The sequence below is a fragment of the Acomys minous genome (assembly GCF_964271855.1).
Source record: "Acomys minous genome assembly, chromosome: 19".
Lineage (NCBI taxonomy): Eukaryota > Metazoa > Chordata > Mammalia > Rodentia > Muridae > Acomys > Acomys minous.
Genome location: NC_140499.1, coordinates 36,583,683 through 36,639,251, shown reverse-complemented (window position 1 = coordinate 36,639,251; position 55,569 = coordinate 36,583,683). Strand labels below are relative to the sequence as shown.

At 36.5% G+C, this 55,569-nt stretch overlaps 2 protein-coding genes across 2 annotated transcripts; both read right to left on the bottom strand.

The window, feature by feature from the left end:
• Positions 1-16,322: 16,322 nt before the first annotated feature.
• Positions 16,323-28,954, bottom strand: AADAC (arylacetamide deacetylase). The gene is made up of 5 exons (XM_084769361.1): positions 28,588-28,954; positions 21,187-21,409; positions 19,737-19,806; positions 18,494-18,665; positions 16,323-16,987 (listed from the first exon to the last, which is right to left on the bottom strand). Exons 1-5 carry the CDS (start codon positions 28,720-28,722, stop codon positions 16,391-16,393), a joined length of 1,197 nt encoding a protein of 398 aa, XP_084625487.1. The 5' UTR covers positions 28,723-28,954; the 3' UTR covers positions 16,323-16,390.
• Positions 28,955-33,267: 4,313 nt separating this feature from the next.
• On the bottom strand, positions 33,268-46,589 carry LOC311589842 (arylacetamide deacetylase-like 2). The gene is made up of 5 exons (XM_084768518.1): positions 46,324-46,589; positions 42,986-43,208; positions 39,728-39,797; positions 37,821-37,992; positions 33,268-34,263 (listed from the first exon to the last, which is right to left on the bottom strand). The coding sequence occupies exons 1-5, from the start codon at positions 46,459-46,461 to the stop codon at positions 33,661-33,663; spliced, it is 1,206 nt and encodes a 401-aa protein (XP_084624644.1). The 5' UTR covers positions 46,462-46,589; the 3' UTR covers positions 33,268-33,660.
• Between the last annotated feature and the right edge of the window lie 8,980 nt (positions 46,590-55,569).

The following is a 55,569-nucleotide window of genomic DNA, read 5'->3' as shown; positions in this document are numbered from 1 at the left end:
GTTGATGAGAGCTCAAAATGTGGAGAAATAAAATTTTGTTTCTCTTTTACCATATGTTGCTATCTGGTGGTAACTGAACTTACCAAGTGAAAACAATGTTGTGAAATAAACACCAAAAGATGAAAACTAATTTTGTGAAAGATTTCTTAACTTTGAAGAAGTAGGCTATCAAAATATCTTTGAGGACCACAAAGTCCCAGAAATGTGTATTGAGAAACACTTTCTTAGAGCTCAAAGTATCTGCAACATCGCATGAAACACTTAAAAGGTACTCACCCAAACCATTCCTTACCCAATCATGATTCCTTAGAACATCATAATTATAGAAAGCAAATTATGCGGACACTTCGGAGTGGGAGTTATAGTCACAAAAGAGATCATCATATATTACCAAAGTAACTGAATAGATCTTTTACTATTATTTTATAGATGAGATAACTGTGTTTGTACAATTGATGGAAACTTGTTGGGGATAATGAAAGTTTTATAGGCAGAAACTTTTCATAAAATAAAATGGTGTTTGAGTGTTTGCATGGCTACTGGGTGTACCCACATGTGCACATAGTATAGTTTGCATCCTTTGGTTTCCCTTGCTTTTGGATTTTGAAACAACATACTACTGATGTTATGACTGTTAGCTTTATGTTTTTGTGGGACTCCAGCTGTGGGAATGGGTATGTTTCTCCCTCTGGCCTACCTTTTGGACTCTTTTCTTTTTTTGGGGGGTTGCCTTGTTCAGGCTTTATATGGGGACTTTTTGCCTCATGTTATTTTATCTTGTTTTGTCTCTTGGAGGCCTGCTTTTTTCTGAAGAGAAAGCAGTGGAGGAGTGGATCTGGGGGAAAGAGAAGGGGGCAGAGCTTAGAAAAGTGGAGAGAGGGAAAACTCTGGTTGAGACATACTGTATGACAGAAGATTCTATGTCTATAAAAAATTTTAAAAGGGAATTGCCTTACTGACTCTTCTGAAACTACTTGGAGCTGATGCAAAACTCTACTCTCATCTTAAAGGGAATAAGAGACACTTTATTATGGAGCCATTATGGGTAGCTATGGTTTGAAAACATGGATCCAGGCTATCTGGAATTTCATGTTCCAACATAGAAACCGTTTCATAGCAACACAACAAAGGAAACCATAAACCAATACACTTTCAGAGCATGTTCCGATAGCAGGAGGAAACGTCTAGTACGGGTCTCAAATGCCAGCTGATGACCCTCTTTGCTTTTAGGTTTGTAGAAGCTACTGATCCATTAGCACATTTCACCTGTTTCATATTGAAAGCACAGGTTCTTAGATGAGTGACTATAAGTAGCCTAAAGACAGTTTAAGATAATCTGGCTCTGTATCTGCAACAATCCAACTTCCTATGATCACAGTGGTCATAATCATTTAATTTTATTATATAATTTTATCGTATATTGTATAATATAAAATTGTATAATTTTAACATAGCTGTTAATATTTTTCTAAAATTTTCTGTTCGCGTTGGGAGAAAGATGTCCTAATTATTTATAATGTTTGTGCTCATTTTATTTATCTTATTTAAGAATTCACTTACCAAAAAAAAAAAAAAAAAAAAAAAGAATTCACTTACCTACCTGAGCTCAGAAAGTTAAAAATCTGTGGTGCCCCTTAAAAGGAAAAATTAACAGCATATGCTTAAAAAAATGAATATTAAGTTTACTGTAGTCATATTATTTAGCAGTATATCTGTGATAGTACAGATGATACAATACAGAATTCAGTAAAATCCACATCACCTGGTAAATGCTTGCCCAACTAAAATAAATTGTCATCATCTTTTGAAACTGTTCATGGACGTATTTATTCCAAGATCCTTCACATACCAAAACTGGTGAATAACAGCATATGCTTTAACTCGTGAGAGAAGAATATGTGCTAGAGAAGACATAATGAAATAAATAAGAAAAACAAAGTCGAAGTAATATTGACTAATGATATTGTAGCCTAGAGACTGCCTGTTTAAACAGTCAAAATTTAGAAATCAAAAGACACTAGCTATACTTAGCTATTAGTTACCAAAACATGTCATGAGACATTTATCACTGTGCATTTTCTATAGCCCACAAGCGTGAACATTTACAAATGAAGCTAGCCAGGAACTGACACCATCTGCTGGAGTCCAAATCTACTTTGCAGTATCAATTACAACAGGCCACAGTGGCTGTATAATTTGCCTCTTACTCCCTGGGATAAAAATAACTCAGTTGGCTTTTTCTGTCCAGAAAATCATAAATGCTTTCTAAAGTCATCCATGGTACATTAAACAAATGCAAAATGTCACCTGCAAAAGGCCACCTGCCAGGTTGCATCACGTGGCATCTCTTGCAATTGTTTCAGAATTGTGATGGTTATAAACTTACTAAAGGGAAAGTCTCAACTCTATAAAATATAAGTGGAGTTGAGGCCCTGTCGTCTTTCTCTCCTCTATGTTAGTATATATATTGTTGTCCCTTGTTCAGCTCATGTCTAGGCAGCCATATTAGTGAGACTTTATAGGTGTAGCTTCTGACATTACTAGAGCTACAAGCAACTAAGGACTGCTGATGGTAGGAGGATTAGTCTCCTCAAGGGAACAGTATACCAAATTGCTCTCCACTTCCTAATGATCAGCATTGGTCACATTATACATATTGAGCAGGGTAAATTTTGGAACACACACACACACACACACACACTTTATTAATTTTGGTAACATTATATAGATTGAGCAGGATATATTTTGGAATACACACACACACACACACACACACACACACACACACACAAAATTTATGGGGAAATAAGTGACCCTGAATTTGAAAGACAAAAAGGAGGGTATATGAAAAGGTTTGGAAAGAGGAAAATGTAATTGTATTTTTCAAAAAGTAAAATACATAATATAGAGAAAAGAGGAAGAAAAAAGCTGCAGTCTATTTGATATTCTTTTCTTATAAGTATGTAAAAAGCATTTAAAAATAGAGAAAGTTATATTGGTTTTCAAAGAAAATCGAAAGAGTCCTGAATGCTTAAAAAGTAAAATTTAGATCTTCAATCAGAAATCATTTTGAGATATTTATAATTTGAATTATTTTTATTAACTGATGAAGTGTAAATATTTTTCTTTAAACTCATATTGAAACACACAAAATGTGGAATTATTGAGTATGTCTTCTATGACTATACTATGACTTTTTTTTTTTTTTTTTTTTTTTTTAAGCTTAAACTGGGCCACAGCCTTTGGGGACCACAAGGGGGCAGAAGAGATGAAATAATTCTCTAAATCATGCTATTATCATAAAATGTCTTTAAAACAATTTTATTTACTTTCTAGAAATACTAAACTTGCTCAACACATTAGTAAAAGTTTTGACTATGATTAGTTAACAATGCACAATGTAAAAAGAACATCCAGATGTGCTGCTTTCTAATATATTAATGCAGAGTACCTGACTGTGTATAGCCTATTCCACAAAAAGGAGATGACTCTGTCTTTAGAAATAAACAACTACAATAGCGATTATATCACCAATACTGCAGCCAAAATATAAAAATAAAATAAATGAAATCCTCTACCAAAGTAACTCAGAAGGCTGACTAAAGGTAGACTCTGTACCAGACTTTATGGGCTATAGAAACCTCACTGGATATCTGTGCTTATAGTAACTTGGATTAGGCAGGTTTCAGTTTTTTTCCACCCTCTCTCCCAAAGAAAGAAACGTTTACTTGAGACTAAGAACTGTAAGACTATTGAATTCTCACAAGTGGCTTACTACTCCTTGTAATAACTTTTTAAAAAATAAAATAAACATGAGTCACAGTTTTCTAAGGCAGGAAGGCAGGCAGGCAGACAGGCACATGCCTGCCTCTCAGTGAGTCTGTAGCAAATTTCTGAACAGAGGCAGTCCGAAAACTTGGCCTGGGTTGAGTGAACAAGCTCTCGCGGATCAACCGGACGCGAAGAACTCTACATTCTGCAGAATTCAAACTCCAACAAATTTAGATCTAACAACTCCTCTTTTTCTTTTTGTCAACTTTAAATAGTCTGTGGTAAGGGTGGGGCTGGGTAAGACACAGTAAATGTATACAATAATCCTCCCAAAAAAAGGCCACGGAATTGTGGGTATTATAGTGAGTCCAGGTGGTATTCTAACGCCAATGCCAATTGCTTAGAAACCTCAAGCTCTCTAAGAAACATGCACCAAGGAGCATCAATTGTGTTACTTGCTGACCCAAGGGCTTGGCATTCACAGGGTAAACATTTCTGACTGCTGTTTCTCCACCCTGTGGGGGATGCTTTGAATTGCCCCCTCAGGTCCTCACCTGTCCCACAGGCTTGCCTTCTCTGGAAGGAGGTCTGAATCTGCTTTAGGAAATACCCATGGATTCTTTATTAAGTATTACCTCAGAGGGAGGGGGAACCAGAGCACGCAGGTGAGCTACTTGTGTGTTTTGTGTTGAGCCCAATCTGTCCTGCTTAAGACTCCCTAGGGCTTCCAGAAGGACTAAGGATAGCAAGTTACCAAGAAGAGACTCGATAATCTTAGAGCATACATAGGGGGAAGAAGTCTCCCTCAATCACAGACATAGAGGAGGGGAGAAGGGGGGAAGTGGGAGGGAGGGAGGAATGGGAGGAAACAGGGGAAGGGCTAACAATCAAGATGTAATATGAATAAATTAATTTAAAAAAAAAAGACTCCCTAGGGCAGCGATGTATCATCAGAGTCCTGGCAAAACTCAGCATCTCAAAACCAGTAACTCCCTCCAGCAGCAGCAGGTCAGGTTTTGAATTCTGACAAACTGATATGAGGGAAAAGAAGTGAAATCAATCTACTAGTGACTCTTCACATAGAAGGACTAAGAAGACACATGTTTTATATCATAAAACAAACCCCATCTCTGTCCCCTAAAATTACACTAAGTTTTTCACTGGAAGTTTTCTTCTCTTTTTTCATTAAGGGTAACTTCACAGTAGCATTCAGCCCTCCTATGACACATTCAAAATCTTATAAAGCGTGTGCACTTCCTTTTACTTTCCTGGAAGCTAAAAACCTCAGAGTTCAAGAGGTCAGGAAAAAAAAATAGCACATTAAAAACATTCTAGAAAATCTACTGCAGAAAATGGTTTTTGGCAAAATAGCAGATGTCCAAGTTAAAAACAGATGGATCAGTTTGTTGTTTTGTGCCCTATAATTTTTTTTAATTATAAATGTATATAAATTCATCTGGTTGCTTTTGCTGTGTTTTTTCTTGTTTGTCAGTGTTTAAGTTCTTTATAGTAAAGGCTTTATAATCCCTATTATAAAGATCTAGGATATAAATTAGGACATTAAAATTAACCAGATCCAGTGTGTCTGATAAAGTTTTAAAACATTTAAAAGTTAAAAAAATGTTTTTCATATCCTTGTTATGAACCGTAATCACACTTCTGAGTGGAGGCAGCAGAAGTGCAAGTCTCTAGTACTCCGGCAAGTTGGTGGCTAATTTCTTAGTGCTGTAGCAAGACTTACAGAGATGTGCCCATGAGGATCTCCTCAAAATACCTGTACAATGTATTTTTCGACTTTTCTCATATGTAAGATCTGAAATTGAAAACAAACAACAGTAAAACTTCTGTTAGATCTAAAAGACACTTCTCCACCAAAGTCTGGTTGTGATAACACAGAGACAAGGCTAGAGAGGCAACAGAGGGCCCCACACAAATGTGCAGCTCAGGTTTGGCTTGGGGGTTGGCTGTGGTGCAGGTGGGCTAGACTCATCGAAATTCACCAGACTTAACCAGTATACAGGATGCGCAATCAGGCTAAACCTGGAATTTGGATAGGACACGAATGGGCTAGGATCTAACAGTCTCAGTAGGCTGGGCTGATGGATAGGATGTGTGACTAGGGACAAGAAGAGTAAACATTCTGGACTGATATGAAAGATATACAGCCAAGGCCAACCCTGTGGATTGCTAATAACACATAGGGATCTTACCAGTCTAAGGCTGATGTGTAGAATGTGCAGCCATTGCTAAGCCCGGATGTCGAATATGGCACAGACACACTAGGGTGAAGCCGACTTCTGTGTTTGTTTGCTTGCATTTCCCTTGGGATTTGACTCCCACTCTCTTTACATTTGTTGAGGTTTTCTTCATGTTCTTTTTAAACTGCCCAGATCCTTTGATTAGGTTCACGATTGTTCTTTTAAAACTCTGTGTCCTGGGGTCCATCCAGGTAATTATCCATATAGAACGTATCTACAGGACCCAGTTGAGGGGGGTGTCATATTGTTTTACCCTTTCATACTGATTTTGTGGACTTTTTTTTTTTTTTTTTTTTTTTGGTTTTTCGAGACAGGGTTTCTCTGTGTAGCCTTGACTGTCCTGGACTCACTTTGTAGACCAGGCTGGCCTCAAACTCACAGCGATCCGCCTGCCTCTGCCTCCCGAGTGCTGGGATTAAAGGCGTGCGCCACCACGCCCGGCCCGACTTTTTTTTTTTTTTTTTTTTTTTTTTTTTATCATGTGTCTGATACGAGATACTAGCCAGCCTTTGCGAAGTGAAGGTTTGGTTCTGTTTTGGCCGTTGCCCGAGCTTGGTCGATTTCCGATAACGTATGAAGCATGAGTAGGCCAGTCCTTCAGATGTTGAGTTCTGATTGGAGAGATGGGTGTGATTCCAGGTCAATGGTAACCAAGAAAGGGCCTGGATGTGAGACTCCTGCCTGGGTCTGCCTGGGTACGGTGTCACAGTTTCCCTAAAGAAAAGCTTTCACCTTGGTGGGAAGTTCACTACGACACCAGGTGTTAAAGGGAAAGTCAACTTTGTATTTTAAGAGAGGGTATTTACAGGGAGGTTAAACAACAGAATCTCCTAAGGGTAAATAAAACATTCCATCCTGTAGAGACATTCTCTATGCTCAGGGACTCGATGGCTTCAGTAAGTCCCTGAAACTGACCAGATTCATTAGATTTCTTCCTCCCAAACATGTTTACGCAATAAGGAGTGTTGAGAGTCACCCACACACAAGCTGAGTTGTCTGGATGTAGTTGGGACCAGTAGATCAGGTTGGAAGAGACAAAGATAAGGTGAGCTTCCTGGAACACGGAGAGAATGTTTTTGCATGATGGGGTGCCTGCAGATCGCAGACTGATCTTTAGGTTTTCAGCTTTCATCAGCTGGTGTCTATGCTGGGGTAGACTTTAGTGATGCCTTCAAGTCATTTCTCCTCCTGTAAGTCACCTCTCACCCATGTAAGTAGATCTGAAAACTCGTTGGCTCCCCAAGTTGTTTTTCAGTGTCTCTATATGTTGGTCTGTCTTCGGTTCCCTATCTGGAATGATAGGGACATTTGTTTACATATTCCCAGGAATAGTGTCCAATAACACATAGCTAGAACTGGAACTAAAAAGTTTGTTTTCTTTCTTTCTTTCTTTCTTTCTTCCTTCCTTCCTTCCTTCCTTTTTCTTTTCTTTTCTTTTTTTTTTTTCAGTTTTTTGAGACAGGGTTTCTCTGTGTAGCCTTGTGTTGGATGTCCTGGCCTTGCTTTGTCGACCAGGCTGACCTCACACTCGCAGAGATTTGCCTGCCTCTGCCTCCCCGAGTGCTGGGATTGTAGACGTGTGCCACTATGCCTAGCTGCGAGGGAGTTTTCATCAGTAACCAGGGATACTCATTTGTCTAGATCACAAGCTGCATGACTTGAACTAGGTTTTTTGGGAGTGTGAGGTCATCAGGAGTAGATGGGAGTCTGGGTCACGCACCGGGCTTGGCTGGTTGGCATAGCCTAAGCTAAGTCTGGGCCAATATATACATTCAAGAAATGAAGTAATTTTTTTCACTAGGAAAAAAAACCCATAAGATCACCTCAGAGTAGTGGGTAGACAGCCAGAGCCTGCCGCAGCTCACCTGAATAACCACAATCGTCCAGTTCCTGTGGTCTTTTACAAGTTACTCATGACACCACGTGCTACCATTAGTGCATTTTAATGTCTGAATACAACTAAATACAACTAACACTATTTAAGAAAAACACATGTCTTAGCTCTACTTTTCCTGAAATTTTCAAGATTTTTTTCCCAGTATTAATTTTCTATAGGGTACAATATGATTGTTTTTATGTTGTTTGTTTATTTTATCTAATATATTAGTTACTAATGTAAATTGAGAATTGACATGACTAGAACTTTTCCGTATCCACTCTTTTAGACGTCTGTATTGAAGAATAGTCAAAACTAGGAGGAACTTTGCTCAGGGTAGAGCAGTTGCTTAGTGCATGCAAGTTGCTTAGATTCATCTATAGAACACACACACACACACACACACACACACACACACACACACGCACACACGCACACGCACACACACACACATGCACACGCACACGCACACACACACATGCACACACACGCACACGCACACACACAACACACGCGCACACACACACACACACACACACACACACACACACACACACAGAACCAGCAAACAAACTTCAACATAAAATTTCCAACTCAGTAGAATATTTTAAATTAAATTACTAAATACTCAGAGCTGACAAATTTTTAAACTTACAACATGTTTTACTGATTTTGATGCTGTGTAAATCTACATGAAGTTCCAAGGTTCTCCAACAGAGGAGGTACATATAATATGCCTCCATGTCCACAATAAGAAGCAAGGGCCTCTTTCTGCTCTGCAGTATGTTGGTAATACAACAGATACATTTTGAAACATCGGTGTCCAACTTTCAGTTTGTTTAAGCCTCTATCATAAAGGATTCTACAATTTTCTCAGTACACAATTCATTGCTCACTTTGCATTTCCATAGGAAGAACAGGAAAATTATGCTTTATAGATCTACAAGGAAGAACTTTGCAAAGGAAATGGTGCTTATCTGGAATCTCTAAAAGATACAACAGCTTTATTACGTTGCTAGGCAGTTAGTAAACAGAATACACACACACATTTAAAAGATAATTTATATTTGCATATAGAACTGCCATTCAAGAACTCTTACTATAGCTTGAGATTTTTTTTTTTTTTTTTTTTTTTTTTTTTAGCAAATGATCATATCGATTGGGAAAAGTTTAGCTTTCTCTTTCATAATTCAGAAACATTTTTATTTTTGTCATCATGTATATAGAGTATGAATATTAGTATAATATTGAAAGAAAATAATGACACATTTTAATTTTTATTCAATCTTAAAAAAAAGCTTCAAGTTTTAATACCTCTCGTAGTTTCATTTGATTTTCTTCATAGACATTCTTTATCAAGTCTGGAAAATATTGGAAATACTTAATATAATTTCATTTTGAATTTGATCACTATTTACAGTAACCAAGAAAGTTAGTTTTGTGTTTTAGAATTTTAATATCATTTTAGAATTTATTTACTTTCTTGTTCAAATCAAATTTGAATTTCTAAGGTATGTACTAGTTGGCCAACATATATGTCCAGTTTTTTGAAAATTACAATTTGCTTAAGTTAATTTTTGTTACATCTATTGTGGTACTTATATTTACATTGTTAATTTCTAGTTTTCCTCACCTATTATTTTTGTTTTGGCCATATTGATGTGACATATTGGATCAAAATGATACGTATGGTTCAGGGTGTGCTTTGGTTTTGTGTTTTACAGTTGTATTTCTTAATGTGAATCCCCATTGTGTGATATTACTATAACTGATCATACTTTCTTTTTGTTCATAACATCTTTTTGTTACTTGGGTCTATATTTACTTTATTGTCCTCATACATTTTTATTTAAAGTGTTTCTCTGGAGGTGGAGAGATGGCTCAGCAATTAAGAGCACTTACTGGTTTTTCAGAGGACCTGAGTTCAGTTCCTAATATCCATATTGGGTAGCTCACAGCCCCAGGTAATTCTAGACTGAGAAGTTTAAAGGACCTAAGTAGGCACCTACCTTTGTGTATACATCCATACACAGAAATACTATATATAATAATTTAAAATGAAAATTTTAAAAACTAAAGATAAATAAAATTGTTTCTTTTATATGCAACCTATAATTTTGTCTTGGTTTCCTCTATAAGCACAATTTCAAAGACACTTCTCTTTTTTATTTATTTATAGTTTTTAATTATTATTTTTACATATACATTTATATTATTACACATATATACAGTAAACTACATAGATCAAGAAGAACCACAAAACAATCAGGAATTATATTCATGTTATATTCGTAATGTTTTGGCTGCTTGTATTTGGAAACCTTGAAGAAAACATTTTCCTACCTCAGTGAATCTAAAATTCTGAATATAATTCAATATCTATCATATCCTATCTCTATCAACTTAAAACATCCATCTAGATCTAAAAAAATTAAGTCCTAAATAACTTAGCTTAATTGTGAAACTAAACTATTTGGTTTTCTACCCTATCATAGACATGAGAAGGAGTAAAATTAATTACCCTAGTAAACAGGAAGTGCAGCTTAGCAGCTTCCAAACTAAAAACAAAATGGCAGAGACAGTTTTCTGCCTCAACAATCACCCATAACTCTCTAAACTGTCAGACCATCATCTTCACCTTTCTGCCCCAGTATATTTGACAGACATATTTGTGAAGCAAGAACTATTTAGGGCATGCTTTCCATGTCTTGACAGAGTTTGGCCATTGATTCTGCCTGCATCCAATCTTGCCAAGTTTTAGGCAGAATTCTGTCAGTGGTTGAAATAAGGACATTTTGCCCAGTGGCTTGTTTTCCACATTTGAAGCCATCTCCATAAGGAAGTTCAATGATGCTCATCATCATCTTTGAGATAGGCTGGGTGCTGCCAGGAGTTACCTTGTCTTATTGCAAATGTATCTTTGTAATAATAAAAACATCTTTAAAAGTCATATTCTCTATGTCTCTGAGGTTTTTGAAGACATTAACTATTTTTCCTTTTCTGTCTATAGAATCATACCTATTCGTTACCTCTAGCATGTATATTCTTGTGATATAAATAAACTAGTAATTGAAATGACCATGATTTGATTGGTTGACAATTAACTTGTCTAACTTCCTTATCCTAGACAGCCTGCACTAGCTTTTTCAAAGTAGTGGAGGTAAAGGTTATATTATAATTGAATTTTATGGGTACTGTACCTCATATTAGAGTAGAAATATATATAATGTGTGTGGAGAATAACCTTAAATTTGAGTGCTATACTAATGTATCAAAATTAAACTTATTTTGCACCAACATGCAAATTTCTTGTAATGAATTTGTGAATTAAATGAATTAAAAATAACCTTGAGCACAGTTAAGGCCTTAAGTTGAGGAGTCGACTCAGTTATCTACTGTTTGTCCTATCATCCCTATATATTTCTATATTTCCCCTTCTTTCTTTCAGCCCTATCTCTGAACCTAAGAAAGAAAGCAACCAAATATCTCCCCAACCCTGCTTAAAGGAAATGGGGTGTCATTCTCTTAGGGTTTCTTCTGGCTGATTCGGTACAAATAATACCTTTGTAGTAGCCAAAATAAAATTGAGGAAAATGGTTAAACAAGATAGGAATATCATTTGTGGTCCACTTGAGAACTCCAAGGCTTAATAAAAGTCCTGTGTGTGACAGTCTGAAATGCTGGACCAATTGGGAACAAAAGCTTTCTTCAAAGCTGTCTTGGGATCTGTCCTGTTCTGATGGAGAACAGCACTTGGTGCTGGAATATGAAGGATGTAGTGTGTCAGCATCCAGCATGCTGAGAAGAATAAATCCTGTCAGATCTGATTCAGCTTCAACGTTCAGTTCTTTTGTTCTGAAAACATGTCATTTCTTACAAGCATTATACTGTCCTAAAATGGTAAGTGTATGGTGTGTGCAAGGTGCACATAGTAATTAAGGCTAGTTCTCTGCTCTTTTCATGAGCAGAAGAAAGACATCTGTAAATCTTCATTCATGTCATATGAAGAATGCCATCTAGTCCTAAGTCACATGTATTTTGTAACCAATAAGAAACATTGAGCCGGGCGGGGTGGCACACACCTTCAATCCCAGCACTCGGAAGGCAGAGGCAGGCGCATCGCTGTGAGTTCGAGGCCAGCCTGGTCTACAAAGTGAGTCCAGGACAGTCAAAAGGCTACACAGAGAAATCTTGTCTCAAAAAACAAAATCAAAACAAAAAAAAAAAAACAACAACAAGAAAGAAAGAAAGAAAGAAAGAAAGAAAGAAAGAAAGAAAGAAAGAAACATTGACTATGCATAGACATTCATGTCTCAGCCTGTCTCAGTACTATTCCCATGTAAGGGGCTTAGGAATATAAGTCACCTGCTTGTTCTGCAGTTTTAATTTTTTTTACATGTTGATTGTAGTCCCCTCCTTCATCACCCCCCTATCCCACCCTCCCTCCCTCATCCCCTCTCCCCCCTCCCCTAGGCCACAGAAAGAAGGGCCCTCCTCCCCTAATATCTGATTTCAGCTCATCAAGTCTCGTCTGTACTACCTGTATCTCTTCCTCTGTGGTCTGGAAAAGACCACCCAGCCAGGAGGAAGTGATCCACATTGAGAGACCAGAGTCCACGTCAGAAGTAGTCACTGCTCTTCATACTGTGGGACCCACAAGGAGACTGTGCTGCCAATGTACTACAACTGTTTGGTTTTTGCTATTTTTCTTGAGACAGGGTCTTACTGTGCTCATCTATGATTATCTGAGTCTGCCTCTCAAGTGTTTGCAGCACAGGTTTGTGTCATCATGCCTGACAAAAAAATTGTCTTTGAATAAAAACTTTTGGACCATTTATATTTAATCTAATTCTTTTTAGAGGTTAAAAACTATCATCTTGTTATAAATTTCAATTTTTTTTAATGTTTTCCCTTATCTTATTTGAAAAAAATCCCTAAGGATTTATATCTATATTTTATATTAACATGCACTCTTTTATTTAGAATAATTGTTTAATTTTTAAAATCACATTCTATCTTCAAGTAGCCTTAAAATTCTTCACATATTATGCAACATCTATGTGAGAGACTGTTTCCATCTCCCACCTTCAAATTTTATTTTAAAATTGCTGTATATATTTATTCTATTTATTCCATATGTAATATATTATAACTTAATAGAATATAAACGTGAAGAATTTTTATGTTGTCTATTTCTACTTATTCACTTATCTGTATAGATATAAACTACTATTTATTGTGATATCTCTTCCATCTAATAACACTTTTCTGTGAGTGTTTAGGTGTAGACAGGCTATCCGTATCATTCTCACAAGGCTTAGGAAATGAATGAAAGGACGAATATAAGAGCTGGAAAATGGGAGGAGTTCTGTGACATGCTGTCTTCTGAAAATGCTATCCATGGCTGTTGCACACATAAAAGCATATCATCTTTGGTTACTCCCACAAGACTTGCACAAGATCAATCCCATCATAATTTTAGCATAGATTCAAGAGCCTATCCTCGAGAAGCTAAAGAAAATTAATGGCTGCTTGTGGTAGAAGAGACACTTCACTTTGCGTGATAGATATAGCATTTATAGGCTCTCCATTTCCAGTAGATAATTTTCTACCCACTCTCTACTAGTATGCACACAGGCAGGACTAATCAATTTTAATCACTATTTACAAAAAATATATTTGGGAGGCAAATGTGTTTGAGGGTGCCCAGAGAGTGAAAGGGAAGGAGTAATGGGGTAGATAGTGTATACAGGTATGAAAATTTCAAAGAACAACAACAAAAGATTAAGAAAGAGGAGGAGAAGGAGGAAGTAAGGAAAGAAGGAAGAGAAAAAAGAAAGAAAGAAAGAAAAGAGGAGAGAGAGAGAGAGACGGGGGAAGAAAGGTTAACAAGCCTCAGTTGAATGAATGTTCAGGAACATGCTCAATTTCCATGTAATTGTACAGTTTCCAAAGGTTTAATTATTACAAAAATTTAATCCTGTGGCACTACAAGCAAAAGAGGAAGTTATATGACTTCAGTTTGTTTGTTTTTAAACTAATAATCACTGAGTATTGCTTTGTGGGCTATGACACAGCTGCTTTTACTGTTGAGGGCGGGTGTTTGGCAACCATAGATCACAATGGTCTGAGTTTATTTTTAATTTGTATTTTTGTTTAAATGTGAATACAAATTAACAGGTTTCATCGTAGTATTTAAGCAAATACTTTACTTTGGTTGACCTTCCTCCTAGATTCCTATTCCCATCCCCCGCCCCGTCTTTGCTGCTGCTTCCCTTTCCTCACTAGTAGTACTTTTCTGCTGTCAGGTGTCTTCATGGTATCCTATTACCAAGTCTACTCCTCTTTCTAGAAGCCTTTTTCCATTTCTCATTATCCCCTTCTGTTTTCAAGTCCTATATACACATTCAATATATAAAAAAACCATATATTCTGTAAAACATTTACTGTTTATTTTTCTGGATTTGTGAGTCACCTCATTTAGCTTTTTCTTTTATTATTTTTGGTATCTTTTCACTATTTTATTTTTGACATCTTGGTTGTGATAGATGATGGAGACATTCTCTATTTGGTGGTATAAATGCCTTTTGTACTGGGGTATCTATCTCTTTGCATTTGCGAACTTTTAGGCTATAATTTCACTGAAAAAAAAATGACACAGCCATTAGATAACATCATGGCTATGGGTTCTATTGATGTGATAATACACAATGATGAGAGTAACTTGGCGAAATTATTTATTTTTGCTTATAAGAACAAACGCTGTAGTGGATGTGGAGAAAGGAAAACACTTTTTTTTTTTACTTTATTAATTTATTCTTGTTACATCTCAATGGTTATCCCATCCCTTGTATCCTCCCATTCTTCCCTCCCTCCCATTTTCCCCTTATTCCACTCCCCTATGACTGTTCCTGAGGGGGATTACCTCCCCCTGTATATGTTCATAGGGTATCAAGTCTCCTTGGTAACCTGCTGTCCTTCCTCTGAGTGCCACCAGGTCTCCCCCTCCAGGGGACATGGTCAAAGGTGAGGCACCAGAGTATGTGAATAAGTAATATCCCACTCTCCACTCTACTGTGGAGAGTGTTCTGTCCATTGTTTAGATCTGGGTAGGGGTTTAAGGTTTACCGCCTGTATTGTCCTTGGCTGGTGCCTTAGTTTGAGCGGGACCCCTGAGCTCAAATCTGCCAAATCATAATGTTCTACTTGTAGGCTTCTAGGACCCTCTGGATCCTTCTACTTTGCCATTCTCCCATGCTTCTCTCATCTAGAGTCCCACTAGAATGTCCTCCCCTCTGTCTCAGTTTCCTGGTAAGTGAAGGCTTTCGTGGGACATGCCCATTGGGCTAATATGCAGATATAAGTGAGTATATACCATTTGAGTCTTTTTGCTTCTGGGTTAACTCACTCATTATGATCATTTCTAGCTCAATCCATTTATCCACAAATTTCAGGAAATCCTTGTTTTTAATAGCTGAATAGTATTCCATAACACTTAATCACTGCTACCGAGGATGAAAATTTTTGAAGCCAAAAGCTAAATATTGATCTACCACATGATCTAACTATATCACTCTTGGGTATTTGCCCAAATAAATTTATACTCTACTAAAGAGATGCCTTCTCACTCCTGCTCATTGCTTCTCTGTTCACACTAGCTAGGAAATAGAAACAACCTAGATTCCCAGTACTGTAATATTGGATAATGCAAAATGTGGTACATTATCACAACAGAATATTCAGCTCTTTAAAAATAAAATGATAAACTCACAGGTGACTGGATGAAGGTGAAAGAACATCATTCGGTGTGAAGAAGCACAGCCCCCAAAAGATATTTATTGCATGCTTTATTTCCTCTCTGGATATTAGTTTTTAATTTTCAGATATGTTGTTTTGCTTTGTAATATCCATAGATGTCAAGACATAGGGAGAAGCTTTCATGGAAGTAAATAGAAGACAGTAGTGTAAAGGGTTAAAAGAGAATCATTAAAAAAAAAAAAAAAGAGTTAAGTTCCAGTAAGGCAATAGAGGTAGAATCCATCATCTCCCTCCCTTTTTCCTCAGGGAAGGGTACCAACCTACCCTGGCATATCAAGTCATAGCAAGAATAAGCACTTTCTCTCCCACTAACGCCAAACAAGACAGCCAAGCTATGGATCCAAAGGCCAGCAAAATAGTCAGAGACAGCACCTAGTCCAATTATTAGGGGACCCACAGGAAGACCAAGATGCACATCTGCTACATATATGTCACACCCACATAAAACCCTGGTTTGGAGCCATGTGACTGTTGGTAAATACAGGATAAGGAATAAAATAGAAAATTGTTTGCTAATAATAAATAACAATAACAAAGCAGGAAGTTATCCGTTTCTCAGAAACAACAAAGGTTTTAAACAGTATATGAGCCTCAAAACCACAATTTTTATTAGTTTATTTCTTATTTTGTTTTTATATATCTTTAATAAATCACTGTGTGGGTATTGCTATAGATTTTCCATAAGCCAATTCAAGTACTGGTTTTGCATCCTGTATGCAATTTTAAAGTCATGAAGGGTAAAAGCCCCATGGAATCCATTCTTAATGTGGTGATGAGTCACAGGAACTCCAACATTCTGAAGCCGTGTCACATACATGAGTCCATCATCTCTTAGGACATCATACTGGCAAGTGATGATATAGGTCAGAGGTAAATGACGCAGTGTATTGTCATTGGCCAAAAGAGGACATGCTTTCACATCTACGAACCCTGGGTATTTTTGAGCCAGCTCAGAATTACCAGGAGTGGGATTCTTATAGAAGTAACCTTGCTTATATCTCTCAGGGAGTAAGGAACTCCAATTCACAAATTGGAACAAATGGCTGAATTCCATAGGTACATGCTGATTGAGAAGCATGGCTTTCTCCAGGGCTCGGTCTGTAGTAAAGTATTCACTCCAAAACCTAGCCATGAGTGAGCTGGATAACAATGGAAAATGTGAATTTTCTTGAAGTGATGGTAGATTCATATCAAGGGCCTGAAGGGCAGGATATACTAAGACTTGGACCTTGAGTTTGGTCTTGACATCTGGATCCTGTATGAGCTGAAAAGGAATAAAAATTACATTTGAATGAATATTTTAATTAGTAGGTATATTTTCATCTAAAATATGTAGAAATGAGATAAGTTAAGATAATCATATACAACAAAATATCTCATAGAAATTTTCAAATCTCTGTATTGGTATTGTCTAATCTTTAATACAATTATTGCCATTATATAGGAACATTTTATAGAATGTTTAATATTCAGTTTTAAAATACTAGTGGAAATAATATACCATAATTCTTCAGAAAAGACTTTATGGCTTTTGGTTACTCTTGTATTAATAAACATGTTATATTCAATCAAATAAGAAGCAGAGCTTAAACTGTTAATGATCATTGTATTTCTTTGACACTGAGAGCTTATATTTTTAATATCTAGAGTATGGAGTGGTATATGAATTTCTTAACCAGGAGAATGAATGAGGCGAGGTTCTTCAGTTTAACCTCACAGCTATAGCCCTGAGAAGGTAATTTTTTATCTCAGACAAAAGTGTTCCTTTAAGTAGTTCATGTGCTATGGAAGATAAGACACTGAATCCTAGGGTTAAATATGTAGGCCCTTTTCATCTTGAAAACATTTTAGGTCTAGAAATTTTCTCCATAATTTTAGTATATGATGTTCCATAGCATATTATGTGACATTTTATACCAATATTCAGCAATTATAAATCAAAATTATTTTAAAAAATTACTGAGACTGGAGCATGTACAAGAAGAGCTTTCAGTCTAACAGGAAAATAAATATGTGCTTATATGTATTATGAAAAATGGGAAAGTTCACAGTTGAATACTGCTTTAGTTTCAAAAATTCTTGCCTCTTGATGTATACCTCATGATGCACCAGGGTGCCCTTCAGAGAAATAAGGCATATGGAGCATAGAATTTAATTTCTGGAATATGCTGTACATTTGTTTTATAGGGTATTAGATCAAATCACAGTATTTGTAACTTCTTTTCTCTGGAAATGAAGAAGTTGCCTTAAATGTAGCAGTGTCAGGCAAATGAAATTTACTTGTAGTAGCTAAATATCCTGAAATTTTATGAACAAATTAAGATCTTTAAATAATCAATCCTTTGCCAGTCAAATGACAGCTATAAACCTATTAATTACTTTCAATTTGGACAATTTCAATATTCTGATACCAAGAGATATTATATCTGTTTGGGAATCCTCTGACTGCCAATACTACAGTTATAGTGGATGGTGTCATTGCTCAACTTTACTTGTACAACCCGTAATCTAGCAGTCTAGGATAATACCTAGCTGAATGCAACAATCATGCTTAAGCAACAGTCTAGAAAACTTACCCTGCCACAGTGTATAAAAAGAAAATGCTGTCCTAGAGCAAGCATAGAAGCTCTGTGTAGACAAACGTCTCCTAACATCAGTCCAGGTGTTTCTCTAATATTTTAGCATACTCATAAAATTTCATGACTGTATGAGGAAAATATATCTACATGTAGGGTGTTTTTAAAATATTAAACAAACCTTAGCAGCCTACCTGTTGGGTAACAGCTGCAGCTAAGTTCCCACCAGCACTGTCCCCAGATACACCGACTCTTCTAGGATCAACACCATATTTTTCAAGAATGTTTTCTTGTAAAAACCATTGTAAGGCACGGTACACATCTTCAAATTGCCTTGGAAAATGATATTTTGGAGCTAATCCATAGCTGTTTGAAGAATAAGTTTCAATGAATGAATTTAAATATATATGTATGTCTATATCATCTATCTATCTATCATCTATCTGTTTGGTATATCTGCAAATAAAGCCAAATTTTCCTTAGTAAATGAAATATCATTGTTAAGTATATACCCACAGATAAACTCCATCATAAAAATCTTGGCTTATTTAGTTGTTATACTAGTAAATCCTTAAGTAAAAACAATTGAATTAGCCTTGAGTAAAAAAAATAAAAGAATTAAAAGCATAATGAGTAATACATTTCCTTAGTAACTTCTTCCAGTATGTTCTTTTTAAAATCATTATTCTTTATTAGAAATTAATCAATGACAAATAGATATTATCAGTTTTATGCTTGAACTTCATGAATAAGAAAAAAATATTTGTGTACCACTGTATTTTATTAATTACTTTATTGTTCTATTCATTTATATTAAGCTGATTTCTTATCAATTACCACTCTAATATGCCATTTGAGTCATGTCTTTGCCTATTTCCATGTGCAGCAAGAGAACTAATTGTTTTCAGTGATGATTATGCCGTGACATATGGTGAAATAATCTTCTAAATACAATGTATCATGAAATTCCACGAAAGACCATACTGTGCATAAAAAATATGATTATCTGTGCACTTATGGATAAACTACACTTAATTAATAATATGTGACATATACAAAGTCCCAAGGCAAAACTTTAAGCCTCATGTACCTGTGACATTCTACACACTTTACTCTCTCTACTACTTACTCCAATGAAGGAAGCTAGGCTAGAGTTCCCGGGCAGGTCATTGGTACATTATGATGAGCCAATGTTGGGTTCTGATGATCTCTGAACTTTCTATTTTTATTCTTGGTTGATTTAAGTGGTTTGTTTTGCTTTTTGTTTTGTTATCTCTGATTTTATTCTGAATTTAAGTTCATTTTCTCTTTGCTAACTCTTCATTTCATTTGAAATAGTCCAACAACAACAACAACAACAACAAAATGACCAAGAGTGATGTTTCTTGCTACAGAAAGCACATGACTAGGCACCAAATAAGAAAACCATGGTCTTACTTTGTTGAAACGACAACAGCATCGAGTCTATCAGCTGTCCGCCTTGACAGATTGTCATATCCCCTAAGAGCTGAAATCAAGGAAACTGAGTGAGAGACTGTTGAGCAAACTGATGACAAAGCACACCAGCAAAACCACATCACTGCATGCTGCTCCTCAGCAACAGTCTATAAGTTGCGTCTGCTGTGTTCAGCACTTCATCAACAGTGCTCTGAGCTGTTTCCACTGTTAGGTGCTTGCTCTCTCCACTTCCCTCTGCCTAGCCTAAACCACTGTCATTCTACTCAAGATTCATGCCCGTTCTTCTCACTTAGCAGATTTTAGGTGTTGAAGGTACAAATGACTATACTCAATCTAAGGAAGCACAGATACATAATAATAGTTTCTCCAGTGGAGTGTTGTATAGAAAGCACTACATGGAAATAGTGTTAGACTTCAATACAACTGCCAGAGAGATAGAGAAAGCCTAAGTCCTTATTCACACATCCATCCAGAACCAGGGAGAGAAAAAAAAACTGTGATTTGGGTATTTTTCCCTCTTAGCAATGCAATGGTTTAGGAATAGGCTATATACATGCACCTGGGTTTGGGCAAGTGTTCCAAATACAGGTAAGGTAGTGTAAAAATATACCAGAGCCTGCCAGTAACAAGTGTTTAGAGAAATTTTAGCATAATAACAGAGACATGTCAGGATGGAAGGACATGGCAAGGCAATACAGACCCTCAAAAGACATCAATGTGAGATATTTTCAACTATGGGCACTAAATATTCTTAATAATTCAAATCCATACTAAATCATTATCTCCAAGTTCTCAAGGTCAAATGAGCTTAACCTTTTCCTAAAGACATGCACATCACACTCCATACCACCATCTTAAAATCAACTTATGAAGCTGTCGTAGTCTCATTATGTTATTCTGAAATTCATACATTATAAATATGAGAAACATTGACTATATATTATTTATATGTATATATTTATGTTCAATGAAGGAAAATTATAATAATACACAATTATATGTAGTAAAATGTTATGTTGTATAATCTATATGTAATTAGTGAAATATGTAATATCAAATAAAAATAGCATGCTCAGCTCTGTGCTATTTACATCTAACATCTTTGTCTCATTTACTTCATAATAATGCTTTAAAGAAAAGGCCACAGTGACCATCTGTATTTGTTACTATGTCGCCCTGTATAACTCATCCCCTTTTGTTCTCACTACACCATCCAAACAATAATAAAGCCCTATGTTCAAGAAGCCATTTCTCTTCTGAAGCTAGATTTTCTACAGCTTTTAGTTTTAATTAAATCACCTCTCAGAAAAGAACATATTTCAAACAATTGAAGTATCATTATATAACTTATGACTTTATGTGCCTTTTTGTGCTGAGTCAACATCATATTTTATTGGGCAAACAGAAATGCTAAACCACAGGGACATACCAGCACTCCCCAAACACCAGCCACCACCATGAATATAAAACAAGGCCCTCCTGAGTGTGGTGGCCTTCCTTTTGGGTAGGTATATGCGAACAGGAACACTGTTGAAAGTCATCTCCATCACAGTGACATTCTCATCAGAGGTGGGTGGAACTTCTTCAAGTTTCATAAGTAACTGAATTGTGTCCATGAAATGATTGATGCCCAAAAGTTCAGCAAAAGAAGCCTAAGGAAAGAGGAAAAAAATACAAATGAGTGTGTTTGTGTATGTGTGTGTGCATGTGCGTGTGCATGTCTGTGTGTGTGTGTGTGTGTGTGTGTGTGTGTGTGTGTGTGTGTGTGTGTTGTAAATAAAACCTCATGGGTCCCATTATTGCTCATAATTAGGGCTGACTGATTGGGGTTGGATAACCTCTCAGGGTCTTTTTCCTGGAGAAGACTGATTCTCCTTTTCTCATCAGCCACCAGGTCCTAGTGACTCTTCAGCTAGGGAGAGGATCTTGTGGAATTTCTGCCATCCTCATTGGAACGTCAGTTGGAGTTGCCAGTGTGCTTGTCTTGCTTAGGTCACCAATTTTCAAGATTTCTTGAGTGCTGTTTCCCTTTCACATACATTAAAAGCAACCAGTGGTAATGGCAGTAACTTGTCACTGGAGGTTTGCTAGATACGCTGTGCCTCTTGGAGGAGCACATTTATTCCCACATAAAACTTCTTATATATCATAGGCTTTCCTGTAAACATAAAACAGCGTTTTTGTATGATTTGATAGAGTTCCTTATCCCTCTTCTCTCCTTTCCCCTGGATTGTCCTCCTATCTCAGTTGCCAGTTAATCCCTAGGTGCTGCTCTCAATCTGATTCCTCCTGTGTCCTCCTTCCCCTTTTTCCTTTTCTTACTCTATGTTCTCTTTTAACTTCCCTAGTTCCTGCAGTGACTCTGGCTTATAAACTTACACCTAAAGACTGGGACACCCTACGCATAATAGAGAACATGTAGCATTTGCATTCCTGGACAAGGGCTACCTCCCTCAGTATATTATCTTTTTAAAAAAATTTATTCATCTCTCATACATTACATCTCAACTACAGCCTCTAGGTCCATGATTTCAGTTTTCTTCATAGATGAATAGTATCCCATAGTATGCGTACCACATTTTCATTATCCATTCATGAGCTGAGAGACATTTGGGTTATTTTCAATCCCTAGCTATTGTGCATTAAAGTAATAATGAACATACCTGAGCGATTATTTATAGATGTTGAGTTCTAAGGGAACATACAAATGAGTGGAACACCTTAGTCCTATGGCAGATCTACTGCTAGCTTTTGAGAATTCGTCAAATGGATTCTCATAATGGTTAAGCAGTTTGCAATCCCAGCAACTGTGATCGAGAGTTTCCCTTCTTCTTCCATACACTTTGCAGCATTTGTTGTCATTTGTTTTGTTGATCTTTGTCATTCTGACTGAAGTGAGAGACAATCTCAGGGGATTTTTTTGAGGACTTTGTTTGGTTGGTTTTGTTTTTTTAAATTTGTGTTTCCCTATCTGCTAAGAATGATGAACATTTTAAAAAATATTTTTTACCCAGTTTTATTTCTTCCTTTGAGAGATCTTTTTTTATACATTTTTAACTTTTAATTCATCTTAATTTTATCATTTCCTTTTCTTGAATCCTTGATTTTGAGGTTTTTTTTTTTCCATAGTCTAGATATTAACCTTCTACCAAATATATACCTGGCAAGGATATTCTTCTTCAAAGGGCTTCTTCTTCACTCAGCTGAGTTTTTTTTTCTGTTCAGAAGCTTTTTAGTTTTCTGAGGTCGCAGTTTTTTCACTTTTTGATCTTAATTCCTCACTACAAGGCATCCTGTTCAGAATCCCTTCCCACATCTCTGTTGTGGGGGGTCCTGACTACATTTTTTCCTTCCCACATCTCAGTTGTGGGGGGTCCTGACTACATTTTTCCCTTCCCACATCTCTGTTGTGGGGGGTCCTGACTACATTTTTTCCTTCCCACATCTCAGTTGTGGGGGGTCCTGACTACATTTTTCCCTTCCCACATCTCTGTTGTGGGGGGTCCTGACTACATTTTTTCCTTCCCACATCTCAGTTGTGGGGGTCCTGACTACATTTTTCCCTCCCCACATCTCTGTTGTGGGGGGTCCTGACTACATTTTTCCCTCCCCACATCTCTGTTGTGGGGGATCCTGACTACATTTTTCCCTCCCCACATCTCTGTTGTGGGGGGTCCTGACTACATTTTTCCCTCCCCACATCTCTGTTGTGGGGGGTCCTGACTACATTTTTCCCTCCCCACATCTCTGTTGTGGGGGGGTCCTGACTACATTTTTCCCTCCCCACATCCCAGTTGTGGGGGTCCTGACTACATTTTTCCCTCCCCACATCTCTGTTGTGGGGGGTCCTGACTACATTTTTCCCTCCCCACATCTCTGTTGTGGGGGGTCCTGACTACATTTTTCCCTCCCCACATCTCTGTTGTGGGGGTCCTGACTACATTTTCCCTCCCCACATCTCTGTTGTGGGGGGTCCTGACTACATTTTCTTCTAGCACTTCAGATTTCACATCGACTTCAGTTTTTCATCCACTTAAAGTTGATTTTTATGCAGTGTGATAGATAAAGATATGATTTTATCTATCCACATGTACGCATGTAGTTGGCACAGTAGAATTTGTTGAAGATGCTGTCTTTTCTCCAGTGTGCATTTTGGCATTTTTGTCAATTATAAGATAACTTTTCTAATATGAATTTACATTTAGGTCTTCTCTTCCACTAATCTATGTGTCTGTCTGTGTTATTACCATGTAAAACACCTTATGCTTTTTATAATTTTGTCATATAAAACATGGCATAATTTCTTTTTACATTTTTCACATATAGAATTTCATGTTATTTGAAACATGAAATATGTGCCAAACAAGAGATATGATATGGAGAAGTTTATTATATGACCCATGGTGGGGAAGATGCCTAAGAGAGAGAGACAGATGGACAGACAGACAAAGAGACAGAGAGAGAGAGACAGAGGAAGAGAGAAGAAAGAGGTAAGAGAGCAAGAGAGGAGAGAGGTAAGAGAGAGAGGTAAGAGAACAAGGGAGAGAGACAGGTTTTTCCTTTCATGTGCATCTGGACGAGGCACATCTAGTGGAAGGTAGGTAATGACATCATAGGTTGCTAGGCAGACTGGGGCAGTATGCTAACATTAGGTAGAATGCTTTACTTTTAATAATCATATTCCACTTTTCATTAATAAATTTACTATAATATGTTTGGGTTATGTTTCCCCTCCTCCAACTCAAAATCCTCCCCATCTCCCTGACCTCCCAACTTTTATGTTCTCTCTCTCTCTCTCTCTCTCTCTCTCTCTCTCTCACACACACACACACACACACACACTTACTAAAATGAAAATTAAAACAAACAAGCAAAAAAGTAACAAAACAGAAAAATTCTAAAATGAAATAAAATAAAACATAATCATGCTCTTAAGCTCAGGAATAAGGTAATATTAAATTGTCCTCTCTACACTACAGTCTGTCAAAACGTGAATATTAATGGTCCCAGATAAGTGTATGGAATATTTAAAAATTATTTATGGCATATTGAAACATATTCATAACTGACTAATATTCTACAGTGATGCCAAAGCCATATACTGGAGGAAAGACAGTAAGTGGTGCTGACAAAACTGGATGTCCATTTTGTACCTCTCACCTTGTACAAAATTAAACTGTAAATTGATGAAAAGCTTCAACAGTAAACCCAAAACGTTGAAACTTTTAGTAAAAAATTACAAGATACACTCTAAAGTTCCTTGGCATAGGAAAGGACTCTATAAGTAGAAATACATTTGTTCATGATATAAGATGAACAACTGACAAATGGCACCTCCCTAAACTAGAAATCCTTTGTACAGCAATGAAAACAATCAATGGAGAGAAGATGAACCTTCATAGTGGTTCCTCTATATCTGACAGAATACACAAAGGAAAAAAAAAGCATCAAGAAAGAATGCAACCTAAAAATGGGCCTCTCACTGTCAGCTGTGTGATACTACTTTTCCATTTGTTGAACATTGTGTTCTTTAGATCCACAAAACAATAAAGACTGCTCCCATTGCTCTTTATTACACATTAGAACTTGACGGCAAGACCATATTGCTGAGGATGCCACATATTTAGCCACAGGAAGAGATGAAATCAAATTGGTGGTGATTATGAAGCTTCCTCCCTAGGGGTAGCTTTCTACTATGTAGGACATAAAAGTTTAAGGGAAATTTTGATGCCAAATGCAGTAAAGGGCATGGTGAACTTGGGGTGAGACTTATCCAGCTAAGCTTCCAATGTATGAGAATAAATTAAAGAAAGATTAAGCAGTGAAAGAAGCCATTGAAAGCAGAAAGCTGATGAAAATGTTTATAAATGTGGGGGGTTCTATGTTCCCTGTTCAGAAAGCAAAAGAACTTGGCATCTTCTAGATTTCGAGCCATGGACTCATGAAAAGAGGTGATAAAACCTCCCTCTGTGGCTACAGAAAGCCACTGAGGCCAAGTGTGTGCCAGGGGTGTTCCTGCATGGAGGCCCAGAGAGACACTGGCTAAAGCTGTAGACTTGAAGTACGGCTTTTGTTGGAGATGCCAGAGTCGTGGGATATCTGCCAAGGACAGCTTCTAATAGGAAGTAGAGAAGGAAATGTGTTATAGTCAACAAAGCTGAAAGGAGTTGGAGATCTGGAAAACACTCTGATATCAGACATGGTGATACAGAATTTGTTGTTTGCCCAGCTGGTTTTCAGTCTTGCTGTGGTCCGATATTTCCTCACTATGCTCCTTTCCCTCCCTTTTGGAATGGTGATGTATATTCTTTGATATTCGAAGTATGTGATCTGCTTTTCATTTTGATTTTACCGGGGATTACAGTGAAGAGATTGGATGACTCTCAGAAGAGACTTGGTCTTTGGACTTGCACAGGGTTGAGGCTGTTATAGACTACGGGAACTTTTGAAGTTGGATTGAATGCATTTTCTCATTACAGTGTAACTACAATCCTATGTGAGCCAGAGTTGGGAATATGATGATTTGAATAAGAATGGTTCTCATAGGCTTATTTATTTGAGTGTTTAGGGAATGGCACTAGTTGTTGGAGTTAAGTGTAGCCTTGTTGTGTCACTGAGGATGGCCTTTGAGTTTTCAGAAGCCCAAGCCAGTCACGGTTTTTTCCTCTTCCTGCTGCCTGCGGATCTGAATGGAGAACTCTCAACTCCTTCTCCAGCACCTTGTCTATCTGCATGCCGCCATGCTTCCTGCCATGATAATGGACTAAACTTCTGAACCTGTAAGCCAGCCCCAGTTAAATTCTTTTTAATAAGAGTTACTGTAGTCAAGATCATATATATTATATGTAATCTATATGGAACAACACCACAAAAGTAATACCACATAAAAACTATAGACTATCAAAATGCCCAAACCTGGGATACCTTTCCATACATTATTGGCCAGGGAATTAAAAAAAGGGCTTAATATATTTTTGTATTTAAAATATTGCATAAAACCACGTATGTAGACATTGCAGCACTAAGATTTCTTAACTACCAAAACTGAATAAACATTTAATTGTATTCCTCAAGATGTAGTTGAAAAATTCCCCTGAATACATTAGAATGATATCAATATAAGAAATATATACATAGCACTAAAGGAAAATGACGTGCACTATAAATAAACAGTGCAAGTATTCATGAAGACAGTAAACAAGATGTCATTATAAATACGATGAGATTGTACACTACTTCAAAATAAACTCTGTTTTTAGATTTATTTATGTATATGGGAACTTTGCATATATATCTGTGTCAGAAGACAGCATCAGACACTAGAGAGGTGACATGTAGTTTCTTAAAATTGAACTCAGGACCTTTGGAACAGCAGCTAGTGCTCTCAACCACTTAGCCCCCAAACAAGCTCTTAAAATATCACAGAGTACCAAAAACACATTGTTACCCATCCTTATGCTGGTAGGATTAAAACAATCAAGTTAAAACTCAAAATATCATAGAAAATAGGATAGAAAAAGAAACAAAATTATTTTAAAAAAGAAAACAAAGCAAGAGAAAATTATGAAAATAATTTAGAAATATTAAATGACAAATGATATCTGTTTTTATATATCATATAGTGAATTCACTTGTGTGTCTATAACAAAGCCAAATGATAAACAATTTTAGCCATTTTAAATACAATTCAATAATAATACAATAAAAATGAGTTTTGAAACTATAATTAATGAAACTAATCCACATCTAATACCAAATATATATGCCAAAAATGTAACTAAAGTCAGAAAATAAAATAAAGCATATACCACATTTTCTCAGAGTTACATAAGAACAAGAAAATATATCTGAATCTTCTAAAGAAGCATGCATAGGTATAGTGTATGTGATGGGTTCAGTGAAAATAGCCCCAGAGGCTCATAGAGGGTATACTATTAGGAGGTGTGACCTCGCTGGGGTAGGTATGGCCTTGTTGGAGTAAGTGTGTCACTGTGGCCTTTGAGGTTTCAAATGCTCAAGCCAGTTCCAGTGACACTTTCTGTTCCAGCTGTCTGCAGATCCAGAGGTAAAAATCTCAGCTCTTTTTTAGGCACTATGTCTGCCTGTGTGCAGCTGTGCCTCCTGCTGTGTGATAATGGATTAAACCTCTGAACTGGAAGCCAACCCTAATTAAATGATTTCCTTTATAAGAGTGGCAGTGGCCATGGCATCTCTGCACAGCAATAGAAATTCTAAGTTGGTATGTCAAGTGGTTGGTACTCAGGCTAAGTGTCCTTGACTTATGTATCTTTTGCTACTCCAAGAGAGAGCTAAAGGACATGTGAGAGACTTCATATCTATGCACTAATACTGACTAGAAAAGAGTCACAGAACCAGCAGTGCACGGCTGCAAGCCAGGTGACCCCATTCTCCTACAGCAACACATCTTGCTCCAGCTGGGAACGTATGTCTTGTCTCCTGTATTGCTTTTCATTTTAAATCAGTCAGTTTTACAAATTCCCCCAGAAAGCTTATATTTCCATGTATGAATCTAAGAGTTCTGCATAGACCTCTATAATTAAACAATGCTATCCCATTCTTCTTCTCCTGAAGTTGATAACTTCTAAAAAGTTTCACCTTGCACTGTACTCTAAAACGCGCACTTTCTTTTTATCCTTGATGCCTCTTCCTTCGCCTTCCCCCCCCCCCCCCCCCCCCCCCCCGCCTCTTGCTCTCTGTACCGGGGTCAGATCTAGGAATGGAGACTGCTATGAGACTTCCTTCTCAATGCCTACTTTCTCTTTTCTAAATTACTCAGTATTCAAAAGGTTGATAAAAATTCAGAACTTACCAAATCTGAAACTACTTTAATTTTTGTCGTCTCCCAGGCCAGTTTCCAAGGCTCTTCGACGTCATCGGGAACAGGTACAGAAACGTAATAAGCTAGAAATGCCACAGAAATCAGAAGCAAGATGGCTCTCCCCATGCTTCTTCTTTCTGGCCTTTCAACTTTGACAGGACGGCAGATAAAACTGCTTTCAAACCTCTGGATGTTGAAGTTTAACCTGCCATAAAGTGTTGCCTAACTTAGTACAAATTCCACCGGCACAAGCTACTAGTGCAGAGATACTCCCAATGCCATTGCCCTTATCACAATCCACACAAAAGGAATTTCAAAACAGAACTGCTCGCTCCAAGTTTCTTCCTACCAAGGAGCCACGTCCTGCTTCCAGACAGTTTGTAAGGAAAATGTATGGTACAAAGGTACTATTATTCAGACTCTCCCATCTGCATGCAAAGGGTATTGCAACACAGAGGAAACCCAAGGACTGCATCAAGTATAAACTGAGAAGATTATCAGGACCTTTAAAGCAACTGGAACTTTTAAAAGGAAGGCCATTTCTCTTTTTTCCCCCTGTGCTTTACTGCCCTCCCTGCTGAGCAGCCAGCAGTCTTTAATGACTGTTAAAGAGCACTGCTTGGGGGGAAAAAAAAAAGCACTGCTTGGGAAATGCTTGTTTTCTTTATATTACTTCTTTTATTTTGAGATTATAGTATAAATATATCAGGCTTCCTTCCGGATCACAGCTCAGATGATTCCAGTTAGTCAACACACTTTACTTGTAAAACCTGTTCTCTCTTTATTTAATATTTGCCTGTGCTGATAATTAGACGAGCCTCACCTTTCAGTCTAATGCTCTAATTTAAAAACAGTATCTTTATTTGGCTGTTAGGTTTATAGTTGTCAGCAGCAAACCTACAGAAAACTCACTTTATCAGTTCTAAGCCCCATTTGTTCGCATAGTCTATGACGTGAGTGCCGAATTATTAAATTTTGCTTCATTGATATTCAAGCATATCCCATGCCAAGTTTAACTGACTTCCTTAACTTTCACAGTAAGTAGATTGCATCACCGAGTCTTCATATCCACATGGGAGTGGAAGGACAAATACTGTCACACTACTTTTTAAATTTTTTAAATTTATTTTTTAAATTTATTCACTTTATGTCCCAGTCATAGCTGCCTCCCTTGTCTTCTCCCAGTCCCACCCTCCCTCTCTCCTCCCCCTTATCCTCCTCCCCTAGTTCTCAGAGAGGAGAGCCTTCCTCCCTATGCCAACTGACCCCTATGTCTCATCTGGACTACCTGAGTCGTCTTCCTCTGTGGCCTCCCAAGGTAGCCCTGCCAGGGGGAAGAGATCAAAGAGCAGGCTACAGAGTCCAAGTCCAAGACAACTCCTGCTCCCCTTACTATGGGATCTGTGTGGAGAGTGAGCTGCCCATGGCCTCCCCATGTATGGTCTTTGGTTGGTGCATCAATCTCCACCAGCCTCCTTGGGCTCTGATTTGTAGGTCTTCTTGGGGAGCTCCTGTCTCCTTGGGGGTCCTTCTGTCCTCCCACTCTTCCATAGGACTCCACATGCTCTGCCCAAAGTTTAGCTGTGAGTTTTGGCATCTGCGTCCATCCCCTGTTGGTTGGACTTTTTCAGAGGACATCTATGGTAGGCTTCTGTTCTGATACCTCTTTTCAATCGCTTCTGGTGTCTATTCTTTTCGCCTTTTACCAGACTACTCTTTAAAGAGTGAACATAATTACATATTTCTAAAGCTAATATTTTATATTGGATCCTCTGATTCATAGGGCTTTATCCTGTAGCACCATGAAAGCAAATGAAAGTGGAAACCTTTTTCTAGTTTTGCCTATTTATTGTATATGACTCTGGTAAGCAATGAGTGCTTTTCCTCACTCGTTATTAGACAGTGTTGGGTGGATAGATTGTCCTGTGGAAGAGATCAATAAAGATAAAGAAAAAAAAAGAGACCACGAATTTGAAAGAAAGCAGGGAAGGGTCTGGAAGGAGTAAGGGGAAGTGAAATATGTTGTAACTATATTATAACCTCAAAAAATTAAAAGAACTTCATCTAATTATTGAAATGAGTAGGTCATTAGATTTAATTTGGTGATTTGGGGAGACTTATTATCTTTATTTTTCATTCCACTTTTTGTAATGGCTATCTGCCCATTTGAGTTCTGATCATTGGTTCAAAGATTTATTTTTCTTTTATGATTTTAATTCAAGTTGTCTCTCTTCTTTTAGTAAACATGTTTGTATTTCAGGAAAGACTAGGTTATAGCAAAGTTGTGGTAATGTTTTTGCTATTGAACTTGTGCTCTGGTTCCCAGGATCTATCTCCAGTGTGCCCTTATGGGCTGACCCTATTGCTGAAACACCAGAATTTTAGCTGCAGACATAAAAAAAAAACTCAATAACAAACAGATCAAGAGATTTTCTTCCCACTGGCTAGCTTTTTTTTATCATTCTGAGGCTTCTAGGGGAGAAACAATACCAGTGGTTTTACACAGCACTGGACTGGGTCTGCTGTAATACTGGTCTCCCAAGAAGATGTGCTTACTCATGTAATAGTAGCTTAAGTATTATGGGTGGAAGAACAAACGCTGCCATTTCAGGGTAGCTTTGGGGACTTCGCCATAGGAGTGGATTTCATACATAGTACTGTTAAACCTAGTCAAAAGCCTGGGGTTTGGAAAGCCAGAGGCCTTAGGGTAGAATGTGTGTGTGTGTGTGTGTGTGTGTGTGTGTGTGTGTGTGTGTGTGTGTGTCTCTGTGTGTGTGTGTGTGTGTGTGTGTGTGTGTGTGTGTGTGTGTATGTTTTCTGAATGGCCATGATGTCAAACTGGTTCTACATCAGTGGTTCCCACCTGCCTAGTGTTGTGACCCTTTAATACAGTTCCTCATGTTGTGGTGACCTCCAACTATAAAATTATTTTCATTGCTACTTCATAATTGTTATGAATCATAATGTAAATATCTGTTTTTCCAGTGGTCTTACACAACTCCTGTGAAAGGGTCATTTCACCCTGCCAAAAGGTCTCCATCCACAGGCTGAGAACCACTGCTTTATTTATTTATGATTATGCCCACAGGCATTAGCTTCTTTTTACCTTGGTGAGAGAACATTTTTTCTTTTTTAACAAACAGCAGTTAATGGAGAAATGCCTAATGTGCCAGAGTATTGGGAATAAGATTTGGTTCTAAGCCTTAAACAAGACATGTTTATTACTCACACAACACAAAGACTCTGAAAATGTGAATGAAAATTCGAAGAGAAAGTAACATATGCTAGATGGGGAGGGTGCCATAAAGTGCTGGACAGCACATGTTTATCTCAAGCGTGATCTCACAGCAGCTGTGGTTACAATTTTAAAAACAAACAAGCAAGGCAAAATCCAAGCATAAGTGAGGTAGATTACTTTTAGACTCCAACCTTACTGAGGAGCTATTAGTAGCAGATAGTTGTTGGAATATGGAAAATCACTGAAGATTTCTCATGTTCCACTAGGTGAATCCATACCCAACTACTGGCAGCTCTGACTGGACTGAGTAGAATCTCTCCCTATGAGTCTCTTGGGGCCATTTTCTTTCAAACCAATACATTAAGCCTTAGCAAAAACCTCACTCAAACTTTCCATCCCTGTCTCTTCTGGGTGATGAGAGACAATACACAGGCCATCAGATGAGTAGTTCAAGTTAAATGGAACAGTTCGAGTAAACTGGGTTGAGGGTGGGAATAAAGTTGAGTTGTAGAAGTTGCATTTTGGTGGAGTCTTCCACTGTGTATGATGAAGCACTCGGGTATATTTTCACTTGGCAGAGGAATAGTGCAAAATTACTGCAGGGTGGAAGTTACACTACATCCCTGCTCAAGATTCTGAATGGAGTTGATTCCTATCTCAGACACAGTGAGTCATAATAATTTCGATAGATGGAAGAAATAAACTTTGCTGTTTTGATTTTTAAGGCAGTCTCCTTATGTAGACAAGGTTGACCTAGAGCTCAGGGTAATCCTACCACCTCTGCTATGATTACAAATGTGAGCCACCATGTTTGAAGGAGAATTGGTCTGAAAGATTCCGAAATGATCTTTTATCCAAAATTCTTCCCTGATTGTATAGTGTAAAGTATTTCGTTTTCATTCTCAAGAATGAAGGAAGGAGTGCTTTTAGGAAAGCCAAAGACAATGAATTCATGGAAAGATGTCCAAAAACAGATGCATTGAAATTTCCCATAGAAAAAAACCCAAAGAAGAGAAATAAAATAGTTACCCCAAAACAAAACAAAAACAAAAAAAAACAAAACAAACCTTATGCCTGTAGGTTTTCTAATGAGAAAGAGAAAGAAAGGGTATGAATGTGGGTGTGTGTTAAAGTAGGGGGGATTTTGAAGGAGTGGGGAAAGGGGAATCCATAATTAGAAATTAGTGTATGAAAAAATATATTTTCAATAAAAAATAAACTGCTCCTAATTGTACACCTCAAAATAAAAATAAATGCCTTAGGGTTTTGAAACTGAGTGTTGAAGGTATAAACCATACGCCTGGGAGGCGGGGGAAATCAAACAAAATAAAGTACAATAGCATATTCTTATACTGTTGTCAGACTCAAACATATCTGTTATACTATCAGATTTTACAAGAATGTGAAAAATTGGATTGTCTTCAAATACTGTGTAGAGTTTTTCAACAAAAGAAAATTTTGTATTTATCAAGGATTAATATAATAAAACACCAAAACAAACTACATATATTCATTTGAATGAATGAATAAACAACAGCTATCTGTTATGAGAACCTACATATAATAGTAGTAACCAATATTTCCCAAATTCATGAAGCAACATCTCCTTTGGGGACCACTATAATGATAATAAATTATAATCAAGAGGAAACACACTAACTTATGTTTTACAAATGCAGAGTTTAAAAAACACAAAAACTTAATAATCAGTTCAAGAATACGTAGTAACTCATTGGTTCAGATCTAGTTTTAGACAGCACAGATCATATTGTTCTTTTTACAAGTAAGATATGCCCACACTCAAACTTCATTGAAGAAAAGTATAATTATAAATTCTTATCCAGCCAACTAACATACATATCTTTTATCCTCAGCCCTAGATGTAAATTAAGTGGTGATGTCATGTACGATAAGGCTCCATGGATTCCATCCTCAACATGGTCATGAACAACTTGAACTCCAACATTTTGAAGTCTTGAAACATACATGATTCCATCATCTCTCAGAACATCATATTGACAGGTAAGAACATATGTTCGTGGCAAATGTTGTAAGTGAGCATCATTGGCTAACAAGGGCAATGCTCTATGATCCATCAGTGCTGGCAGTGAGAAATTCAGCCTTCCAAGCACAGGCTCAGTGTACACATGGTCCTTTCTAAACTTGTCAGGAAGAAGAGCACTCCAGTTAACAAACTTGAACAGGTGTAGGGACTCCAGTGGCATGTGCTGGTTTTTTCTCATTGCCTGTGGAAGTGCCTCATCCTTGGTGAAAAACAAACTCACAAGTTTTATGGCTATGTCCCTTGTCAGAACTATACCACGTTCATTTTCTCGATGAGATGGCAAGGAAGTATCAATCACCTGTAAGCCAGGATAAAGTAAGGCTTGTAGCTTGAGTTTATGTTTTACTTCAGGATCAATCTGCACCTGAAAAATATGATGTCCAGTGAGGCAAAGGCTTCTACCATTCTAAAAGGCAAAATGTAACCATGACACAGACCTGGAAACAAATCTATACAGATTGCTGTCATAAAGCATGGTTTTACCAAAAAAGACTATAATACCTTTAATCCTTTAATTGGCATTAAATGTCCAGCCATTGAGACACCATTTTAAAAATATTGCTTGAATATATGTGAAAGGATGAGAAAAAAGATAAGGGGGATACAGTGACAGAAGGCAAAAGGAGGAGAGATATACAAATATTTTTTATCAAAAGTAAGTAATATAAATAACACAGTCTCAAAGGTGATGAAGGAATATATAAATATGTTAACAGTATTCTTCACAACTGGACAAGGTTCAGTGGATCAGACTGCAATAATGCTCAGCCCCAATGAGGCAGCTGTGTAATGTACCTCCTCCCAAGTCTCAGAAGCAGAAATATTGTAAGAGCTAGAGGCAGTGACTAACTATAAGAAAACGTGTTTTCCTGGACACAGGAGGAAAGTTGCACATACAAGATCTGTGCAAGCCCAAACCAGACTAAATCCCTGCAAGGAGAGAGGTAGGCATGATGCCTCATGCCTGGCTGAGGAGCTGTTGACACTTGATAGCTGCTGGGAAAAGGGGATTTCCTCTGTGAGTGTAGGCCCCAATAAATTGAACATGCTCCAATAAACAAACAAAAACTCACATCTAAGACTGTGTGCACAGGACAAATTAGGCTCAGTGTGTTTTTTTTTCCAAGACTCGGGTGGTTAGGGAAGAGAGGCTGTATCTGGGAGGAGTTGGCAACATGGGCAAACATGATCAAAACACATGGCATGGAATTGTTTTCAGAGACTTTTCTCCCCCTTGAAAACTGATTCTTCTCTCATATAAAATATCTCAACCAGTTTCCCCTCGCTCTACCTCTCCCAGCTCCCCCTCAGCCTCTTCTCTTCCCCAGATCTGCACCCCCTCCATTTCCCTTCAGAAAAGAGCAGACCTCCAAGAGACAACAACCAAAAGGACAAAAAAAAAAAAAAAGTACATTAACACAAGGTAACCCTATCGCACTAAAGCTGTACAAGGCAACCCAATAGTAGCAACACAGTCCTAAGATAGGGCAACATGACAGAGGCACATATTATACTGTCTGGAGAACCACAAAGCACCAAGCTAACAGCCGTAACATAGATGCAGAGTACTTGGTGCAGAGCCTTGCAGACCCCTTCCTTGCCTCTTCAGCAGAGAACTAGTTCTTTTCACAAAGATAAACCAAGAACACTGATATCTAATATGATAAAGAAAGGAAAGAACCCTCCTCAGCGAGACTTAGGTGAAAAGAGAAAAGGAGGCTTCGCTGAGCTCCAGGGCATGGATCCTTACATTCTGCAACAGATTTAAAGACAAGGAAAGTGAATTTCCTTGTGGAAGAAGTGTTCCCTGCTTGTTTGTTGGTGCCTTGGTGAGAAGTCATGTTTGAGCGCAGGAGGGGAAGGATACAAACAAAAGTTATAGAAAAATCAGTTAAGTCAATTATAGTAGAAAATTTACTAAATCCCAAAGTAGTAGATATTTAGTACCCCAAATATACAAAACAAATAGGAATTGTACTATCACATTTTACCATATTGTTAAAGTAACAATGGTAAATGTAACAGAACAAGGTAAAACATTTTAAACTGGAAAATGTGAAATTGCTTACAAAATGGAAATTACCAAAATTTCATCTAATCAAAAACCTATATAATGTAAGAAAAGCCTATATAATACAAGAAACCTACAAGTAATTTTAATAAGAAATGAGATTTAAAGGGTAATAAGAGCCCTAAAATGAATAAAACCTTAGCATTTAAGAGATTTGTCAAATTATCCCCTAAGCTAGCCAATATTTAACAAATGTACCTATATATATAAGATACATATGATGCTGCTTTCAACATCATTCTGCGAAAACAGTATGTCCCTAAATAAAAGCTGCATGAGGCCAGAACAGAAAGCGAAATCATAGACCAGTTTTCAAGGTAAACACAGACCTAAAAATCCTCAGTAACCAAACCAAATTCAACAAGGCTTGAGTGTAACAGTCTCAAGTTATCTTTATTCTAACGGTTCAAAAATGGTTCAACATATTGACATTTATAAATAAATTTCTATATGCAAATGTAATGAAGTATGAAAATCACAGTAATTATAAAGGGTGTGGAAAAGTCTCTTACAAGTCCACCATTCCTTCATGATTAAAAAAAATAAAAATTCTAAAAAGATAGGTTAGACAGAGGGCATTTGAGATATCTAAAGACTGAATGCAAGAAGCCACATGGAAATAAACTATAAACAACATGGAAATAACATTGAAAACATTTTCTCTGAAATGATGAGACTGAGGTATCTGCACTCTCCATGCTTCTCCAAATAACAGTGGAAATATTACCTGGAGCAATAAGAAAGGAATGATAAGGTAAAAACTGGAAAGGAAAAAAATGTGAATTCTCTATGATTATATATGATATAGGTAAAGGTATAGAATTAGTATTGAAAAATCCATTCATATTCCACCAAAAAGCTCTTCAGTCTCATATTTTCACCAGAGCAAGACGAAATAGCATTAACCATTGGTATCTGGGACCTTGGGCCAACATTTAATAATCTGGCATCACTGTATCCCTCATGCCTGTAAAGCTAGAGTGATAGGGATGGTCCCATTCTACCGACAGCACACCTCAAATCCAGCTCCCCTTAGACTACGGTGGTGGTGGCCTCTGTGCGCCTCTCTGGTTTAACTGAAAAGGGTTTCCTCAGACATTCTTTTTTCAAATGAAATTCGTATGATAAGCACCTTTCCTATTCTTAAGATTTTCCTTAATGACACTAATCTCTTTAATAATCATAGTTACTTAGTCTAAACTCTCCCTGTCCTTAAGTTAACTAGATGCAAATTCCTTTACTCACCATCTTGGGTATTTTTCACACTTTCTGCCTTTCTTTATGCTCTCTTTCACTGTAAATATGATAAATGAAGCAAGCCCTAACTATGCCAAGCCCATGCTGCTACTCTGTCTTAAAATCATCATTGCCAAACAAATTAACCCATTACTTTTTAATTCAGCCCCACTCAAATTTTAAGACACAGGCAGAAGGCAGCTAGATGCTTTGAAAGAATTAACACTAATTGTTTCGAATCTGATTCCCGGTACAGCATGTGCTCTTCCCGGAAGCCTCCAGAGCACAGTCTTCTCTGTCCTCATTTCAGTTAGCACTCTCATCCTCCAAACAGTCCTTATTATTTTCTGTCAATCACTGAGTATTTCACTCTACAGCTGCTCAAGGCCACATGCTTTCTACAGAGCAGTTCCAAACAGGAGGATGTGCATGACTAGGTAGTCATGGCAATAATCTCACTTCTCAGTGCTTTTGTATATTAATCATTCTGTGCCATTGTGATTCTGTGGGAATGAATGCTCTTTTCCAAGGGATGATACTCGACAAAAAGATCCAGCAGAAGGAAAAATGACCTGCAACAGCTACTTCCTACCATAGAGCCAAATACGCCATACCTGCTGTGTCACTGCTGCAGCCAGGGTGCCCCCAGAACTGTCTCCTGAAATAGCAATTCGAGTAGGATCTACTCCATATTTGGTAAGAATTTTATCCTGAAGAAAGAACTTGACTCCTGTGACGCCATCCTCAAATTGTGTGGGAAAGTGATATTCAGGAGCTAGCCTGTAGCTTTGAAAACAGAAGAGGAAATCTTGTAAGGCATGTGTGCAGCAAGGTCTCAAACATGTAACACTTGCCATTTAACATTCCTGCTACTCAGTTTTTAAAATCTGACCCAAAGCTTTCTTCTAATGCTTAATTAGAATAAAATCAATATAAACTATTTGAAACATGTAATTAAGTCAATGGCTGATGTTTTGCCTGAGGGTGGTGGATTGTTGTAAAACATTTAGTTTTGTAAGGAATTTTTTTTTATTTCAAATGCATTTTATATTGGGAATATTCTATATCTTTTTTCATTTCCTTAATATAGTTGGCTATTCAAAATCATGTTTCTTTTTTGTTGTCAGAATTCCAAAATTTATAAATATCTCTATTTAATGTCAAATACTCATGATAGGGATTCTTGATTACAAGATGAACTGCCCTAGAAAGTCTGAAAGGATAATTTAGATATAGCTATGTACCCAAAGATGTTTATATCTATTGTGTCAAACACAGTAAATTTAGAACAGTGCAAATCATAGTAACTATGTGAAATGTGTGGCAGGCATAAACCTGTATCATTTCACTAAAATATGATTCCAATTACTTTAAAATTTCTATAAGTAAAAAGGAGACTGCGGTTAAGAGCACTGCCTGCTCTTCCAGAGGCCCTGAGTTCAATTCCCAGCAACTACATTGTGGCTTACAACCACCTCTAGTGTGGGCTGATGCCCTCTTTAATCACGTAGGTATATATGCAAATGGAGCACTCATATACACAAAATAAATAAATAATTCTTTAAATAAGAGACTATTCCAGTATCATAAGCTAGTCATTAATATGTAAAGTTATTCTGCATACTATAAGCATAATAAACATGCCAGAGACTGCTTTCCTTAGATGATTATTCACTTATCTTACTAAGATTTTGATAGTTAAAAAATGTCATCATATAAGATTAAAAATATTGGATTATAAATTTGTCATTATATTTTTGTCACTATTATCTAAGGAGAAGAGATTTCTTCTCAAGAATGATGAATTTCAAAATCAAACGGAGATTCAGAAATCTAGAGTATGTTCCTATGAGTAAGGAACTAATGGGCTGGCCTAAGGTACTGCACTACACATACTCCAAATGCAATCAGAGTGTGAGGTCACTTTTTGAGAGCATGTGCCCAAGATTTATTTACTTGTAACACTCTAAATCACTGATTCTCAACCTGTGGGTCATAACCCACAAAGACCACCAGAAAACACAGATATTTACATTATGATTCATAACAGTGGAAAAATTACAGTTATACAGTAGCAATAAAAATACTTTTATGGTTGAGGTCACCACAAAATAACGAATTGTATTAAAGAGTCAAATCATTAGGAAGGTTGGCACTGTTCTAAACAATAATTATTTTGAAACTAATCATTTTATCCCAAGCCTAAATATGATCAAATATTTTAAGTATGCAATGATTAATTTTCTCCTTCCTGCATGACTATGTAACATGGGACACAACACAAATGGACCATATAGGATCTGTGCAATAGAATTTTACACAAAAAAATCAATTCAAAGTTATTTTTAAGGAGAAAAGCTGAGATCTGGAACTTAAAGGAGTCAAGGCAGCAATTGTGTAACAATTTTGCAATTGTGTAAAATTTAAAATGTATATTTCAGGCATAGATGTGTTATTTAGAAATTGAACCTATAGGCACTTAAGGAAAAAATCATATTAGTCCAGAAAAATTAACTCTTACTCCATTCCTACAACAACAGCATCCAATTTGTTTGCCGTCCATCTGTTCAGGAAATCAAAAGCCCTCTGCTCTGAAATGAGAAGAGAAATGTTAAAGTACTTCTTGTCCTTAAAAAGTGACATAAGTAATGATAGATATCTATATGAAACATTTAATTTCAGATTGTCAGATTGTGATATATATATATATATATATATATATATATATATATATATATACTTATAAGCAAAATTAAAGTAAAGGTGTTTTTCTGATTATTAATAAATGTTCTAACTACAAAATACTTGTGGATCAGATCGGACTGTGATCCCTAATAGTTAGCTCCCAGTCATGAACTCGATATTACCTACATTACTCAATCATAAGCAGGAAGATATGTAGATAGTAAAAAAACAAAACAAGAACAATAAAAGTATATAAAGCACCTACTAGAGAAAATAGGGAGGTGGGTTTTATTTTTCTATAATATAACATTTTTTAATTTAAAATTTTTATTTAATATTCTTTTTCTTCCCCAACAGTTCCCAGATCCTCCCAATCTCGCTACCCACCCAACTTCATGATCTCTCTCTTAAAAAAGCAGAAGCAGAAATGAACATCAAAACAAGCAAGTAAAGAAAAACAAGACACAAAACGAATCAGAACAAAACAAAACCCCCAATTTTCTTATTTTTCAAAGCAATCATGGTATGTTCCTGTGCTCCAGGAGATACCTGAGAAAAATAAATAAATAGAAAATTTGCAAAATTGGGGTTTGCCAACACCAAAAACACATAATCAGAAAGACCACGTGTGCTCAAGTGAGAGTGTGCACACCACCACCACCACCTCACCAAACAAGCATAAACAAAGATGTTACTTTACGTCAGCATGAATGTGTGAGTAGTGGTTGGATGCACAGTATAATATGAAAATGCATTTTTAGACACAGAAATGAGATCAGATGAAGTCTACAATAAACAAAAAGCCCAGAACATTGTGAGGTTCAAACAACATTGTGGAAAGGAACACTGACTGCAGATAAGAACATTAAATCTAAGGCCAGCCAATACAATGATAAGGCATGTCAATGTTCTATGAAGTGATGTCAGTGAATGATTGAGAATACAGAAATCATGAGGCATTTAAAAAAAACTTTAAGATAACATGGGTGACAATATACTGATAAAATCAAATAATAGGTCAAGAGCCATGTAATACCTAGCAAAAGTAGAAAGATCAAAGTCAAGAGGAAACATACTTCCTACTCTGGGAGTACTGAAAAGAAGGGAGCAGGATTGTTATGTGGGAAATAAAATTTACATAAACGTGTTTAGGTAAAAATGGAGGCATATATATGAAAGCATATAATCCCCCATATCCTCTATGGTCTCTGAAATAGTATTAAATTTCATCTCTGGAAGACAAGGAAGGAGAGTCACAGTATCCTTGAATGGCAAAGAAGAACATGCCCTGACAGGATTTACCTGCCTCCAGCAGAGTATTAACTACCAGAAACAGAACACAGATGTGGGAAGCCAGACACCTAGCATGAGTATCAACCAGGTACTAGTGCCTGCTTTCTGCCAAGTTAACAGTCCTGGAAATGGGAGCTCATAATCTGCCATTAGATTTCTGTGAATTGCTGTCTTAGAAAGGGAAATCATCTCTCCTTGTCACACTCTGTGCTCTAGAATCCATCTTTAAAGCACCTCTGAAAGCCTTGGGAAGAGAAACGGAAGCTTGTGACGCCTTCCTAACAGATGCACGCTACCTGCTTCCTTAAGTATTATAAAACCAGGCAAGGCTTTCACTTTCCACAATACAGTCTAATTCTTGTTCTTAGATTTGCTGTTGCTGAGTGTCTTTATATTCATAAGGATAATAATTAACATCAAAAGCAGACTGCGGAGTTAAGTTTTAAGACATTGGCAATAAAATAGAACTTCCTTCTTCTAAGACCATAGAACTGAATTTCCATCTCAGCATGAGAAACTACTTAGGTTTGTATTTTACTTTTTCCTTTAAATTCTGCAAAAAATAAAATAAACATGATAATGGGTCCTTCTTACCCCACAGCCTTTGTATTTGTCTTGCAATTTATCTGGAGTCACTAACTACTTTCTACACTTTATAAACCTTGAATAACTAAAAAAAATTTTTGTATGCAAAAGTAGTATTTTTTTTAAGATTTGTGATAAGCAAGGGGCAGCGATTGATCCAAACCATACGTCTTTAATTTACTGAATTCTGTTACCATTCTTGAAATGCAAGGAACCATACTCAGTTTTCTCTACCATACTAAAAACTCAGAATCTTTTTTAAAGTAGGCAGTCTATTTGCTATTCCGACATCGTCTGAGGTTACTAAGCAAATATTCATATATGACTCTGAAATTTTTACAACCCCATTAATTTGCTTGATTCCATAGTTTACATCAGTGGTGTTCTATATATTGTTATGATCTATTATAGATTTTTCCAGACTTTTTACAAATGTTATTTTCTTGATACTTTTACTTTTATCAGCTTTATATGCCACATGTAATTATTACTAAGACAAGCATAGACTCTGGACTTCATGAATAGGGTTTGTTATTATAAGGTTTTATTTTGTGTTTTCCTCTTAAAGTTGAATGACTTCCAAGCTTTATCACTTTACTAATGTTAGTAGTAACAAATTACAAACTCCTTCCTTTAACAAGAACATATACCCCTGATATGTATCCTGTCACTGTTACAGATGCTGAAAGTATCCTGAAGCCAAGGAGAAAACTTGTAGCAATTGGCTTGTCCATGTCATTTTGTATATGGTTCATGCCACATGGGAGATGAAAACAAAATGCTACCTGAGGTAAGGGATTGGGCTGGGGCTCATTTGCTAGGCTTCTATTCCAGCCTATAGGAAGCCCTGAGTTTGAACCCCAGCTCCGTGTAGGCCAGGTATGAGTCAAACACTTACAATCCCAGCACTCAAGAGGCAGATGGTCATATGTAAAATGTTATCATCTGCTCAGTAGAGAGTTCCAGAGCAGACCAAGATAGATGAGCTCATATCTCAAAAACAAAAGGAAACAAAGTTGATCAGTATAAAGTAAACCCTGTGGCGAAAGATATCTATCAGAGGCTTCATCAAACACATCTGTATCTATCATTGTAGTGGGCATCTAATATATGTAGAGTTCCATTAAGTACGTGCATATGGATGTATAAAAATAGCGATATTTGTATAGTACAGAAAAGCAATTAGTTATTCTTTTTCCTTCTGTGATGAACTTACTGAAACTTCCGAAACAAAAACCTCCACCATGAAAATAAATCACAGCCCGCCTTGGGGCCTCTGCCTTTCTCTTGGGTAAGTACAGACGCACAGGGATGTCAACAAAGGCCGTATCAGTTACTGTGATGTGTTCGTCTGAAAGTGGTTGTGTATAATCCAGACTGATTATCATTGAAATAAATTCTTCATATCTCATAACTCCTATATTTTCAAGACACAGAGCCTATAAAAGCAAAACAAAATAAACAAAAGAATTCAACATTAGATTGGTAAAATCAAGTAAATGTAAACAGAAAGTTTAGAAGAAGAAAACAGAAAAAAAAAAAAAAACAAATCAGCAAAAAGTAGCCAAACAGGAATAAAGAATTTGTAAAATTAAGTCCAACTAATATTCATGATCTTATTGAGTGACTCTTCTGCCTTTGAAAATCTCAGGTGTTGTAGATTAAATATTATTCAGAAAAACACTTTACCTATATTTTAAGGACTTTTTGTATTTTTTCTTTATTATAAATACTTATAAAAATTCTGTCTTATAATTACTCTAATTTTGTGTGTTGTCACATGTTCCTTCTAAACTTATTTTAGTGATTTCAATTTTTAAATATTATGATATGACCAATTATATATAATCTGATTTGCTGGGTTTTTAACCCTTAGTCACTTATTTTCCATTGGCCTATTTCTCTAAAAATCCTTCTTAGATTTTACTGCAGAAATCTTCCTTGGATTACCTGGCCAATTTGCCTGGAAACTGGACAATTTACTCAAGTAAGAACTATCTAGAGTTCTAGAGGCAACAGCACTTTAAATAGTCATTATTACAAGCTGCGTTACAGGGCAAGGTGCTTAAAGCTACTCACTACACTTTGATGAAGGAATTGCACTCAGACTACTGCAGTCATAACTGTGGTGTTATTTACAAATATGAGCACAGCTCATATGAACTCACAAAGACTGGAGCTCACAGAGACTACAAGGACTTGTACCACATCCTCTGAGCAATAATTTGTATTTTATGAGATTCTTGAGTGTACAAGTGACAGGGTCTTTGATTCTTGTGCCTTCTCTTGGGCTCCTTTCCTTCTGTTTCTTTGTCTTATCCAACTTTGATGAGACTGTTTTTGTTTTAACTTATTATATTTTATTTTATTACATATATATTTTATATATGTATATGTTTTGAAATGAATGGGTGAAAGAAAATCTAGAAACTAGGGTAAAAGTTACCACCTTTAGCCCCTGGAGGACGGAAAATCAGTTTTCTCCAGCAGAGTCACACTGTGTCTGGCAACCACTACAGGACAGCTGTCAAGTTCAGGAGTTGCTGACCAACATTTAATGGAGTCCAGTCTTTTTGTGTGATTTTATTTGGTTATGGTTTAGTGAAGTGTTTACTATGTCTTGATCTCTACTTTTTTGATGTTGTAATTTGTTTTATAGGCTTGGGAGTTTATTGTTTAATTCAGTTTTGAGATTGTTTCCTGGGGGAAAAAAATCTTACATTTTGGTGGTAAGAAGAAGCGGATGTGGAAGGACATGGGAAGAGGAGGAATATTAGCATAATATATATAAACTTAACAACTGTCCTAAGTAATGCAAATCTAATAGAAAATATAAAAAGATATTGATTAATGTACTCTCTGTACTTTATTTTTTAAAAAATTCTGCGCTATGATAATAGCAATAATAAATGTATTACTAAGCTATATTAGAATATAGATGAATGAATATTTTAGTGGTAACATTAAATAAATATTGTCTTACTATTTAAATATTTTTTACATTAATAATTCTGGAGGGGCTAATAAGATGTCTCCGTAGGTAAAGGTACCTACTTCCAATCATGTACACCTGCAAGACTCACCTGGTGGAAGAGAGATCTGACCCTTATATAATGTCCTGTGACCTCTACTCAGGCCTTGTCATGAACATCATCTCCAACGCACTAATTAATTGGTTAATTAATTGATTGTATGTAATAAAATACTTCTGGATGCTAATTAAATGTAAACAAATAGATGACCAGTTGATATGACTACTAATGATATTAATATACTCAGATAATTTTTATTCAATATATTGCTCTTAAAAACAGAATTTTTAAAGATGGACTTTTTTCTTTTGTCTCAACACTTTCTGGATGTAAACTGATATGCAAGCATTTTAACACTGTAACAAGAAAGACCAATGTAAAGATTATCACATGTTCTAATGTGCCTGATTTTAATACACAGAATAATTTAGCAAATATTTAAATTTAGTATCCTCACTTTTAGATTAATTAGTACAATGCACAGTCAAGGAATTTCTCAACATATGCTTGAACAATAATTCACTCATTTCAAGGCTTTATTATAAAGAACTTTAGTTTTCACATTCATTTGTTAAAAACCAACAAGTTTATATTATCTTGACATCCTGAATTATTGAATCCAGGGATAAAATTACCAAAGATTTCTAAATTTGCTAGGAGAAACTCTAATTACACCTTTATTTTGCTTATTTTCAGTGCTCGATAATAATTCATAACGTAAAATACATAAAGTGTGCACTTTTGTTATAAATGAGTGATAATTGGAAACCTTTGAAGCTTAGAAAATAGCTGAGATTCAAAGATCAGCAGCTAGAGCTGGCTGCATCAGAGAACTGTTCCTCCTCCTCTTCCCCTGGACCGCTGTAACTGCTGATCATATGCCAATTCTGCCGCCTTAGATTTTCAGTCTCCAACTATCAGCACTCTCAAAGGGCACTTCTGGATGGTACCCAGTTTGCACATAAAAGAGCACAGTTGAATCAAGGCAGTTTGAGGCTCAAATTAGAGCTGTCACTACCCATTACGCATTCACGTGAATATCTTCTTCATGTCATATAAACTGATATAGTAAGAAGACAGTGGAGAATGAGTGGAGATATACGTATACACAACGAAAACATATATATTACAACATCAAAAAAATGCCAGTTTCTGACCACAGGGGAACAATTATGTAATTTGCATCCACTCTACATATTCTAAGGTAAGCCCAGAATTTCAGCAATTTAAAATTGTAAACAGGCAACAGAAAATATAAAAATAAGAAAATTTTAAAAAATCACAAAGATGGTAATAAGAAAAGTTCTAATTTGATGTCAAGCAAGTACTATTATCAGTAACTAATATTTTTATGGTATAAGACAATTATGGGACCATCTTTTTTTCTTAGAATTCAAGTAAAAATCAAATTTAAAATATTCTTTTAAAAGTAATGTTTCTTTCAAAATTATAATATCAATATTACAATAAAATATTCACAAATGTTCATTCTTAATTATTGAAAATATTATATTATTCTTACCATAAGTGTACAAGTTTTAGCAGCTGCATCCAAGGCCATTACTTTCCAGCTTTCTTCAATGTTGTCAGGTATGGGTGTATAAATATAAGATAAAAAGCTAACACAAAGCAGCCCCAAACAGAGAGTTTTAAATCCCATAGTATCTCAGCCTCTTCACAGTGCAGAACTGAAATATTTCCATAAATACTGAATAATAAGCCACAGGATGAGGGCAGACTGGGAATCTTCTCTTCTCAGGTGATGCAACTGTTCTCACATTGCGAAGCTGACTCTTAATTCAAGTATTGCAGTGTCAGTTCCAACTTGTTTTGCAAATACACCAACTCTGAAGCAGATGTCGAAATTCATCAGTCTAGGCACCTGTTATTAACGTGCAAATAAATCCCATGCTGTCTACAGTCTGTGGTACTAACATCAGCATAAAATGGTTCTTAGGAAAACTGGGCCCAAATTCAAGCACTGGATAATTTCTGAACTAAACTTTTGTGGTTGCAATATTTTATAACAGGTTTGTAGAAAGTTACTTGATATTCAGTCAAGATATATGTTAACATTATTATTAATGACTATTATCTATGTTAACAAACCCTGCCAGGTGTGGACCAAGCTTTAGAATGAAAGAAAGGGGGTGTGGACACTTATTCAAGATCCATCATGCACCAAGCTGTAACTTTAAATCTGAACCAGAATTACCAGCAAGTTCAGGACAAGTATTTTAACAAAGCATTTTGGTTATTAGAAGATTGTATAGTATGATGACTCAAGCTTGTGAGTCAACATGACTTGGATTAGCTGCTCAGTGTTAATAAAATGTTGTTTCTGGGTGTGCCTGTAAGGATATTTCCAGAAGAGGATGAAGTTTGAATTGGTAGAGTGGCTCACAGATGTGGTTGAATGTCATCAGAGGCATTTAAAGCACAAATAAAAGACATGTGTAAAGAAAACGCCATTTCACTCTTTTTGCTCTCTTCTTGAGCATGCCTTGTTATGCTTCTAAACATATGACTGTTAACTTGCTTCCGCCTTCTGTCCTAGTTCTGGATTTGTCGTTGTTAATCCACACATTTGAGAATGTTTCCACTCTGTTTTTGTTTCATGTACCCTCACTCTGAAGTTCTCAACCTCCTTATGTTGTTGGTTTTGAACCTGATGAACTTCTGAATGGAATTCCTGAGTTCTCGTGATTAATTATTTATTGCCTTTGAATTCAACACTATCCCTGAATCTCAGAAAAATCTGTGTAGATACACCCCTAAACTTCAATGAAAGAATTATGTTCATATGCTCCTCTCTCCTCTCTTGATACATTGGCTGGTTGAAAGAGCATGTTATGGATACTCTATTTTTCCTAGGATCCTCAAGCCAATTAACTTGGTTTACTTGTCCTTCACATAAGAACTCTATCTTTCTTATCATTGGATGTCAAAGATTCTCATTGTTGGTCTTGGCATCAGAGAGCTTATCCCTTAGGACCTTAGGACTTTAAACTTGTAATGAATTACATCAGTGGCATATCTTGGTCCCCTACGTGTAAACAGAAGACTGTAGTACTTTGCTTATATAATAGCATCAATCTAATCAGATGTTTCTTATAGACCTTAAATGTATAGGGATGCGTATATAACTTTTTTCATATGTGTACATGGTCTCTCTACATTCTAGCCAATCACCTGAAGGTACCTTATAAATGCAATAGACTGAAGTAATGTTTTGTGGTTGTAGTATTTTCTGATGAGTCAGAACTAACTGAATAGTACACATATAAAACTAATTTTAGTGATATTTTTCACTCAGAACAGTCATTAGTGCTAAGCTTGTCTTTCATCTCTTTGAAATTGACCTATTGTCTTCTATAGTGTTTTCACTCTCCACATTTGATAACAATTTCAGACTCTAAAATAATTACTTTTTGATAAACTTGCAATTTTTACCCTCTCTTCTCTAACCTTTATTTTGATACTTAGTTTTTTAATAATCCATTTTTAAAAGTAGGGTTTAATTTCTTTAAGAAGATTATTTACTTAATGTGGTCCACTAAGTCACAACAGTAAATTCCAAGGCCTACATTACTGAAATTATCAAATTGTTCATTTGATTATATATCTTCTCTGAATCTTGTAGGCTTATCTTAAGATCATTTAAAGCAGAACACTAATGAAACAATATTCACTGCTATAACATAAATATTACTGTAATTATCCTATAAAAACTTATTGTATGATCCAGGAATTATATTTAATCGAATTCTATGTCCATTATTTCAAATAAAGTAGTTATTGGGAAAGGAATCATATCTTTGAAACACCTGAGGATTTACAACTTTTCAAATATAGGGGTTTGATAAAGTTTTTCTATAAAACTTTAGGGGACAATCTTTCTAGTTAATCAGTTACTGCTTACTGGTGTGAGTGGGGAATCATGCACAGCCACCAGCAGCAATGGAGTTCAGATATTAAAATAAGAGTCAGTCACTGACACAACAAAAAAGGGAACAGACTTAAGATCAAAGAACAAGGTTACTGCTTTCACATCTGCAAATTTGCACACACAAAATAGCAGAAAGTAGTTATGGGAGAGAAGAGAAATAACATTTGCATACCCAACAGTTGATTTTGCTGAGGCTCTGAAGTGGATTCTAACAGTTTAAAAGTGATTACTTTCATTTTCTGTTAAGATTTACCAGAATCTGGTGGAATTTGATGTGGGGTCACTAATGTATACTATCATATCATCTGTGAATAGTGATACTTTGATTTCTTCCTTTCTGATGTGAATCCCCTTGATCTCCTTTTGTTGTCTTACTGCTTTAGCTAGGACTTCTAGAATTATATTAAAGAGATAGAGAGAGAGTGGGCAGCCATGTCTAGTCCTTGATTTTAGTGGAGTTTCCTTGAGTTTCTCTCCATTTAATTTGATGTTGGCTATTGGCTTGATGTATATAGCCTTTATTATGTTTAGGTATGTGCCTTGTATCCCTGATCTCGCCAAGACTTTAAATATGAATGGGTGTCGGATTTTGTCAAATGCTTTTGTTTGGCATGTAAGGAGACAATCATGTGGGTTTTTTCTTTCAGTTTGTTTATATGGTGGATCATATTGATGGATTTATGTATATTGATCCATCCCTGTGTGCCTGGGATGAATCCTACTTGGTCATAGTCAATGATATCTTTGATGTGTTTTTGGATACCATTTTGCAAGTATTTTATTGAGTATCTTGCATCAATGTTCATAAGAGAAATTGGTCTGAAGTTCTTTTTCTTTGTTGGGTCTTTGTGAGGTTTAGATATCAAGACGAATGGGGCCTCAGAATGAGTTTGGTAATGCTCCTTTCATTTCTACTTTGTGGAGTAGTTTGAAGAGTATCAGTATTAACTATTCTTTGAAGGTCTGGTAGAATTTTTCACTAATATGGTGGCACATAGAGAAAAGAGAAGCAGGCAGTTTGGATGAGACCTGATAAGCTGTGGTCTTATGGTGGGTGGGGGGAGGTCTCCTTCTGTCAGAAGTCTAGAGGAGGGGTGAAAGAGGGAGGGAGGAGAGAGGGAGGAATGGGAAAGTACAAGTGAAGCCATAGCAATCAATATGAAATCTGAATAGATTAACAACAACAACAACAACAACAACAATAATAATAATAATAAAAAGATTTATCAATGTCATATTAGTTGACTGACACCTGTGGCATCTCTGAAGCCTCCTCCCCCACTTCACTTCTAACCAGGTCAGTTTCAAACATGTTAGGGTAAATAATCCTTTCTCACTTTTTCCATATGATAAACTCATGCTTCCCATCAGGATAGTGTATGTTTTCAATCATCTGCCAAATATTTTTTCTTTTATCTTATAATTTAGGTTAGCTGTAGCTGTTGGATGTGACTCAGCTGAAACAATACACATAAGACTTTTGGGGGGGAAAGACTTCTGGGATTGTTGGCCTCACTTATGAGAATTAGCCCCTTCAATTTTTCTCTGATCTCACTCTCTAACCACACATTCCTTCTGCTTGTAATGTTTAACTTAATACCTCTACTGCATCATCCAGTGATCCTTCCCAGTGAATTTTATTGGTGATTTTGTCACTGTCCTGAAATACTGATTCATACCACTGTCACAATAACAAGAAACTGAATTTATCCAGTAGGTATGGACCTTGTTCTCTGAAGAGGCACATACAGAAAGACACTCCTGTGGTTTATGTGTTTCTTTGCACCTTAGGGTTCTTGAGTTTGAGATATGGCTGCTGGGTTGTTGAGAAGTGGTGGAACTTTTTTTCATTGTTTTTCAAATTTTCATACAATTACATCATTTCCATTTTCATGGTCTCTTTTTTTATCATCAATTGTTGTTACAAGTATGTATACACACACACACACACACACACACACACACACATATATATATGCACGAGGATGCTTATCAGTTGGCAAAACCATGCCTCAACAAGAGGCAGTTCCTCTTTCAGTAAACAAACATCACTTGTTCACTCACAAGCCTGTTTCCAGTAGAAAAACACCACACATCCTCACACAAGTCTGTTTCACATACCACACTCACTGATGGCAGCCAACCATCATATTCTAGGTTAAGTGAGAGAGTGGGTAAAACAAGGCAGAGAGCTCCTGAGAGCAAGATACATGATTGATCCATGGTCTCTACAGGGATGTGCATACAGGTGCATGCACGCACACACACACACACACACACACACACACACACACACACACACACACCATTTGTATTATTTTTTACCATGTGTAAACAACAGTGGAAGAAAAAGAAAATATGAGGAAAAGAAAACAGACTTACTAAGGGCTGAATGTGTAATGTGCAGCAGAGACTCATGATCAAAAACTAGACCCCCAATAAGCAATACTGTTTTGGGAACGTGAGATATTTTAACATGGGGCATAGCTTATAGATAAATGCAGGTTTATAGGGTGGGCCTAAGGAGAGATGGCCTTGCCTTGGTTCTGGACAGTTTGCTTCCCACTGCTGATGTGAGGGAAACAACTAGCTGTTTTGTGGTCCCACTGACAAGCACAAGTCACTCCTTCTGCCATGCCCTCCCACCATGATAGAAAAGATCTTCCTAAACTATGAGCCCAAGTCAATCCTTCCATCCTTAAAGAGTCTCAGTTTCATGCTCTGTCTCAGCAACAAGAAAAGGTGTTAACACAATGCTCCCTCACAGACAGAAAATCCTTCTTTTCTTTTTCTTTCTTTCTTTTTTACTTTTCTCCTTCTAGAGTTGTGAGAAACAAATCATTGCTGTTCCTTGTTCATGCTGTATATGTTGTCAATAATATTTTCTATGCTATTGTTGTCTGAATAAGCTAAGCCTGTCCTAAACCACCAATATGGTATCTTACTAGTCCATGTACTTGTAAATATTAGCTGACAAGAAAGACTGAATGCAGGTAATGGACATGAGCCACAAAAAAGGAGGAAAGCTAACTGTTTTTGTAGTTTTAAGTCTCAAACAGACTTTTTCAGTTTTGCCGGTAGATAAGTGTATAAAATATATTTGATGATATTTGAATGTGAAAGTCCATTGCTTCAGAATGGTTGTACTAACCAGACGTTCATTGATTTGTATAGACTTTGGGTCAGGTTAATTTCACTTTGTGATGTTTCCTTACTTACAACTTCTTTACAATAAAGTTTTAATAAACTTAAAAAATGAGGGCTGGTGTGATGTTCCTTCAGTAGGCAGAGGACCTTTCCTGGAGGCTTGATGCCCATACCCCACAAGGTGGCAGTATAGATGTGACACCCGAAAGGTGTTCTCTGACTTCCATACATATATACATAAGTAGAAACATACATATGTGCTACTACACACAATCAAATATATAGATAAAAATGTAAAAATATTACAAAATTAAAATTATACCACATACATTCTTGACTAAGTAATGAATCTGAGTCCAATGAAGCCTCTGGATCTCCTTAGCAATTCATAAAAATAAAAGGAGAAGAACATAGTAAATTGCCAAAGTAGTAGTGTGTGATAGCGAACCTTAGACAGCGTTAGAAATTATATCCGACAACCATAAAGTTTGTTCACCAGATAAATTACAAAGAGTAGTGTACCCTCTCTTTTTTAAAGACATTTAAAATATACAATCTTTTCAACTGTGCAAGAATAAGATAGAACTTTCAAGTATGTGTAATATGATAATATTGTGTGAAGGTATAAATATATTGCTGTAAAGTCCAGTGGAACAGCTGCATTTGAAAAGGAGCCATCTGTGATTTGATTGTATCCTGAAAATGATGTGTGAGTGGCTATCTGTGCTTCATTTCTCAAACATATTGTGATTTCCAAGCTAATTAATAGAACAAGAATTTATTACTTATACCTGTGTGTGATGAGTTTTATTATTCTTTTTTTGCACACACATTTATATTATTCCACACATATACAATAAACTACCTATAGTAAAAATAACTATGACTCAATCAGGGATTATATAAATGTTACACTCTTAGTGTTTTCTCTAGTTATATTTGACAGCCTTGAAGAAAACATCTTTCTTATCTTGGTGCATCTAAGATTCTGAATGTAAATTAATCTCCACAACATCTTGTCATTATCAACTTAAAACTTCTATCTATGGCTAAAAACATCTTAACTCCTAAACAACTAAGCTTCATTGTAAAACTAAACTACCTGGTCTTCAACTCCATCAGAGACTTGAAAAGGAATAAATGTGATTACCTGAGTATGCTGGGAGTGCAGGTTAGTAGCTTTCCAAAGGAGAAGATGACAGAGACAGTTTGCTACCTGAATAGTCACCCAAACTCTCTATTATGTTGGAACATCATCTTCAGCCTTCTGGCTTAATATATCTGACAGACACATTTGCGAGGCAGAAACTGTTGAGGGTGCTCACCTTGTCTTGGCAGAGTTTGATTGTCGACTCTGCCTCCATCCAAGCTTACCTTTTTTTAGGCAGAATTCTGTCTGTGGTAGAAATGAGGATATTTTTCCCAGTGGCTTGTTTGCCACCTTTGAAGCAGTCTCCATGATTTTATAATGTACGTGTTCTTATAAACTATTCAGTTACTCCTCCCCAGGAAGAAAAGATAGGTCCAAGTCTTTAGGACATTGGAGTTATTGGAGTTAATTAACAATGGTTTCATGCAAAGGAGACCAAAAGCACAGACAGTAACAGGAAACAAATTGCATTACATGACACTGTAAATCTTGTATTCAACAAAAGAAATGAATTTTTTTAAAAAAGCAACTCTTAAGAAAAGTATATACCTGGTAAATGGGACTGGGCTTACATAGCCACATGAGTGCTCAAAGTGCATGAGGAACTTCTTGGGAGAAGAGGCATGACTAAAGTAGGAGCTGAAGAGGGAGGAAAGTGCTGTGAAACGCTGTCTTCTGGACACAGCATGTCATTGTACAGGGAGCTCGCAGGAGCACAGCACGAATCCAGCCAAAACTCTAGCACAGAGTGGAGAAGGATTAGGACTTCTCATGCCTAGCTAAGTGGCTGATATCTGAATGGAGAGTGAGAGTGGTTTTTCTTTAGGATATGGGCACAGGTACGTTTTCAGTACTGGCTTGTGCATATAGCCAGCATTAATTGGACCAAGTTAGTCATTTAAAAAAAGAAGTCATTTAATTTGGAGGGAGCCATAAAGATATATAAACAGAAGGTTCTAGGAGGATCTCCATGAGGGGAACCGGGGCTACATATGATCAGATTTTATATATAAGTATATATTTATATATTATATAATAAATATAATATGTATAATAATATACAATAACTATAACAATAAATATATTGCTTATTATGTATAATATATAGCTCTCAAAAATAAATAATACCTTTAAAATAAAATATACCTTTAAAATGAATATCTAATAAAAACAATATGCCAAATACACAAAAAGCTTCGACAACTCAACACTGATGTAAATAACTTGACTAAAATATGGACAAATGTATTGAATGAAAAATTCCCCAAAGAGAATGTACAAGCATATGAAATAAGATAAACATAATTAATTATAAAAGGAATACAAGTCAAAATCATAATAACATATCTCTTCACACTCCTTAGAATGGTCATTATTAATAAATTAAAGGTGAAATTCTTAAGAATATGTTGAAAACAGAATTTCTGTGCATTAATGATGTGAATGTAAAATTGTCCAGACAAGACTGGCCTAATAAGCAAACCACTTGCCTAATATATGTAAGGTCCTAAGCTCTGTCCTGAGACTTGGAAAAATCACATCTACATTAACAACAACAGAATGGGGGTTTAATTATATAACGAAACATATTGCATATGAGATGGTTAGTAGATAAATATTCTTAGCCACAGGAATTTTATCTCTAGGACACATAGGGTGGGACGAAAAGACTAACTCCTCAAACTTATCCTCTGACCTCTGCAACATGGCTCATGAATATCCATGCACACATTCTGATTCACAAAAAAACATAAGGGAAAAATCAAAACTTTGAAACTAAACCACCATATGGTTCAGTACTTGTCACAATTCTGGATATACACAGCCAAATGAAATGAAAGAACGGCAGAATCTTCCCCCCTAATTTTTTCATATTAGCATGATTCACAATAACAAAACTATGAAAACAACCCAAATGTTCACCAGTGGGTAGGGTTTAAGCATGTGATACATACATACAATTGAAAATTATACTCTTTTAAGGTAAAGGGAATGACATGTTTTGTTATAACATGAATCATCTCTACTGCTATTGTGCCACACAAAACAAGGCAAGTAGTTAAACATGTTGTTCTACTCAGATGATACATTTAAAAGAGACAGAAAGTTATTAGGACAAGGATAAATAGGAACATAAACTAGTGTTGAAAAGTGATGACTTCAATGTGCTTAAATCTGCTGATATACCTACAAAACATAGCGGTGATTGTAAACTTAATGGTATCTATTTTCACCATTAAAAAATTAAAACGCTTTGAGGAAGCCCTGCTGCATAAGATGGCGGATTAGAAGCAGACCCCATGTGATCCTATGGGGAATAACATTTTCATAAGCAGAAGACATTCAATTTTGAAGATCATTTGAAATGATAAAAAAATTATGCAAAGAGAAGAGGCTTTGAGGGTGACAATAGCTCTTTTGGACATCTCATCTCCAAAAGGTCAGGCTCAGCACCAACCTGAAGAGGAAAAATGGGACCACCTCGGCTTTGACTGAATATTTCATCCAACTGGTAAAACATC

Coding starts and splice junctions, on each gene's coding strand:
- LOC311589842 (XM_084768518.1), bottom strand. CDS start 46,461: ATGGGATTTAAAACTCTCTGTTTGGGGCTGCTTTGTGTTAGCTTTTTA. Junction 43,209..46,323: donor CTAAAACTTGTACACTTATG/GTAAGAATAATA, acceptor TTGCTTTTATAG/GCTCTGTGTCTTGAAAATAT. Junction 37,993..39,727: donor GCTGTTGTTGTAGGAATGGA/GTAAGAGTTAAT, acceptor CTGTTTTCAAAG/CTACAGGCTAGCTCCTGAAT.
- AADAC (XM_084769361.1), bottom strand. CDS start 28,722: ATGGGGAGAGCCATCTTGCTTCTGATTTCTGTGGCATTTCTAGCTTAT. Junction 21,410..28,587: donor TTAAAGTAGTTTCAGATTTG/GTAAGTTCTGAA, acceptor CTCTTTCCTTAG/GCTTCTTTTGCTGAACTTTT. Junction 19,807..21,186: donor CTGGTGTTTGGGGAGTGCTG/GTATGTCCCTGT, acceptor CCTTGATTTCAG/CTCTTAGGGGATATGACAAT.